Source organism: Mastigoproctus giganteus, chromosome 12, assembly GCF_048544385.1.
Source record: "Mastigoproctus giganteus isolate SK-2022 chromosome 12, ASM4854438v1, whole genome shotgun sequence".
Taxonomy (NCBI): Eukaryota; Metazoa; Arthropoda; class Arachnida; order Uropygi; family Thelyphonidae; genus Mastigoproctus; species Mastigoproctus giganteus.
In genome coordinates this window covers 105,461,654-105,533,742 of record NC_143586.1, presented here as the reverse complement: position 1 = coordinate 105,533,742, position 72,089 = coordinate 105,461,654, and the positions used below count along the sequence as shown (strand labels likewise).

The 72,089-nt window shown below is 37.0% G+C and overlaps 1 protein-coding gene and 1 long non-coding RNA gene across 2 annotated transcripts; both read left to right on the top strand.

Annotated features, from left to right (window-relative positions):
* The first annotated feature begins 38,194 nt into the window (after nt 1-38,194).
* On the top strand, nt 38,195-57,537 carry LOC150077319 (uncharacterized). Its single transcript, XR_016547718.1, has 3 exons — nt 38,195-38,404; nt 41,929-41,988; nt 57,384-57,537. It is a non-coding gene; the product is annotated as an uncharacterized LOC150077319 (long non-coding RNA).
* A 254-nt stretch (nt 57,538-57,791) lies between these two features.
* Nucleotides 57,792-61,942, top strand: LOC150077318 (uncharacterized). The gene has a single exon (XM_090386966.1). It carries the CDS (start codon nt 57,905-57,907, stop codon nt 59,204-59,206), a length of 1,302 nt encoding a protein of 433 aa, XP_090243092.1. The 5' UTR covers nt 57,792-57,904; the 3' UTR covers nt 59,207-61,942.
* Nucleotides 61,943-72,089: the final 10,147 nt, after the last annotated feature.

Below are 72,089 nucleotides of genomic sequence, written 5' to 3'. Positions count from 1 at the left end.
CCCTGGATTCAACACTGGTAGTCCTTCGTGAGCCTCTGTATAAATCTGCCCCTGCTAACCTGTGCTCTGGTTCATATTGTTTATCCTCTTATCTTTACAGGTGGATTTGAACGTTGATGACGGGGGAATCCGAAACAGAAAAAAAACTCTAGCCTCTCCGCCTGTGATTTATTGCAGGCATTCAATGTTTACAACCAGCCATTTGCCAATGAATATTATCATCAATTACCGTACTACTAGAATCTTGCTTAACCACTTGGCTATCTCAGGCGTTATGTTGATTTATTTTATTAATTAAACAAGGGATATTATAGCATGCCATTTTCGCATTTCTTTGTTCAATATCATGAGTTGTGTTTAAGTTCTTTAAAAAAATAAAAAACCTCTGCGCAAACTACAACTTAAAATTATAAAAGCGACGTCGCTGCAAATTCCAATTCATACGAAGAGTAACACTGTCAATTACACTTTAAGACGAGAAATTTTTGAAGATTTTGCTTCTTGTATGTATCCATGTAAATTAATGAAAACGAAAGCATTTGTTTCATTAACTTTTGACTGTAAACACATTTTGTAAGCACATCTAACGTAGTGGGATTTTATGTAGATTACATACAATTGTACGCTTGAACGCGTTAAAAAATTATTACAGTTTACAGTGTTTGGTCATACATCGAACGCTTAAATGTGCATTTTTCGTGCTTAATTTTGTCCGCATTAATGTACCAGTGTTGCTGAAAGTACGCAGTCAGCAAAAACTGCGAATATATTACATGAGCTAGGGAGCAGCAGCAGCGCGAAGGGAGGCAGTTTCTTTCCGTCCTTGTTTCCACATGATGTAACGTTTAGCTTCTCCGAACTTCACACAGGAAGACATTCTCTTCTTGTCTGATACAGTTGAAATAGCGATACATTTTCTTCTTTTTATCCTTCAAGTTCCATTGATGAATAGATATAACGAACAGCGATACTTAAAAGCAACAAATCCTAAAGTCTAGAATTGATACTGGTCTTCTCTGCAGCGCAACTGAAAACTGTTTCCCAGCACTGTATTTCATTCACATCACACTGTCCACACTATCAACATACATGTACTTGTAGAGCATGGAGCTCTAAAAACAGCAAATAGGAAACTCACGAATACGAAAAATATGTATCATAATAAAGACTGAAAATTAAAAGTCGGCACCTTTCATGATTATGCAAATATCAATTGCAACACATAACCGATACTGTATGCAGTAAGATTACTTGCATAAATATTCAGTAGTTGATGGGCAAAATCAGGAGTGCACTACCAGTTTTTTCAGGGATCTAACCTTATGGGCGAAGGGGAGGATAAAAATTGTCTCCTGAGATAACACCTTTTCAAAATCTTTAATAAGATGATTGGGGAGGGGGCGTGAAGGCAATCTTGAAGTATTTTTTCGTAAAATATGCATATCTTTATTACTATTTACATTTATAGATTTCTGATTTCCAGTTTAAAACCTATCAATGCCATAGTCGCGGTCTCTTTTCAAATGCGCTTGAAAAGAAGTCCACCGTATATGTGCAGGTCCATCAAAAATTATTGGTTAACCATCCACTTTAAATCAGCATGAAAATAATCTGACTGATTTAACAACATAAAGATTACTATCAAAGGCGAACTGGGTCAAAAATTGTTACCGGGGAAAACTTGTAACGGCCTCACACTATTAATGGAAAAGAAGATGTAAGGCCATACTGCGCTAAACCTTGCTAATATATCAATTTTCTATATCAAGCATTTATTATATGCTTGATATAGAAAATTGCAGTTTTAGTTTTATCATACTCTCATAAATGTCTATATCTTACTATCACAGGTACACCTCAATACAGAGAAGTAGAGAAGATATTTGAAGTGACCAACCCAAAGGAAAACATTATAAATGTTATTATTGTAGGGTTTTAGGCACATCACCGACTTAGGCCATACTGTACCGTGTTTATTATGACTGTAGTAGTGTGTGTGTGTGTGTGTGTTCACAGACCGAATTGCATGTTGTGCGGGCTGAAAAACCAGCGATAACTCACTGGGAAAGTCCTTCCTCCTGAGGTCGGATAACTACAGTCCCTATTGAAGAAGTCTTTAGAAATTCCTCCCTTCGGTATATGATGGAACTCGAGCCCAGACTCTCAAACGAGTGAAAACACCGTTATACTGACATGGAGGGTTAAATTTGTCAAAAAATTGAAAACCTAGTTATGCAGGATAGTTGTATTAAATTCTGTCACTGCAAGAGAATGTAATATTTCTTAGGGGTTGGAATTGGCCATTCTCCATGAACACTTGACCATGTTAAAGGTTAATTTTCACAAATTGCTAGGAATTCTTACACTTCTTTAGAAATAGTGCAGAGCACTAATTTGTGGGGAAATTTTACAATATATTATGCAGATCCACAGAGTTCCTTTCAAGAATTCTAAGTAACCATGAAACCTGGATTCCTAATGGTTTGCAGAAACTAAACGGGTGACCATGGTGAACACTGCTGCACCAAAATTTTCAGGCGCAACCCTCTACCGAGAAGACTGTGGCCATCATTTTCCGCGATATGGAAGAAATTCTTTTGATTGACTACATACCACATAATAAACAATCACTGTAGATGCCTATGCTGCTGCTCTCGAAAATCTATGAGGGACCATAGAGGAACAGAGAAGGAAACTGACACGACGTGTCCTGCTGTTCCGTGACAGTGCTCCTTTAGACAAGTACTATAAAGAAATTACTGCTCTGAGAGATTATGGATTCCAAGAGTAAATCCACGTAGTCCAGTGTCCAGACCTGGCCTCCAGCGATTATTTCCCCTTCAAAAATGTAAAGAACCACTCGCATGGGCATCAATTTTCTAGTGATGGCGATCTCAAGGAAGCTGCAAATGGCTTTTTTCAGAGATCTGAACAAAGACTTATTTTTTTAAGATATTTCGAAACTCTTTTCTTTCAAAACGAAGGTCATGTGTTGAGGAAAAAATTAGGGAAAATTTTGATTGACAAAAAATTAGGGAAAAATTTCGAATGGGAAAAATTGATTTAGAAAAAAAATATGAACACCTGAGAAAAAATTTTAGATTGAAAAAATTTGAAATAAAAGAAAAATTTAGTTTGAGAAAAAAAAAAATTAGGCGATATTTCTTTATTACTGAATTACCGGTAGTAACTTTTTGAGTGACCTCGTATACTTGAGCCTCTAGAGAAAATTTTTCATGTTTTTTATCTCTTCGAGGTATATTTTTTTATTCTACATATTTTTCGATAAGAATTTCACCAAATATCATCTTCCACATCTCTGTTTTGATTTGGATTTTAAAGAGCATTGTTTGCCACGTTCCTCTGAACGTGAATCATACTTTGCAATAAGTTTAACAATGGCTAAAAAATTACCATGATTTTTTCAGTTTTTTGTGTCACCTCCTGCAGCTCTTCATCATCTCCAAAATGATATACAACCTTTCATATCTATTACCACGAAACTGGAATTGACTGTTTACTTAAAATTAAAATAATGAGATATTTGCTTATCGAGTATTTTAATGAAATTTTTAATTTGGCATTTGAGGAAACTCCATTATGGTATTTTTGTCTCAAAATGAAACGTGTGACCCTACAGTTAATGATTACTAAGATTAATAGAACACAGAGCTGCAGGGCTCAATAACTTCTACGTTGTAACAATATATTTAAAAAGTAAGAGATTACCTCAACTTTTACGTAGAATGCTTCCAGTCAATGCTCTCCAAATGTAAACGAATAAAAAATTAATGAATTCTTTCACTCATAGAGACATGATCGATTAGACGCACAACGGAATCGAAAGCCGAGAATCCAACCCCCCCCCCCCACCACAACACATCAAACCAACCCAACGAAACCACGAGTGCGTGAAGAATATTATTATTATTATTTTGAATAATATTATTCTGACACGATGTCTTCTCGCACTAATCGTTTCGTTGGGTTGCTTTGATGTGTTAGGGGGTCAAGTTGGGATTTTCGGCTTTCGATTCCGTTGTGCGTCGAATCGATCATCTCTCTATGAGTGAAAGAATTCATTAATTTTTTATTCGTTTATCTTATTCATTTACATTTGGAGAGCATTGACTGGAAGCATTATACGTAAACGACTGAGGTAATCTCTTGCTTTTTAAAGTTAATAATTACGAGGGGATATCAAAAAGTTCGTACCCTGATCTAGATAAAACATCAGTACAAAGATGCCGTTTTTAATATAAGTTGTCTACATGTTCAATAACTAGCATTGTGAAATTTCATTCCCGTAGGTCAGTGGTGTCCAACCTATTACCCGCGGGCCGTATCTGGCCCACTAATAATTTTTATACGGCCAGCGACGAAAGTGAACTAAACAGCATTTTAGAGAGTCGCGCCACTGCGTGTACAGGCATGCAAGCGTCGAGCTCCACTGCATCAAACGGGTACTTGTAGTCCAATGCAGTCATATATACGCTAAGTACAGTTATGTAAGTATCAATCTTTTCATATTGTGAAATTCTTATATTTCGATATAACTTGTTCATTGTACTGAATTATTATTAATTGGTATTGAATTAAAAATTCATCCTTAATGTTCCGAAAGAGGAAAGTCGATTTGGAGTGTCGTGTTTTTAATCAAAGGTTTACTGAACACTATTTCTTCATTGAATAAGAGAAAATGCAATGTGTTTGTGTGTAAGGAGACTGTGTCACTTTTTAAAGAATATAATTTAAAATGGCTCTATGATTCCAAGCATAACTGTTATGATCAATATAAAGGAGTGTTCAAAAGTTACAAAACGAATTAAGAAAACAACAAAACACTGAAAACGTATCAGTCAAGAAATTTATCTGCTGTAAGTGCCAGTTATCAATTTGCACATTTGAGCACTTTTGAAAGTAAACCTTCAATGATGATGAATTTGTTAAACGTTATTTATTTTAAAAGTTGTGGAAGAAATTTTTGTCCGGAGACAATAATACAAGACAGATTGTCTCGACATACAATTATGCGAAGAACAAAAGACAGTGGAAAGAATTTGTTCGAAAAACTTTTGGAAACCTAAAACAAATGAAATATTTTAGTGTAGCACTAGTTGAGAGTACTGATGGAAATGACACATTCCAACTCCTTATCTTCATACGTGAAATTAATGATAATTTTGTACCAGTTGCAGATTTAGCTGATCTAGACGGAACAACTACAGATGAAAATCTCTTTGAAAATTTTTGCCAATCCAATGAAAAGTTAGGATTAAATATTAAAAACTTGGTAGGAGTTACAACTGACGGTGGAAAAAATAACCAAGGAAATGATATCGGAGCTATTATTATGTTGTTGTTATTTAGGATCATTAGCAACTAAGGCCATATTGCTCTGGGGATATGCGATGGTCATTCCCTGACCTTTCCGCATCCTCCATATTTGGTGGTCACGGGCTCGAACCCCGGTTTAATCAAGAAGTGTGTGCTAAACACTGCCCACCTGGCTACGGAGGCGATATCGGAGCTGAACCTCCGATTGGAATTCACTGCATTGTGCATCAAGGAGCTCTCTGTGCGAAAGTATTGAACCTCCAACATGTTATGAATATGGTTATTTCAACTGTAAATTTTATAAGATCACATGGCCTTAATCATCGTATGTTTCTTTCAGAAATTTAAGTTGAATACGAAGATGTAATTTTACATTGTGCAGTAAGATGACTTAGTCGTGGTAAACTGTCATATCATTTCTTTAAACATGAAGATGACTTAGTCGTAGTAAACTGTCATATCATTTCTTTAAACATGAAATTGATATTTTTATAACAGAAAAAAGAAAACCAATAAAACATGGAGTGGCTGTTTCATCTTGCAATCAATTCTTACAGACATTTCTAGTAATTTAAATGCCCTTAATTTAAAACGACAAGGGAAGGGAAAATTAGTCTCTTATTTGTATGGTGGCATCAAATCATTACAGAATAAGTTATTATTTAAATCCCAAATTGGGCAACCATTCAGTTCATTTTGAATATTATACCGAGCAAAAAGAGAAACAGATATTTCCAAAGAATCATTACCTCTCTTTATTACAATTATTTTTTGACGAGTTTGAAAGTCGATTTGCTGATGTCTTGTTTGAGAATCCATTTACTTCTATGGCTGAAAACTACAATCCCAGCTTGCAACTTGAAATTATTGATCTTCAAGACAAACATGGTTCAAAAAGAAGTACATTGAAAGGACAGAATTCATGGGATACCTGGTTCCTGGGCAACGCAATGCTGTCATCCCTCTCGCTAGTGGGCGAACCGACCGTTTGGCAGGTATATAGGTCACTGCATTCACGTGGACAGTAATTCGATTCAGTATGGATAAACGTCTTGAGTTAACCGACTTTGAAAGAGGGATGATAGTGGGTGCCCGACGCATGGGTCACTCTATCGCTGAGGTGGTACAGAAATTGTACTATCCCCGTTCGACGGTATCAAGAGTGTATCGGGAATACGCCACATCCGGAGTAACAACTCATCGTGGACAGCGCTGTGGGCGGAGAAAGGTGGTGGATGAACGTGGCCGTCGACGTCTGTCTCGCATTGTTTCAGCCAACCGGAGAGCGACGGTGGCACAAATCACCGCCGATATCAACGAGGGAGGTGCCAGAAACGTCTCCTCCAACACCATCAGGCGATCATTAGCCGCAATAGGTTATGGAAGCCGCCAACTCACCAGAGTCCCATTGCTAACACAACGACACAGAACTCTACGCCTCAACTGAGCGAAAGAACATCGGCACTGTACCTTGGATGATTGGAGACGGGTCATGTTTCCAGTTATTTCGGGCGCACTATGGCCATAGATACACATGTGCCTAAAAAATTCCGAAACAAACGAGCCAAAAGAAGGAAGGCCATCAACATCCACAGACAGTGAAACGGCTGCAAGGGTTGAGCAGCTGGTGCTGACAGACGTGTGACAATTCATTTCATCGCAAATGCGGTGGGAATTAGTTATGGGTCTGCCCACAGCATTTTACATGACCATCTGCACATGTCTAAGGTCTCCGCACGATGGGTTCCAAGACTGCTGACACCTTTGCAGAAGCAATGTCGAATGCAATGTTCTCGCCAACTGTTGGATTTGTGTAATGCGGATGTTGAGAACTTTTTTGATCGGTTGGTGACAAATGACGAATGCTGGGTGTACCAATATGATCCGGAGGCTAAAGACATGTCAAAGCAGTGGAAGCACGCCTCCTCCCCACCTCCCAAAAAGGCAAAGACCACTCCATCTGCGAAGAAGGTGATGTCCGTGTTTTGGGACAGAAAAGGGGTTATCCTGACAGATTACCTACTTCGTGGTTCCACACTTACTGGAGAATACTACAGAAATCTTTTGAAAAAGTTACGCGATGCTTTGAAGGAGAAAAGGTGTGGAATGTTAATCAAAGATGTCCGTCTTCTGTCAGACAATGTCTCACAAGGCCGTTGCCATCAACTTTGTTAGTGGTGTGCCTTCGAACTACTGCAGCACCCACCCTATTCCCTGACCTAGCACCGTCATACTACTTCTTGTTTCGAGAAATAAAGAAACCATTGCGTGGACGCCGCTTTGATTCATCTCAAGAAGTCATCAATGAAGTGGAATCGTGGTTTCAGGCAAAAAGTGCGGACATCTATGATCAAGGCATTAAACAACTGATCCATAGATGGGACAAATGTGTTACTATACATGGATAGTACTGTACATAGAAAATGGATTAAAGTTTCTGTGAAGTTTCACCTTTCTAGGGCTATTATTTCTAGGTAAGGGTGCAAACCTTTTGATACCCCCTCGTATGTTCATGGAGTTGCCACCGTAGCTAGCTAGATTAACAAATGTATACAGTATTTGTGAAATAAGAATGGTAAAAGCCGATAAGCATTTTTATTTATTTATATATATTTTTCAAGATGATAAAATATATTTTGGACGTACACATATTTAGCTGCAGTAATTAGTTACGCATACCATTCTCTTTTATAATATAATACACCAAATTTTCCAAAGCAAGGATGGATTTCCAGAAGAGGAAACAATTTTCTATTGACAATTTCATGAATGGCCGGCTATCCAGGGGAAAACGTGTGTGGTCCACTAGTCATACTTGCACCCCTCTATCTTTTGATGTCCAGGAATGGTGTGAACATGTGCTCCGTATTAAGCGAGATCACCGTGAGTCCGAAGCATATCCTTGGAACGAAGCGTTTAACATTTCTTCACCTACTAGTAATACAGAAATTTCCGAAGAACAACTAATAAAAATAATAAATTCTCTACCTGACAAGTCCACCATAGGAATTGACGCAATACCTCTTTTTAGTCTAAAAATTGCTTCTTATTTTATCAGCAAAGAGCTCACTCAACTCTACAACAAAGTTCTCAAATTTGCACAGGTACCTTCAAGCTGGTTATCATACAGAGTCGTGGCAGTTCCGAAAAAGCCTCATGCGAAAAGACCGGCTGACTTCAGGCCAATATCAATTGCTTCTCCCTTCCTGAAATGCCTCGAGAAGTGCATCTATAATGATGTAGCACTCGCAATCTTTGCGCATAGGCCAGAACATACCCATTATGCCATGCCTAATAGATCTACCGTAACCTGCCTACAGTCATTATCACAGAAAATACTTCAGGCCTGGAATGACAACGAAGATCTTCACACCATTTTTCTGGACATGAAAGCTGCTTTCGACTCAGTCCAGATAACACCCCTTCTTGCCTTACTTGAAAGATTCTACGGGATATCCGGAAATATGCTCGAGATCCTCAATAATTTGCTATCTAGGAGAATGCTTCACTTCAAAGGTGATGGCACTACAGTCACTAAAAGCGTCGAAGTCGGGATCCCACAAGGTGGTTGTCTCTCAGCCTTGTTATTTGCAGCAATATTCGTTCCACTAATGGATCAAATTCCAGCCTTCCTATCGTATGCTGATGATATTGTTTGCTACTTGCCATGCAAACGCCATGTTGGTGATGCACAAGAAAGACAAACCGCCTCTGAATCTGTAAACAGCTACCTAAATACATTCTATAAGTATGCTAAATTTTTTGGCCTGTCAGTCAATCCAGAGAAGTCAAACTATCTCATCTTTACGCCAAGTCGAATGACTTCTACTGATACTGCATCTTCTCTACTTCCGGAATTGGCAGGAAAGGTTCTGACTCCCACAGACAGCGTCAAATTCCTAGGAGTAATCCTTGATGCCAACCTCACATATAAAAAACAAATCCAAGCACAGTATTCCAAAGCCCTAAGAGCGTTCTGGGGAATGAAAATTGATCTGTGCAAAACGCACAATAAGAAAATAATCAAGAAGTACCTTGCAACTTACTTCTGTAGTGTGCTCTCCTATGCCGTGGAAGTTTGGTCGGCGGCACCACCCACCAGCCTCAGGAAACTATGGGGCCTCGAATTCTGGGTGCTGAAGTGGGCCAACTTGTGGTCGCACCAGAACTACACAACATCTAAATCTACTCTCTGCTGCAACCTGCAATATACGCCCATAGTCCACAGAGCCCATGTGCTAAAAATAAAGTCATTCCTTCATCTGTGCTCAGCTAAGCAGGATCACATCAACATCTGGAACACGGTTGGTTGGCGTTTGCCAGGCAGACATCTCCGTAGTACTCCCTCCCTGTGCTCAAGGCTCCAGCGGTTACAGAATTTCAGGAGACACTTCCCTAATGTGACTCTGGACACTCTCAACTCGCTCAACATCGACATCGACCTGTGGACTATAGACAAGGCATATCGCGATGGCATCTTGGCCCATCTTGCTGTTTGTAAAGGACATTTATGTAAGTGCCGATCTTAGCTAGCCGATGTCAGTTCATGTTCTGCTCAACTTGTAGTCCGTTTTCGCTGTAATTACTACTTCATTCATTTTACATTCTGATTATCATCTTTGCTTTGATCTATTAATTATTATATAGTTATTATTATTATTATTATATATACATATATATATATATATATTTTTTTTTTTTATATAAAACAAAATCACTTGTATAAACAACAAATTGTAAGATTCCTCTGGATTTCTGTGTACGGAATCATTATTGTATAAAATTTATGTTAATAAAGAATCTTATTATTATTATAATTTCAAATTTTAAGTTACAATGAGAGATGTTTAAGTTACAATGCATGAGTGTTGAATCCAGAGTGTTTGCCCGGGGGGGGGGGGAAGCGAATGTAAATTTCGGGGGTACATGTATTATATGTGTATATTTTTTTTATTATTATTTAACGTATACAACATATGTATACGTCACGAACAGATCTGTATATTTATGAATGTTATAATAAGAGAATATGTGAAAACAAAAGGAAATATTTATTATTTAACATCTATATACTAATAGTCAGTTCACAAAAACCGCATTACTGACAATAATCACAGTTTAATAATATGAAAATCACCGATTAAAATTCACAAAATAAATCATACAAATTATAATCAAACATGCAAGTACTGTATTATTATTATTATTATTATTATCTGTTTATTTCCATAAGGAAACCACCCCGGGACGGCAAAGTGCCAGGAGGGTGCTAAGTACATATCAGGGTACAAGATACTACGTGCAGTGGGTTACATATACTGAACACGTAGTCTCGTCCCGAAATATTATATACACATTTTATGTTTAATATATACGGTATTTATATATACGGATCATATAATGATCTTATTCTGCTTTACTTTTTCTTTGCATATGTATCAATCACTTCATTTATTAATTTTTCTGATAACTCATTCGGGCCTTATAAGCTTATCTTCTTGCAATTTTGCAGTACATATACATACATAATAAAAATATTATAAACTGTATTGTTTATAGGCTGTGACCAAGCAGTCTTGTTTGCGGTATACAAAGGAAAAATTAGCCATGAGTATACTCTTGCTGTGAAAAATAAAAAACAAACAAAATGAATGTGAAAACCAAAAGCGTAACTGCAGACAATTGATATAGTGGCTGCAGTAGACTCCTCTCTCTCTCTCTCTCTCTCTCTCTCTCTCTCTCTCTGCCTAGACATCGCTTAACTCTCCCCCTGAAAGCGGCGGAGCACTCTCTAATTACAATAGCATCCGTCACCAGGGAACCAATTCAGGCTGTTTGTTTGTTATTTGGTTTTGGTTTTTAGGAGCATTAGCAACTAAGGCCATATTGCTCCGGGGATATGCGGTGGTCATTCCCTGACCTTTCCGCATCCTCCGTATTTGGTGGTCACGGGCTCGAACCCCGGTCTAATCAAGAAGCGTGTGCTACGCACCACTGCTCCTGGCTACGGAGGCGCCCCAATTCAGGCGAACATATTCATGGCCTGAGATCCAGTCGTTTTCTTGTTTGTGATATATAAACAAAGCATTAGTCGCAAGTAGATCGTTTGGGTGAAACATTGTCAAAAGATGGTTTGTGTGAAAATAAAGGGAACCATAAAATGAACATGCCGACACTTGAAATAGTGGCTTTAGTTACAATTTGTGCAGTCAGAAATATTGCCCATTTAATTATATTGAAAATTTCATGTCTTTTGATTTTAGTGATTTATTTTCGCTGAGTACCACCTAATGAGTACCACACTTAGTTGATATCAATTTTTGTGTTGTGTTTATTTGATATAAATTTATTGAATTTGTGTTTTATAATTACAACATTGTGAGAACTGATAATATGACCCCTACAGAGCGCAGTAAGAAGAAAATTTCAATTAAAATTAAACAAAAAATGTGGCGAAAATTACAGTCCGAAGTCTCTGAATGAATATTAAAATCAAAATTACTATTTTTCGCTGCGGGGGGATTTTATTCCATCGGAGGCGAAATCGCCCCCTCAACACTGCAATGCATTGCTGCGTCGATGTTGAAAAAGAAACTAATTATAAAATGCTATCCAGGTAACTTATATTTTTGCACTGTCTCAACGAAGACCAGATATGGTTGAATGACTATCATTTGTCGTTCCTTCAGTTTAGAGTCCATACTAAAGAGTTCAACGTGGAAGTCTGGCCAATCCTTGCAAGATACAAACCACAGCGATTTTAAAACAAAGCACTGATAGTTTAACCTCAGTACCGCTAAACTAACCCCTAAAATACTAGCCGTTAATCCGCATTTTTTAGTCGTTAATGCCTCGACGAACAGGCGCCCTTGTTGTCCTCCAAAAGACGCTTTTGGAAAATATGAAATTTATGAAAAATATATGTATTTATTCAAAGAAATTAATAGCCTTAGAACACCTTTGGCCATAATGACTGCTTCAATGCGTCGTGAAAAACTGGAGTAATTTTTTATAGAAAGCCGGTGGTATTGTGCTTTACTTCTCCATTAACAAAGAGGGGGGGGACCTTGTCTTGAACTTGTCGAAGTCGAATCTGTGTGCTCGCAATGTTACGATGTTATTCTCTTCAAGCCACGCGTTCACAACCGTGCTCTGTAACAAAGAGTGCTGTCATGCTGGAAGGTGTAAGGCCACTTAAGCTGTCACAATTTATGGCACACAGAACTGTCCATAACATTTGTAGGTCACAATATTCATGATTCCATGCACTGCAAGCAATACCTAGTCCAGACCATGAGAAATATCCCCAAATCGTGATGCTTCCTTCCAACGGACAACACACACTCGGGTAGAACGTTTTCTCCAGGCATCCTACGGCCTCTCCGTAGACAGGTGGGCAGGAGCAGCAGTGCGTAGCACACGCTTCTTGATTAGACCGGGGTTCGAGCCCGTGACCACCAAATACGGAGGATGCGGAAAGGTCAGGGAATGACCACCGCATATCCCCGGAGCAATATGGCCTTAGTTGCTAATGCTACTAAAAACCAAATAAACAAACAACAACACCAGGCACCCTACATAAAATCAAACATGTTCATCAGTGGAAGAGTGTGTAGCCTGATGGGTCGGGTAAGACCTGCCCGCCCACCGAAGAGAGGCCAGCAAGCCTTGAAACGGTGCCATCTGGGTGGTGGTATCCACCAAGAATAAGTAACAACATTAGTTTTCTCCATTGGTGAAACGTTACTTATTCGAGGTAGTGCAATACCATGGCAATTCTTTGTGAGGGTATTCACAATATGAGATACAATTAAAACGATTCCAATTATCTACTTCGGCACTTCACTACGAACAAAACATGGTGCAATGTCACTAACCCGTTCACTAAAAAAACAACAAGGAAACTTGCTGTGTGTTATACTTCCAACTTCCATAGAAAAAAGTAATAATAATAATCAACTTTTTAAATTGATGTTAGGATTTCAAATAATATTTTTGGCTCTTGCCATCATGTAAAGAGCCTTCAACAGGAATATTTGGGGCCATTATTTTCAAAAATTTATTTTCAAAAACTCATATAGAAAATGCTTTTTACTTATTTTGGCACGCTGGTTAAAATATGTGCACCATCACTGACTTACATGTTTGCTCGTGGCCGGTGGCAGCTCCAAATTCAGTCTACTTGTTTGTGTGTGATCTTTGTATATCCATTTTTTCAGAAAGTTGCCATCTGCTGACTTGGGATTATATAATCCCTAAGCAATAGCATTTTCCTCACACAACATCAAATTATTCCCCCTCTGGAACTATGTCAGCTATTTTCTTGTGTTCATCGTTCGGCGCACATGTTTTGAATGAATTCCGACCTAACCACTGATCACCTGTATAGGCCAAAATAAATGTATATTTCATAGTCATACAATTACAGTGAAACTTCTAACGGACACCTCTCGTTAACGGACATCTCTCTACAACGGACATTTTCAAATTCCCCAACTCACCTCCATTGGTTTTAACGTGTTTGCAGCTTCTGTCTAGCGGACATTCTCTGTAACGGACGCGGACAGGCAATCTGCACTGTTTCGTTTAGATTAGCACTTAATTTGATCTTCAGATAACGGACAGCGGGCGAGCTCACGGCCCTTTTTCTAGGAACGTTTCTTCCACGTATTGCCTCAATCGTGTGTTTATTTTCTATTTCCGATTCTCTGAATTTTATCAAGGTTTACGTCGCGGTTCTAAACCCTTTTTCAAGAATTTTAAGGCACGTGTAAAACTTCTGATGAATTCGGTGTGTGCAGGGGGGGGGATATGGTCGGCCTTTCGTCTTTTCTGTTTCAGTTTTCAGTTTTGTTCAGTGTCGTGTGAAGTGCACAATGTCTTCTCGTAAACATTTAACTTTAAAAGATAGTCGAACTCATTAATGCGTATGATAGGCAAAAAAATAGTGTTCGCAATCTCGCTGTAAAATTCAAAATCGGGAAGACGCAGGTAAGCGACATCCTAAAGAAAAAAAAAATGAACTGCTCAAACAATTTTGGCAACACGTAAATGATCAGGTTCAAAATCATTCCCGAAAACTGTTGTACTTCAAATTTGTCGCGCACGTGCTAAAAAAATTCCCATTAATGGGCCTATTATTAGGGAAAAGGCTTTGGAGGTTGCGAAATCTAAGGGAGTAAATGAGTTCAAAGCTTCTGTGGGATGGCTAGACAAGTTCAAAACTCGGCATAAAATTTCTTGGAAAACCGTAAGTGGTTAAGGTGGATCTGTTGATACTGGGGTTGTAACAGAGTGGACCGTCAAATTGGAAGATTTATGTCGTGATTTTGAAGCTAAGGATATTTACAACTGTGACGAAACAGGGTTGTTTTTTTAAAGCTCTTCCTGAAAACACAATGAATCTAAAAAACGAAAAGTGCCAGGGCGGAAAAATTTCTAAGGAACGCTTGACTGTACTATTGTGTACAAATATGCTGGGAGACTTTGAACAACCTCTTGTTATAGGAAACCCACAAAATCCTCGTTGTTTCAAGGGCATAAAGTTGAATCTTTTGGATGTTGACTGGAAGTCTAATAAAAAAGCGTGGATGACACGAGATATCATGAGCGAATGGATAAGTCACATTAACCAAAACATGATTCGTCAAAACAGAAATATTATTCTTTTCATGGATAATGCTGCATCTCACCCGCACATTGAATTGTCTAACATTCAAATCGTTTTTCTGCCACCAAACACATCTGCAGAGTGTCAGCCCTTGGATCAAGGGATAATAAAAAATTTTAAACTTCACTACAGAAAACGTGTTTTAAGACATCTCATTGCAAACATGAACGATGTAAAATGTGCGAGTGACCTTGCAAAGAAAATCAGCATCCTAGATGCGATTCAATGGATTTCCTCTTCAGTAAACGCAATTAGAAAACAAACTGTCGTGAACTGTTTTGTAAAGTCTGGCTTCTCAAACGCAAAAAATTGAAGTTGTGAACAGCAATGTGGAGCACCAAGAAGAACAAGAACTTCAACATCTATTGATAATGTACGATACTTCCGCTACAAGTGACCCTGGCTACAAAGATATAGACTCAAACCTCACTACAGAAGATGGTGCTCTAGATATCAACGACATTATCATCGATATTTTTCAAGAAGTTCCTCATGAGAATGAAGAAATGGAAGGAGGTCATTCTGTCGAAGAACATATTAACGACGAACCACCGATGAAAATAGAAGAAGCGCTCATACAAATCAATCGTTTAAAAATGTTTTTCGCCGCTGAAGAAGATACTGAAGGACTTTCGATGGTTTCTTCACTCCAAACAAATGTTGAAAACAAAATTATCAGCCGGAAGAAGGTGCAGAAGAAAATAAGTGATTACTGTATGTATTTTTCTTAAGATAAAGTCATAATATGTATAGCACAATTGTATCTATATTATTTACAAAAATATTGTGCAAAATCTGTATATAATTTAAAATAATTTTACATTAAACGTTTAACGATTTTTCTCTATCTCTTGTGTATGTAATTGTATATATTATTTACAAAAATATTGTTCAAAATTTGTATATATTTTAATTTAATTTTACATTTAACGATTTTTTTTTCTCCCTCAGACTTCTTGTTAGCGGACACATTTTCGTTCCCCATGGCTGTCCGTTAAAGGGAAGTTTCACTGTACTTACAATCAGTTGGCTTCCATAATTTTTTGTAAGTTAGTGTAGACAGCATACTTGTTTCCAGAATTCATCTCCTGCATTAAACCAGAATAATGAGATCACAAATTCTTCTTATTATTAAATAAATTTTCTGTTTATATTCTAGCACGACAACCAAGTCAGTAGAGTACAATAAATCGTCAATACAAATATTTATCGTATTTAGTAGTCACGGGCTTGAACCCCGGTCCACTCAAGGAACGCGTGCTTTTCACTCTCGCTCCTGACCACTGGGCTACATCAGGCCTATTGCGAATTAAACGAAAATGAGTGTCATTGCTAAGATTTTTCTTGTCTCAAGACTTTCTATCCACCAAGCTTTATCGTATTTAGTAGTCACGGGCTTGAACCCCGGTCCACTCAAGGAACGCGTGCTTTTCACTCTCGCTCCTGACCACTGGGCTACATCAGGCCTATTGCGAATTAAACGAAAATGAGTGTCATTGCTAAGATTTTTCTTGTCTCAAGACTTTCTATCCACCAAGCTAAGATCTGATATACCTACAACACCAAGAGAAAAAAAAAAAAAAAATCAAAAGAGTTAATTTCAACATCTCCGAAGCAGCGTTCCCCAAACTGTTTTCCTTGAAAAATCGTATTTAATAATTTAAAAAAATAAATAAATTTTGCATATTTGTAGCCTACACCACTTTTGTATCATTATAATTTTTAACATTATTTTTTACGGGTTGAAAGAGAGGGAGAAGCGAACCGATATCATAACTAAACTCACTTCCTTGCAGAGCTGGAACTAAGCAATCCAACGCCTGGGGCAAAAGTGTTATAAGTATGTCCCCATTATTTGCAGGTTATTTGTTTGTTATTTGGTTTTTAGGAGCATTAGCAACTAAGGCCATATTGCTCCGTGAATATGCGGTGGTCATTCCCTGACCTTTCCGCATCCTCCATATTTGGTGGTGACGGGCTCGAACCCCGGTCTAATCAAGAAGCGTGTGCTACTCACTGCTGCTCCTTCTCACCTGGCTACGGAAGCGCCTTATTTGCAGGTAGTCAATCTTTCAGTAGCGTAGCTAGGGTCGTAGACGCCCGGGGGGGGACAACATGTCTTCTTGGCGCCCTTGATTGTGAAAGATAATTCCTTCAGTGGGCGCCCCTAATCTCGGCGCCCTGAGAAATTCTCCCATTGCACCACCTTGCTAAGCCTCTGCAATCCAACGGTCTACGATTTACATATATTTATTAATGAAATAATTTAAAGAATACAATGAATATAACAAAAGAAAAATATCAAAGAAAAAGAAACCTACAAATATTCGTTTATATCTACAGCGAATTTAATTCTAAACTACAGAGAAAGTACATATAACTACAAAGAAATCAGAAAACCAGATAGTTTATGTTTATATATCTAGTAAAAAATCATTGAAACAAAATATGCATATTTTAAAACTTATTGCGAAATATAGTACTTTTAACATTATAACATAAACCAAAAATATGCAATGGTGTATTATTTTAATTGAATTTTTCTCGCTTTGAAGGCCATTTCACAAGAAGCTACTTTTACAGGCAGGGTAAGAAAAATTCATAACGCTATTTCTATTATTATTATTAGCTACATGGTGCAAGGAAACCTGAGGCTTATAAAATAAAATTCTCGAGTTACCTTGAGAGAGAGTCAAAAGTCAAAGGGAATCAAGAAAGAGAAGAATGATGATATCCAGCTCAGGACCCTGGGTGTACCAAGCCCATACTCACCAGATGTGAGCCCTTAGATAAGATTCTATTAGACAATACTCATGAACGAATTGGAGAAGTTGTAAAGGGATTACAGATTTTATATCCTGCAGAATTGATAAAACATAATTTTTCAAATATCTGTTGAAATATCAAGAGATATTTGAAAAATTTTGCTTGTCCTTCAGTGGTAGCACTGGACGACAAACCAAAAAAAGCTCAGAAGTGTGACGTCACAAAAAGGGCCATACTTCATAGCAGTTTGTAGTTGGAGTTTCTCTGCTATTTTTGAAATTTGTAAAACACTGTTCCTCCCTGATATTTTTTTCCGTAAGTGATTATAAATCCCGAATTTATAATTTTTTTCACTCACAAAATCATAAAAATTTCGGGAATCATAAGTAGCACGTACAAAGATAATGCACTATTTCTTTTAATACAATTTTTATTTTTATCTTAAACAAAGAACACAAGTTGACCAGAAGCTATTATCCGTGTCGAGAATCCGCCTTAATCTTTTGACTGGCTATATAAGGTATAAGGTATGTTAGTGTCTAACGGCTCCTGGGATTTCTCCCATCTCCGCGGGTGTACATTGGAATGGCTATAGCTCAACTGCTTTCTGCAATTCCAGTCAACTGCTTTCTATAGAAAGCAGTTGACTAGAATGACTTCTCGATATGTGGGATAGGTCGCTGCATATGTTTTACGTTCTACTTTACATTGTGGCACGGTAATCCTTTTAACCCTTAATTTGCGCTTTTTAATTGCTTAACAAAAAAAAAAAAAAATTGCCTTAAGGCCAGAGGTGAAAACAAAGCATACAAAGTTAAGTCACTCGTAATCCGTTTGTTATATGGAAATTTTTTTTATTCTATATTAACTTATAAATGTAATTACCAAAAGGAATTTTAAAAAAATTCGCTATAAAGAAGTTCGTTAAACACAGGTCCGACTGTGATCAAATAAAAAATTAAGCAATTTTAAAATATAACTGGTCGAATGCGCCCTTAAAATGTACCAGCCCCGCTCGCCCTTCCCTAGTTCCGGCTCTGCTTCCCTGTATACATTTTTTTGATATTATCAATATTTCGAAATATTATTAAAATAAATGACCATGGATTTGTTGTTGAAAAAAGGAACTTTAAAACGAGAAGCAAGTACTGTACTTAATATATTACTTAGTAGTATTGCAACTGTGGTCGATTAAAACGAAGACAATATTGTCACATTTCAAAGTGAGGATGAACAATCGCAAGCTTTTGTTCCCCAAAAATCCGAAATGAAAAAACAGGCACCAACTAATAAAAGACCAAAACGAAAGTATGATGACAGTTATTTGAATTTCGGCTTTACATGTGTTGGAAATAAAGATGCTTCTGATGCACAGTGCGTCGTAATGTAATAAAATATTGACAAACAGTTCTTTGGCTCCCGCTAAACTTGTGTTTCGTAAGTGTTCCGTAAATACAGTACAGTCTGTCCTCGTATAGCACGATAGTTGCGTTCCTAGAAACCCTCGTGCAATGCAAAATCGTGCAATATAAACAACAGCCCCTACGGGAAAAGTAGGGTTAGGTGCCGACCACCCAAGATTGAACACACATTTGGAACCAAAACATTACCAAACACAATAAATAATCGGGTAATTTTAATCGTTATAAAATACTTACGTATTTTATAACGATTAAAATACGTAATAATAATAATATTATATTATAATAAAGTATTTTTAGTATTTTTAATACTAAAAAAGTATTTTTTACGGATAAAATACGTATTTTATTCGTAAAATATTTATTATATTAAATAAAATAGTCGTAATAAAATACTTACGTATTTTATAATACGTAACTCGTAATAAAATATTGCTAATGCTTTTGCTTCTATCGTAAGCAAACTTGCTTTTTGTTTGATTTTCTATCCAAAGAGATGACAGCCGTTCCATCTCTTCCAATTCTCTGTGTCTTAATCTAATGGATTTTAATTACACTTTGAGTTGTTCCCGCTATGAAAGTTGTTTTTATTTTCTCTGCATTCTTTGTAATTCTCCGCGTTGCCTCATTTAGGTCTGTAGCACGTGCAATATCACATGGTCTTTCATTTCGCTCAAAGCGTTTCACAATTTCATATTTTTTCTCTATCGACAGAAGCGGACTGGCCATAAGCCTTACGGGGGAAACCACGGTGGGCCGGAGGCCGGTGTGATTTTGGCCATAAACCGTAGTATGAGGCCACTACAAATTTTCCCGGGTAAGAATTTTTGACCTAGTCCGCCTCTGTTTATCGATATTGCTTCTTTTTTTTTTCTCTCTGAATCTGCAGTGTCTTAGCCAGGACGCTTCCTTTTCACACCTTTTAAGTATTTTACTCATTTTTAGGGAACAAAGCACAATTACAAAACGAGGAGGCATGCTTGATACACATAAACAAAGCTGCGCGCGTATAGCAACTGAATAAACAACACCGTAAAGGCCGAGATACACTATTAACACCTCACATTTTACTAAAGCACATTTCTGGGGGTTACTACCATAAAACAATAAAAATAATTTCCAGTTGCGTTTCTGCTAGTGGAATCTGTTATAAACTGGTAGTAAACTCCATCTAATTGCATTTGCGATTATATCGATAGCTGGAATTGTGTTGGTTTTTACGTTATTATGGTGAAATGTGTTTCCCCTTCACTGATATAAAACACATAAATACATTTTCAGAATCTTCTTCGTTCCTATCGTGTTGCGTTCAGTTGGGGTGATTCCGCATTCGACTGCCATTTCTTGTAAACACAAAGGCGAATCGTGTATAAGCGAATTCGGTTCGTGTTATATAAGATAACGTTCCCCTATTTATAAATCGTGTATGATCGAATTCGTGTAATGCAAACACGTGTTATACGAGGACCGACTGTACAGTATTGTGAGATGAAAAGTGTTCTTTGGGAAACGCTGCCGTAAAGCATCCTAAGACTTTACAAAAAAAAAAAAAAAAAAAAATGGAACTTATAATAAATAAACATTTATTATCGTTTGGAAGCTCCTCTGATGAGAAACACTGATGAAATTCTTCAAATAGGTCTCGGGGTTTGGGAAAGTTATGGCCCATACTAACTGCAATGGAATACACCAACATGTGTTGGTAATCAACACTGATGAAAAGCAAGAGCGAGACTACAAATTCTGGGGCCCATATGAGACACTAGAATGCACTCCCTCCATACACGAAACTATCATGCCTGGTTACCTATCGTATTATTCGAGCAACAAAAAAAAAAAAAACCCTCAGTTACCCGTGTGTGTGTGTGTGTGTGTGTGTGTGTGTGTGTGTGTGTGTGTGTGTGTGTGTGTGTGTGTGTGTGTGTGTGTGTGTGTGTGTGTGTGTGTGTGTGTGTGTGTGTGCGCGAGAGAGAGAGAGAGAGAGTCAGAAATAGAAGGGAATCACCAAGAAAGAGAAGAAGAATGATGATATCCAGCTCGGGACGCTGGCTTGGCACACCCAGGGTCCCGAGCTGGATATCATCATTCTTCTTCTCTTTCTTAGTGTGGTCGAGACATGTAACTGGTAAATGCGGTTAAAGATTCCTTGCAGAAACATGAAGAATATACTGTAGTGATAAAAACACCCTTAAGAATTACTTATTATTGTAAAATTATCATAAGTTTCCCTGAGTGAGTGCTACTACTCAACGGCAAGTGCCATTTGTCCACCGTCAGGTAATAGCGCTGAGTGGAATAAATTTTACTTTTCCAAGTTTTGTTTGTTTTTCAAGAAAACGGCATGAAATATTTATTATTTATATGAGATAAAAATATTTATTGCATATTTTTGTAAAGATTGGTTTGTACCTTAAATTAACTTTTACAATATTTTGAATTTCAGTTTATTTATTTATTTTTATCTGCGAAGTACTTTTAGATGAGCGTCAGAACTCTACTGTCTTTCCTATTCCTAAAACAAAATGTGACCGTGTAATGGCAAATACATCGTGCTTATTATATTGTTTATTTTTTTTTATTATTAGCCAAATGATATCCAACTCAGGACCCTGGGTGTGCCAAGCCATACTCACCAGATGTGAGCCTCTGGGGTTAGACAGAGTTATTCTGTTACAGCGCGCCATCTCAATTAACTTAAGATACTTAATTGTTATAATAAATATTATTTAATCATATTAAATATTAATAGTTATATCAATTTATGTTAATTGGCTTTAGAACGGGTGCAGCGTAATCGCAACACTTACTCATTGGTAGCACAAATAGTTTTTATTATGATATCCCAACTTTCCATTCTTTGGGAGCCCTAGCACTAGTTCTTTAATACATCACTGCTGATACTCCTAAATTTTCTGAATAAATATCCATTTTCATGAAAAGGGCTGGTGCCCTTGAATGTATATGTGTCAACGTAAAGAATTGGTATCTTTATCACAAACTTCTTTCACGATATAACTTCGTAAAAAATCTTATTGATATTCATGCATTTTTAAAAATAACCCTTATACTAATCGCAATTGTTATATGATACTCGTAAAATACGTTATTTGGCGCGCATGCATGAGCGTACATGCACGCACACACTTTATATACATATATAGTTTATTGAATATAAAACGTGTGCTACCTTATTTCTTATAATAGTTATATAAAATTTTTATCACTTCAAAAATATATTTAATATACTCTATTATATTAGCCTAGTAATTTCATTTATCCCTGATTACAATTCGTACTGGTGTTGCACATGGCAATACATACAATATACATACATATATATATGTTGAATATCTATTGAAAATATATATATACTAACCATGGTATATATGAAGCGTCTCAATTTTGATTAGAGCTCTTTGACCGGAATCTAAAACTGTAACTGCTTTGAAGCAATCCTTCATATACTGTACATCTTAATATTAACAGACACAAAACATTTTATCTCATCATATGCGGGACTAATAGTAAAAATGACCAAATTTATAGGTGTCTCTGTTGCTCTCTCTCTGCAGAATAAAAACGAAGTTAATGAATATATATTCATTAACTTCGTTTTTATTCATTAAGTTATTGAATATATATTCATTAACTTCGTTAATTAAATGTATTTAAATTAAAAATATTTCTTCGATATTAGTTATTACGCTATGTAACAATTTTCGGATTCAGTATTCAGAGCAATACGTATACTGTACAGTATTTTGTTAAATAAATACGAAATCACATAATGAACAACAAAAGTGAGATATCTTGGGGATGAAATCATAAAAAAAAAATACTGGTAACAAGAACAATATCGCTCAGCAGGTTAGCACATGCTGGGTGACTCTACTACAATTACCCCAGGGGCTCACATCTGGTGAGTATGGGCTTAGCAACTTTTCCGGTACCGGGGCCATATTCAAAATTAGATTTGTTTCGCGGGCCGCACTGAGTGATTCGAGAAAAATTAGTGTGTTCCTTTTTCCTTATTTTGTTACGTGTAAAAAGAAGTTTCTATTTTCATGTTACCGTTTTTTATTTTCAGCTATATATAAAAAATGTAAATTCCTAACACTTTTATGTGTAATAAATCTATGTCATTGATTTATATTTTATTAAAATTATAAAAATATGACTTTTTACTTTTGTTTTTTAAAAAAATACCTTACTTTTGCTTTTAAATGGTCACTTTTAGAAAATTTACGACCTGAAAAGGATCACTGCTTTTCAATATTAAGATGAATAAATAAAACACCTGATATTGAAAATATTCGAAAATTTTATTAAGTACAATACACAATAACATTTACTGAACAAAACTTAACATTTAATGAGATAATTGAGACTGGATATTTTTAGATAATTGTTCAAAATTCGGTTGATAAAATTTGTGATTCCAATTCTGAATACGGAATGAAGATGCTCATCGGTTATTCCGTTTCTTTTTAAATATTTATATGATTTCATGAGTGAAAAAAAAAAAATGCTCGCAAACACACCGATCACCGAACAAAGTAACCATTTTCAAGGCAGTTTCTTTTATTAGCGGAAAATCTTCAGATGGGAAAGCCATGTAGAATTAAAGTAGTTCATTTTCGCAGTCCATATACTTATTTTTGAACCATGTTGGCTTGAAGATCAATAATTTCAGGTTGCAAGCTGGGATTGCAGTTTTCAGCCATAGAAGTAAATGGATTCTCAAACAAGCTTATGTCTTTTTTCATGGGATCTTATATCAGCAAATCGACTTTCAAACTCGTCAAAAAGTAATTATAATAACGAGAAGCAACGATTCTTTGGATATATGTGTGTTTCTATTTCAGATCGGTACAGCATTGATAGACAATTGAATTGTCTTGCTCAATTTAGATTTAAATAATAACTTAATTCTGAAATGATTTGATATCGCCATACAATTCAGAGACCAATTTTCCTTTCCCTTGTAGTTTTAAATTAAGAACATTTAAATGACTAGAAATGTCTGTATGAATTGCAAGATCAAGCAGCCACTCCAAAATTGATAGTTGCTTTATTGATTGCCCTTTTTCTGTCATAAAAATATCAATTTCATGACGCAACACTGCCACGACTAAGCTATCTCACTGCACTATGTAAAATTATATCTTCGTATTCAGCTTCAATTTCTGAAAGAAACTGTTGAAACTTACGGTGATTAAGGCCATGTTATCTTATAAAATTTACAGTTGAAATAACCACATTCATAACGTGTTGGAGATGCAATACTTTCCCACAGAGAGCTTCTTGATGCAATGAATTCCAGTCAGAGGTTCAGCTCCGATATCTATCATTTTCTTAGTTATTCTACCCATAAGCCCAATGTTTTTACCAATCAAATTTTTTGCACCGTCGGTTATGAGTCTTACTAGGTTTTTAATATATAAACCTAACTTTTCAATAGATTGGCAAAATTTTTCAAAAAGACTTTCACTGTAGTTGTTCCGTGCATACTCGGCGAAATCTTCAACTGGGACAAAATTATCATCAATTCCACGTATGAAGATGAGGAGTTAGGCTGTGTCATTTACATCAGTACTGTCATCCGGTACCACACTAAAATATTTCATTTGTTTTATATTTTGAAAAAGTTGTTGGAACAATTCTTTCCAATATCTTCTACTCTTCGAATAATTGTTTGTCGAGACAAAGTAATGTCTTGTATCATTGTTCCTTTCTCCGGACAAATTTCTTTCACAATTTTTAACAAATGCCGTTTAACGAATTCACCATCTCTGAACTGTTTACTTTCAAAAGCGATCAAATGTACAACTTGATAACTGGCACTTACAGGAGATAAATTTCTGACTGATAAGTTTTCAGCGTGTTTTGTTTTTTGTTAATTCGTTTTGTAACTTTGGATACTTTTCTTTTCGCAACTGCTTTATGTTGATCATAAGATTTATGCTTTGAATCAGTGTCTCTTTAAATTATATTCTTTAAAAACTCACACAGTCCCCACTGCTTTTAGGTCGCACTAAAGGAATAAATAGTCTTCAGTCCACTTTTGACCAAAAACACTACACTCCAAATCGATTTACCTCTTTTGGAACAGTTTCGGGGATTGATTTTTTAATTCAATTCAATGAACAAGTTATATCAAAATTGTAGAATTTCACAGTATGAAAATATTGATACGTACATAACTGTATTTAGTGTACATATGACTGCACTGAACTACATGTACACGTTTGACACAGTCCAGCTCGACGCTTGCATGCGTATACACGCAGTGGCGCGACTATCTAAAATGCTGTTTTAGTTCATTTTCCGTGCGGGGCGTAGGTTAGACCTCACTGCGGCTACTAGATAATCAGCCGCGTTGCATTTTATTTATTTATTTATTTATTATTTATTTTTATTAACGAATTGGTTGTTAACTTCATTAGAAGTGAGGGCGTTCAAAGGGCAATAAATGCAATTAATAAAATATTTTAAAAAATTAATATACTAATATACGTACTGAACTGAAGTTTGTTAAGAAACCAAGGAGGGATTGGTAGTCACAAGGAGACAGGAAATTTTGAAGATTCCTACTAAGCTTTTTAATCACGGGAATCACCGATCTGGTAAAGTGTTCATTGTCTAACGGCCCAAGGGGTTTCCCCCATCTCCGTGTTGTGTACTCTGTTTGTGAAACACAGAACACTGTGAAGACCAGAGATTTTAAAAAGTGTAAGGTACATGTTTATGTTGTGTAGTGTCATGTTGTGTTGTTCCTCTGACCTTTTAGCCGTTGGGCCCCTAGTGGAGCCCCCCGTTGCCCACACTTAACCCCGAGGAGGCAGGTCAGGCATAGAGGGATCGCATTAGAAGTAATTACTCTGGCAGGCCCTGCCACCTAATTTCCTAAGATTTCAGTGGCAAGGGCCTAAAAAAAAAAAAAAAAAAAATAATAATAATAATAATAATAATAATAATAATAATAAATAAATAAATAAATAAATAAAAAATAATAAGAAAAAAAAATAAATAAAAAATAATAACAATAATAAAATAAAATAAAATGCATATTTAGTTAGAGTAGGGGTGAAGACTGAGGAAGGGGGGGACAGATAGAAATATGGGGATGATAGGGAAGGCAACCCCAGAAAGGTCAGTGGGGACTGGCCCCACCAGGAGAAAAAAAGGGGGTAGCAGGGAGGGGGAGACACAGAAACCCGTCCCCTCCCTCTCCCTACCGGAGGAAGGGGTATTAAAGTGAACCAAGTTAGGGTACCTGGTTCGGAATGGTAGTTGGCCAAGAAAAGCAGTTGACATCTAATGGCACGCTGGTGGCGTTGTCAGTCTTTATCCAGGAGATTGTCTTATTGGTCACATCCGTGAGAGACAAGTCCAGAAGTGTAAGAACCTTTTGTCTTTCTTAGATTGTCTTAATTTGTGGTTGTCTCTATTCAAAGGTAGTTATTTCGTAGTTATCTTTGGTGGGTGACATTTTGGAGAATGTATGATAGTTCACACCAATGATGGATTACCATCATTGGTGTGAACTTGACCAGCTAAACTTGACCAGCATTAGCTGGTCAAGTTTAGCTGCCTTGTTCCAGTACCATCAGGGTCCCTGGGTTCATTAACCGATCTGGTAGTGGACATTTGAGCGAACATCAGAAATATACCGACCAATTTTTATACTACGTATGGGCGACCAGTATCATGAAAATGCAACCCGGCTGGGAACGTTATATTTCCTACCCTCAACACACTTAAAAAAAGTAATGTGAGCGGATGCAAGGAATGACGGCTTCTGATGGTTTTAGTCGTTCAAAAGAAACCCCCAAGGAAATAAAGTAAAAACGTATATATGATACCAAGTAAATACCAATTTACTTGGTATTATATATACGTTTCATACCAAGACACATGGCCTGAGGTGGACTGGGTCAAAAATCACACCGGCCTCCAGGGTTTCCCCTGTAAGTTTTCTGGCCAGTCAGCCTCTGCACATGGCCTATTTGCGTGGAGCATGTCAACAACGATTGACACAAATATCTATATAGCCAGTAAAAATAGGAATAACTTTACTTTTTACTCCATAAACAATAAATAAGTAATTCCTTTTATATCAATAAAAAAGTACTGGATATTTTCCTATTAGGTATAACTGTTCGGACTGTGCGTAATTAAGCATTAGTACAGTATTTGAATATATTTGACTCTCTACCTAACGTTTTTGGAATTCCATGTTATTTGTTAGTACTGTAATCAAAATTCATAATTTTTTTATCTTATTGGTTACTCCTCCCACTTCCACTTTTTTACCAATATGAAAAAAAACTGTGGAACCCGTATAAAGAAAAATTAACTTTATAGAAATGTGGTGACGTCCTTGGTCGTTAAAAAATTCAAACAGTTGTTTTGAAATACATAGTAGTGTATTTAACTTGTCTCCGAATTAATTTCACAGTAGGAAAAGCTATTAAAAAAAACAAACTATTTTATTTTTAATACACATAAACTCATATGGAAGGTTGTAAATTGCTGGGTTTCCTTTCTTTATGCTTGGTATAATTTGTGTTTCACCTTTCAGAGAGGAAAAAAGCATGCAATCAAAACAAAAATACAAGGCATACAGCGTTCAAACAAGGATGAAATTTTAAAGTTATTGTAACTACAGATGAATCCTGGATAATATTTGAGTTCATTTTGTTTGTACTACTTGTCTGACATACGTGGTGTGGGCGCCACACCTCGACCCCTGCTTACGTTGGTTCACACCTGGGTGGTCACCCACAGTGTGCATGTGCATGGAGGTTATACCCAGGGTTACTTCGTCCAGCGCAACACTTGGAGCCTACAGTTGTATCTGCTGCCGTAATCCGGGCGGTCGTAACTGACCCTAATTCAAGAACTCACTTGCCCAAACATCCTTGCCTCTGAAATCTTCGGAAATTAGGTGGCAGGGCCTGCCAGAGTACTTAAGCGATCCCTCTACTGCCTGGAGGATAAGTGGATACTTACCCCCGTGTGTATACTTATAAGTGGATACTTATAAGTGTGTATAAGTGGATACCCCCGTGTGTATAAGTGGATACTTACCCCCGTAACGAGGGTCCCACTAGGGGATGAACGGCTAAATGGTCAGAAGAACAACATAACATGAAACTACACAATGCTAACACACACACATTACACTTTTTAAACCTCTGGCTTTCACAGAGTTCTGTGATACACAGACAGAGTACACAACGCGGAGATGGGGGAAACCCCTGGAGCGGTTAGACATCGAACATTTTACACTTTATATCTTATGATATTTGTTACTGCTAGTACTGTTTTCGCACAATCGCGGAGTAGGAGACTGGCAAATACTTAAGTAATGAAATAAAGTGAAAGGGGAGGTTACAAAGTTCTAGGCGAGTTGAAAAAAAAAAAAATTTAAAAACAAAACTAGGAAAAATTTGTAACGAGAATTGTACATATAAAAATTTATAGGTATTCAACTTATCAGTCATCCAAAAAATACTATATTTCAGCCCACATGACAATTATGAAGAGGAAATTCAAGAATGACATCCGAGTTAATGGCGAGACGGTTCCAAAAGTATAATCGCATACTGACCTAAGGTTAAGGTGGGGATGAAGATTTAAATTTCAAAGATCACTTCTTGAAGACAAAGAAGAAGACCTATGCTGCATTCTGGGATATCCTCGTAGGCTGCCACAACATCAATCTGATTTGTCAACACATTGATAGGTGTCTCACTCCTATATCACTATAACCATCTGAAATCTGGTCCTCAGCACCTGCCTCTCTGCGTAATAGATTCTTGGCGATGGAATACTGGATTCTGCTGTGGCTGAACCGTTTGGGAGGGAACCCATTCACCATCTCCAAAGCTATTCTTTTAGTCAATCTAGGAATGACTCCCCTGGAAGCTCACTGTTCTTAAAAAAATCTGTGCACATTCTCTTAGCTGCTAATCCGTCAGATTGATGCCAATCGATAGAGGATATTATCTCATTTGCCAAAGCAAGCAATAGAAACTACCAGAGCGGGCAACGTTTTCTTAGGATGAAGCTCACTATCAGTAGCGTAGCTACCCTTTTTTAGGCCCGGAGGCAAAGAACATGTTCGGGCCCCTACTTAATTAATGAAAATTGCAAAAAAAATAAAAGGAGACAGCCAAAGACACCGAGCCCTTAAAGGACCCGGGTCCGGAGGCAATCGCCTTGCCTGCCTACATGGTAGCTACGCCACTGCTCATTTTCCTGGACTCCCTGAAAGGAATGTTCCCATGTAACATGATTCAACACTTCAATACCTTCTCCATAGATCCCAAATAAGTTTGGAAAAAATAGAAAGTACAGAAGCCAAATTATCGATGAAATCTTGACCAGATCACCAGAATTACTATAAAATGTGAGGTTTATTTATATGAGAAATGTAAATAATTTAATGCAAAAATACAAAGCAAAGCAAATTGTAATGACAGAAAAAATATGTAGGACAACCTGTATTTGTAATTACAATATTAATTTAATATCAATTTTATTTTAACGTTACTGCTATTAAGTGAAGATAATTTTCTAAACAATGTATTTTAAATATCAAAAATTTGTATAAAATTGTACGCTGTATTTAAAATATGTATATTTGTACACCCTCCTAGCCCACTGGTTGTTCAGGGGTGAACCTAAGGTCAATAAACAGATAATAATAATAATAATATATGAGGCTTCACATACTGGACAACAATAGGGATAATTTATTGAGAGAAGAGTTGGACGCAGAGGAGAAATAGGAGGAGATAGACACAATGCAACTTCATTCTATGGAGGTAGAAATCGGCTGCAAGAATAATGTGATTGAAAGCTGCATAGCTTTCTTTTTGATTTCTTTATACAGCCCTCACTACATGCGTATCCGTCTGTGAACACACACATACAACTCCAGGGGCTCACATCTGGTGAGTATGGGCTTGGCAAACCCAGGATCCTGAGCTGGATATCATCATTCTTCTCTTTCTTTGTGATTCCTTTCTACTCTCTCTCTCTCTCTCTCTCAGGCTAACTCGGAAATTTTTTTTTTTTTTGGCTGGTGCAGCTTAAGCCTCAGGCTTCCTTGTACCATGTGGCTGTTAATAATAATATGAACAAAAATTAACGTCTTTGTTCATAACCCAGCGCTAGGTGGCGTGACAAGTTCCAACTATGTTCTTCGTGTAGCTAATGACTTCTAGTTATATGTGCGCAGTAGCACTTTCGTATGGTTGTTTCTTTGCACTGTTTTAAGTGGGAGTATCTTTGAACACGTAGTTCAAGGAAGGACCAGGTAGTAAAGTGTTGGTGATTTTTTGGAATCTATGAATGTTAGACAAGACGAATTTTTTAAAAAAAGGAATGACAGTCAATTCGGATCAGTACACTGACGCACAGGACAAACTCAAAAAAAAAAAAAAAAAAAAAAAAGAATCAAACTAATAAGTCAGGCACTAAAACAATATTGTATTTCTGGATTACAGCATTACTAAATTATAGTACACATATTGAAGTGCCACTTGGCCAGGCATAGTAATATGATTCCCAGACCTGATTATTGCTTATAGCCGAAACCTCCGTGTGCTTGCTGGGACATAGTGTACATAGTGTGCATTGTGTTGGGGGAAAGGCGCCTCCGGTGGTTTCCCACATCTGCGCCATATATATTCTGTGGAGACAAACAGTATCACTGTGAAAGCCAGAAAATTTTTTGTGTTGTAAATGAAGTATTGTGCTGAGTTCTGTTGGGTGTCCTGGCTTTTGGCCGCAGGGCCCCTGATGGGACCCCACGTTGCCCGCACACACCACTAGGAGGTAGCCAGGCTGCCCATAATTCTCTGGCTAGTCTCCTCCAGGTCATCTGAGCTTCCTGGAAAGAGACCAAGTAAAAAATAAATAAATAAATAAATATAAAATAAAATAAAATAATAGGGTACAGGATGTACTGGAGAGGGTAAAGGAAAGGAGGTATAGCCAGAGCGACGGAGGATGTAAGGGAAGGCATCCTCCGCAGGTTGGGTGGGAATTCTCTCACCTAAGCGGAAGTGGAAGAAGAGGGCCCTCGAGAGGGTGGGAAGACAATCACGTATCAAGAGAGACACGGATGAAACAATTCAAGCGACCTGAGTGTCAAGTCCAGTAGCTAGAAGTGGTCACAATCTAGGTGAAGATGTTCAGTATACGAGAAAAGGGTGTTGATCAATGTGCATCAGTTCCAGGACGTTGTACCAGTGATCTTCTTCTGGTGAAGAGATCATAAGAGATCATGGGCGAAGGCAGAGAAAGCGTGGTACTGGTCTTCCTCATTGATCAGATAATGTTCATTTCCTCGAGGCAAGGCATGTATTTTTGATATGAGCAACGTTCGCAGGTCCTCGTAGAGCGGACAAACATAGAATAGGTGATCCCAGTCTTCGTTTTCACCACAAAGACAGCGAGGATCATCCACGATGTTCATAGAGGCAAGTTTGTGATTTATGGATCTTACCTGAAATAGCCCAGATCTACCCTAAAGCTACCATGCTGGAGCTTTAGGGTAGATCTGGGCTATTTCAGGTAAGAATTTTTTAGTGATGGAACCTTTGTGGGTGGTATTTCATCTGTTTTGCCAGGCACTAAGAAGGTAGACTGCAAGGCGCTTTTTTTCTTCTTTGATGGTGTTTGCTGGGTTTGTAGTGAAATCCAGGATGGTTGGTAGGTAGTCCCTTTGCGAGCCGGTAGTGCACGCTTTTGCGAATTATCTGCAGGTCCAGAGGGAGAACTCCTGCCAAGACTTGGAGCGCTGGGTTGCTTACTGTGCAGGCACGGGTGATAGTGAGAAGGATATTACACTGGATGGAGGTGAGTTTCCCTTGGTTACGAACAATGAGTGCACGATGATACCAGACACCTGCACAGTAGGTTATAGTGGGAATAAATACAGCTTTGTATAGCATATGCATGCTTGCTGGGACAATGGGTTTTATGTTTACCGAAGAAGTCACTGTTTTTTTTTTTCCCCTAGAGTTTAAGGCACAACAGGGACTAAGGCTGCATTGCGCTGTATATATTGTCTGTAAATTGCGTGTCTTCTATGATCGATTTTTTGTTTCCCGTACGAAAAACCTGGAGGGACTGACTTTCATCCGAGACCGACTAATTCTATATCATAAAGGACGACTGCACTTCAAATATTAGTGCGGTCGGTGTTAAAATGAAGGGAAAAATTGTTTCCTCCAATTTTTCCCTTCGAAAAACATCTGTGGACAGACGAAATTGAGCAAATATATTGTTTGATAATCCTGAAGATTACGGTTGATTTGTCGATGCAACGGAGGTCAATGCAATGGAGATTGATAGAGTAGTTGCAGAAATCGGCTTCAAGAATCATGTGATAGTAAGGTGCTTATTCTTTAATTCAATTTTTTAAGGAGTTCTTTATCAAGTAATGAAGGTGCTTTGGAATTTCATTGCCCGCAACAAACATAACAAACTGCACACTGAGTGATCACTGAATTATGACTACCTACCTAATACCATGTTGGAGACCGTTCACACGGATAACAGACGATATTCGCCTAGGTATGTCCATAGGGATCTGCAGTTATACTACCTGTAAGGCTTTCATGGTGTCCGAATAGATGAGGGATGTGTGTCCATAGATATCACTTTCCTTTCCAAAATATCCCATAGGTGTTCAATTGGATTAAGGTCAAGCGAACTTGGAGGCCAATCAAGATGAGTGATATGTTCACTATCTTCACAGTACGGGCCCGATGACACGGCAATAATTATTGTCTTAAAAGATCCCGTTTCTGTAAGGGAAAAAAAAAATGCAACATGGTAGGGTGCACATGGTCCCTTAAGAGCTGCCGGTACATTCACGAGTGAAACATTGGTCTATATGCACCAGGGGTCCTAGTTCTTGCTAGCAAAGCATGTCCCATTTTAAGCAACCACCACCATCAGCCTCCTAGACAGTGGACACCATGCGTGATGGATCCATGGACTAGCGTTGCTTACGCCACACTGGAAGGCGCCCGTCGGCGTGTTGCACTAGGCATTTGGGCTCATCCGACCAATACACTCATTTCCATTCCTTTAGTGTCCAACCAATGTATTTTTGACACCACAGCATTCGCCATGGACGATGATCAGCGGTGAGAAGAGGGTGTCTCTTGGGTCGTCTGTTGTGGAACCCAGTACCTATGAGTGTGCAGCGCATCGTCATTTGGAACATTGTTCTTGCATTCCCCATATTGTATTGTTTTTTTTTTTTTTTGATTTGGTAGTTGTTGGCGCATCGGCTTCTGTGGCCATATTGCACCTCCCAAGGTTTTTGCAGTACTTTGATCCAAGCCCGAGCCGGGAATCGAACCCGCGACCTTTGGGTTGCCGGGCAGGTACTTTACACACTCGGCTAGCCCGGTCGGCCCATATTGTATTGTGATATCAACTGTCGCACAGTGACCTGCTGTTGAGCCAGTACAACGCGCTGCACCGTTCGCTCAACACGAACATCCAACTTGGGTAACCTTTTATAGTTCTGTCGGCAGGAGATGATTTGACCCGTTCGATACCATTCTTTGTACATCTTGACCACAGTGGGCCGTGAGTAACCGACACAAAGTGCCATTTCCGATATGTAATCACTCGACGCACGAACTCTTTGAATCATGCCCTTTTGAGACTCCTTGATTTTTAAACTGATACAATCTCACTTTGAATTGCACAACCGGATACAAATTACCACTGCTCTAGCATAAGAAGCTGTTCGGCTTTTTAGATTGTGAGCTATGCGGCATAGTCCATTATGGATGGGGCAGTCATAATTCAGTGATTACCGAGTGTATATTCAATGTCTTGCCCAGTGGCGTAGCTACCATGTAGGCAGGCAAGTCAATTGGCTCCGGACCCGGGCCCTTTAGGGGCCCGGCGTCTTTGGCTGTCTCTTCTTTTTGCAATTTTCATTAATTAAGTAGGGGCTCGAACATGTTCTTTGCCTCCGGCCCCGAAAACGGGTAGCTACGCTACTGGTCTTGCCGCTTGTAGGACAGACATGGGACTCTTGGGAAATTTTTTGTATTGTCTCGGTGATTCACTTTCGCTCCTGGTAACAGAGAACACCAGGATAGATAATGCTGTCTGTGTCTGTTCCCAGAACTAGTTCCGAAAGAACGTGTTTATGAAAATTGCCCTTTGTATAAACAAGTTATATATATTTAATTGACTAGTTCCAAACGAAATAGTCACGTAAGCGTGACTATTCATGTCCGGTGAACGGGTAAATTTAAAAGGTACTTCAGTAATGAATAATAGCTTTTCGTACTTTTAACGTTCTTTAATTTTTTCCCCTCTATTTGTCTTTATCAATGATAGAAATTTAAAATTAGAAATTTTAAATGTTATTTGGAGCCCAGGGTTCGAATCCCGTCGATGATGCGAGGAACTTTAGTGGGCTTTTTTCACTCCGTGGCTGAGTTAGTCGTCTCGAGCCTAGATAGCAAAGTTTTTATCCCAGAAACTGGGGTTTCTTCGTCCAGCAAACGGACAAATCGACCAGAGAACACACGCAATTTACAGACAAAATAAATATATGGGTAGATGTGATCATTTACAGGGTACCCTAAGATCATAATTTGTATATAACCAACTGCGGAGATGGGGGGAAACCCCCAGTGCCGTCAGACAACTAACACACTTGTATATAGGCAACTGTCCTCGTTGGTAGCATAGTTGGTAGGATCGCCTTCCTCCACACACTGAGTGAAAAAGAATTGAGTTCGATCTCCGAAGATGACGGTAGGAATTTTTATGGGCCTATTTCACGACGTGGCTGAGTTAGTCGGTCTCAGGCGCGGTATCATGGGTTTTTTTTTCTCCCAGAAACTCGGGTGTTTCGTCCAGCAAACAGGAAAATCAACCTCAGAACGCACTTAGTTTATAGACAATATACACGAAGCAATACGGCCTTAGTCACTGATGCTCTTAAAACCCTACGACAGGGGTCGGCAACCTTTTTTGTATGAAGAGCCATTTTTGATCTAATCCGAAAGAGAATCCGAAGAGCCGCACCTCAGCTCAAGCAGGGGGAGGGGGAGTTTTTAAGAAATGCAATAGAGTGGGAAGGTGTTTTATTTTAAAATATATATTTTTTGAAATATTCTTTATTAATACTGAAAAAACGTAACAAACATCCAATTAGGTACGAATTATTGACTTTTGCTGCTGAACTTCTTGAGCGAGTCCCTCAACACCAGACGAGTATACCGTAATTTTCATCTTTAAAAATACTGAAACATGCTGAGAAACTCGCATTGCAGACGGTTTCTTGATTTATTTTTAATATAGTTCATGTTCGAAAATATTTGCTCGCAGAAATACGTCTAACTAAAAACTGAGAGCAGTCCAAACGCAAATATTTTCAAATCTATATACTGTACTTGTCCAGTAAGCGCATCGAACATAATTTGGTCTTGTTTTTTTCAACTCATCTACTGCCGTCCATTTGTGTAGAATTGCAAGGACAGTCTTTTTGCCTTTCCAAATCCTCAATTTGAGTTTTAAGGCATTTTAGTCTTGCACTCTACATGTTCTTGATTTTTAAGTCCTCTAACTCCATTTCAAATTCTGCTTCATGTGGGCTAAAAGTTAAAGAGCCGCAGTTACATGTTCAAAGAGCTGCAGGTTGCCGACTGCCTACGACAACAGATAGCCAGCTAAATTCAGACCTCTTACCTACACGGAATTTAAAAATCATCGGGAAGTGTAGCTTTTTTTTCTTTTTCTATACTAAAGTGATGAATTACAGATAGATGTTTTTTTTTTTTTTTCTTGTTTTATTAGTTATTCCAGGTTTTTCGGCTGCACAATATGGAAATCTGTTATTGAATACACATTTATAGTCATAATGCACGCAGCACTGTATAAATAATAACATCAACCACTGGTTCTGCTAGGGTAAGAAAATATTTTGTAGGCTGAAACATGAAAAATTATCCAACTAATAAAAATTCGAAAAAAAAAAAAAAACCCACTTTCTCTCGCCTAAAGCCTGATCACGCTAATTTATATTGTTTTAAAAAAATGCTTTGAGAGCCGTGGGAAAGAACTTGGACAGCTGTTAGTGACTGATCAGCACGACTATAATAAGGGCGGACTATAATAAGCAGCCTTTCGTTGGATAGGTGGTGAACAGCGTTGCCAATTTAGCGGTTTTCCCGCTAGATTTAGAGGAATTGCTTCAGGTTTGGCGGATTAAAATATGTGATAGCGGTTTTTTTAGCGGAATGAGTTTAAATGTAAAAATTTAAAATATGTTTAGCATTTTATATATTTTGGCAATGTAACATTTAAATTAAGAAATATTTATTTAACAATATAAATATGTCATAATTGAAATGTTTTATTTCTATACATCGTAAACATAGTAGGGATATCTTATTTAATAGTTTTTTTGTTTTTTTTTATAAAGCGAAGAATCGGTTTTATATTATTCAGGGATCCCCTGAGGAGAACCACAACAATTTCAATACTAAATTCAAAAAATAGCGAGGGCTTAATTTTCAGTACTCACCTTGATCGATCTGCAATTGTTATGGTTTGAATGGCAAGAGGTGGCAACTTCAATACGTAGTTTCACTCGCGGTCGAACGATATGACCATTGGTTCATAGCTTTAAATTGTTGAATCAAATCTAAAAATGTGGAAAAAATTCTAATGAATTAGCCCCACCTTTTTTTGAAACCGTGAAGGAATGCCATTGGATTATTTTTATTCGTCGTAATTGAATCATCTGGAGAAACAAAATTATAGCGATGAATAACCTCATCATGGGTATAATTAATGTCTCGGTAGAGATCTGTATATACAGGTCATCCATTACTGATGATTCTTGTATCTGACAATATTCTCTTTCTTATAATTGATAATACAGTTGTTTTATCTCTATTTTCTACAGGAACTAAAAAAACATCGTTTGGTAATTCATTCGAATGCACCAAAAACCCATTGTGTCCCTATTAGTCGTCCTCTATTATTTTATTATTAGCTATACGGTGCAAGGAAGCCTGAGGCTTATGCTGCACCAGCCGAAAAAAAAAAAAATTCTGAATTATTGAGAGAGAGAGAGAGAAGTAGAAGGGAATCGCCAAGAAAGAGAAGAACGATGATGATACCCAGCTCAGGACCCTGGGTGTCCCAAGCCCATACTCACCAGATGTGAGTCCCTGGGGTTATTATATATTTTCTTTTGAAAAATGCTGGTTCATCAATTTCAACTTCGATAGGTATTCCATTTTCTGAAATCCCCCTAGTTAACTATCTTAATCAATTATTGATATCATGCAGATCTCCCTCAGATCTTTGCATTTTCCAATAACAGTGTTTTCTTTTTTAATTTTTTATTGATATTTAAATGAAGAGCAATGCGACCTTGAGACCAATCTTAGGACCAGAAATATAGAAATAATAAATTTTGAGATAACGCTAATGTACTATCATCAAAAAATGATTTCTGTCTAATACTCTTTGTTTTACGGCAAGGTTTCTTACAATCCCATCTAAACATATCAGTTTTACATTTACTTTTTGTTAGCCGCATTTCAAATTTGCAAACTTCACCAAAAGCTGTACTTTGAAAAATGTGATTTTTCGTCAACCAAGAAATCAAGTGATTAATTAATATTGCCACTGCATAAATTCATCAACTCCGTTAAACGGTAGTTGTTATTTTTGACTTCTTCCTCAGAATAAACTGCATTTGATATGCTATTTGGAGGTTTTTGTCTGGACATGATGTAGGGGCTTAAAATTTTTTATGGCGCCCAATAGGATTTAACCCAAATGAAAATTTAAAAAGTTGGCGGGTTAAGTGATAAATATAGCGGATTTTGAGCATGCGGCTAGAGGAAAGTATTATTAAGAGTTGGCAACGCTGGTGGTGAATGTCATTGACCGGCTGTGCTCCTTCTGGTCAGTAGTTGAACATCCAAACATGAACCTTCCAGGTTCGTAATTTGACTTTTTAGTTACAAGTTAACTAGCCAATGAAATGGAAGAATTAACCATTATTTAACGGTTAGACTTTACACGATTGTGTTTCTGATAATGATGATGTCTAACCCCCTATATTTCCGTGAAAGAACCAAGATTGCATTATGACTGGTATAGATTGTTTTGTGATCAGAATAACTCCGTAAGTAATGGCTTCCTGCCATCATTTTTGTTTTAGACCTGCATTTTCTCTTGTTGCTGTTAAACTTTCCCATGTATATTAAAGTGGCCAATAACGTTTACCGGTAAAAGTTATTGGCCACTGAAGAAAATTCCGTGTTTTAGCTACAATAAAATTCAAGCATTTGATTCAAATCTTAATTATGATGCATATTTGGAATCCTCGTTTAATTATTTATTTTTTACAACAGTGCTCATATCAAAGGAATATCATATGAAACTTTAGTAAAACTCCAGATTAGGGTACCCCGTCCAACATTGCGGCTAGCAAAACAGTGAGAAAGCAGTGATTGACAAGTTTACTCCCCCACCACTGTCCTCCTAGATATGCCTAGTGTGTTTTTCCCCCACTTGCCACTGTTTTAGATCGCGTATTCATTTTCCGATTCAAAAACAGCGGGATGTGGGGATAAGTGCCCTCCCCTCCTTGAAGACACAAAACAATCAGAAAGAAAACACCTCCACAATAACCATCCAGTCACAGAACTGGACTGTCAATCACAGCACTGAGTGGGAGGTGCCTTCACCTGTCAGTCAGTTCTTTCCTCACCATGTTGGACGGGGTACCCTAATCTGGAGTCAGCCAAAACTTTTTTTGGCTTAGAAGAGAAGTTTATACACAAGTGAACAGAAAAGAAGGTGAGGGAAGTGTGTGGCCATTGCAGTGTGACACAAGTACTGGGAACACAACGACGAGAGCAGAAGTATGTTATAGGCCTAATGATTGATGCATACAACGAACAACTACAGAGAAATAGAGTGGGCTAGTAAATCATAATGTCTTTTAATGGGGAATTTTGCTTTCCAAATATTGATTGGAACTTGTGGTGAGGTTGCTCAAGCTAGCAAGATTTTGTGGATTTATTGGATGACTATTCCCTACAGCAGCATGTCTAAGAGGCAACCAGAGAACAATATTCTTGATATGATTATCAGCAGTGATTCTTTATGCATTAAGAATTTGCAAATAAAAAAACCATTTGTGGCTGTGATCACAGTTTACTGATGTGGAATATATTTAAAGCTGTAACTACCATCAGGAGTAAAGGGGCGCATCCGTAGCCAGGTGGGAAGGAGCAGCAGTGCGTAGCACACGCTTCTTGAATAGACCGGGGTTCGAGCCCGTCGCCACCAAATACGGAGGATGTAGAAAGGTCAGGGAATGACCACCGCATATCCCGGAGCAATATGGCCTTAGTTGCTAATGCCCCTAAAAACCAAATCACAACAACAGGAGTAAAGGGAAGGGTTTTTGTTGTTGTAAAGGAGACTACTGTGGTTTCAGACAGTTTTAAATTTTATACAGTGGGACCAACTTATGATGTTACCAACAATAAATTCCAAGTGGGAAACATTTAGGGAAATAATATAGAAGCTACTAGGCTTTTCCTGGTAACTAAGAAAGGCTTAAAACTAAATGGATGTCAGATGATCTAAAGAGATGTGGAAGAGAATAAAAATGCATGGGATGTAGTAATCCATACAGATCTAGAAGCCTCATTTTAGGAAGGATGTAGAGCTACTGGAATAGGTACAGAGGAGGGTAATGAGACTGACGAGAGAAACAAAGGGGTGCTCTTAACAAGAAAGGCTTCAGTGCTGTCAATTGCAGCATCTGGAGACTAGACACCTGCGATGTAATCTGATTGAGGTGTAAGTTTTGAATGAAAAATAGAGAATGAGAAGGACCTGGGAGTAATTGCAGCATCTGGAGACTAGACACCTGCGATGTAATCTGATTGAGGTGTAAGTTTTGAATGAAAAATAGAGAATGAGAAGGACCTGGGAGTAATTGTGCAGGCAGATATGAAGTTCTCTGAACAGTGCAGATGGGCTGCAAGAGTAGCTCATGGTGTCTTGTCAATGATATACAGGAATTTTTTTAGCAGGGATAAGGAGGTGGTTATTCTCTTGTATAAGGCAATGGTCAGGCCACACCTTGAGTACTGTATACAGGTCTGGAGGCCTCATTTCAAGAAGGATGTAGAGCTACTGGAATGAGTACAGAGAAGGGCAACAAGATTGGTGAATGGAACAGAGGGTTGCTCTTACGAAGAAAGGCTTAAGTTTTGCAAATTACAGTGTCTGGAGACTAAGCACCGGCGAGGTGATCTGATAGAGGTGTATAAAGCCTTGAATGGTTTGAGCATGCTCAATGCTGATGGGATTCTTCCTCTTGCTCAGAATAATCACCTGAGAGGGCATAAATTCAAATTGAGGAAAGACAGATGTAGGATAGACGTGCGGAAATTTGCCTTTAGCCAGCAGGTAGTTGGTTTGTGGAACAGACTTCCATCCCTTGTTGTGGTAGTTGATAGCCTAAATAAATTTAAGGCTCAGCTGGACAGGTATTTCGACCGAAAGGAGGGGTGAAGTGGGTTTTTTTTTTTTTTTTTGGCTGATGCTGCATAATTTTGCTTTCTTGCATCATATGCCTCTATTAATGCTAATAACCTGTTGCCAATAAACACCATGCATCTGGATATAGATATGCAAGTTTTACTTTTGTGTTGTAAGCTTGTATCACTGTCTTAAAAGCTTCTGTGCATATTTTCTTATTTGTAACAATTGTGACAAAAAATTGTCACCATCTTACAAAAACATATTTCTTTTGATATTTCGATTAGATATCAAAAATTGATTCCCATTTTGCATTGTGCCACAAGTATAATCTAAATATTCATCTTTTTCCCAAATTTTCTGAAATTATCAGATTTCTGTAGTCTCAGATATGTTCTCATTTTTGCTAGATAAATTCCTTTACTCTCTGAATTTTTCAGCCTTCTCATTTCCAATCAAGTCAATGAATGTGGAATAATTCATCCTAGTATCAATCTCATTTTTAGTATTTCCATAATTGTCAATAGTTGTGCTGAAATAGATATTCCCATACATATGCCATACTCCACAGAATTAGAATTTAGTAGTAAAAGCATTTGGGTTTTGAAGTGTGATTTTGATGTGATATGGCACTAGATTCAAATATGTACTTCTTTCAGGAAGGCACAAATGATACCATATTTTAAACCTGCCTGGGATGTTTTTTGTACCAGCACCTTGCAGCTTCCACCAGGATATTTTGATGGGAGAAAGAGAGCTATGTCTAGTGACTGTAAGTTCTTATGACATTTGGATAGAGTGCTATGGCTAATAACTCCCTGTACAGAACACAGAGTTGATATGTATGGTTTTGTGAGGTCAAGGCAACTAAAGGCCATCAAAAGAAAACAACTGGAAATTTTACATCCTTTCTAGAAAGAAATGGATGGAAAAATATGAGCAGTATAATAATAAAATCAATTTCATTGTTGCTTCAGTACTCTATTCTGCTGGGACTCATTTTTAAATCTTTGCAGAAATCTTCTGTGGATATACAGTCACAGGGTAATATGTTTACCCATCTGAAGAAAATGTAAACATTATAATAATATTTTATTTTGATGACCTTTATTCAAGGATATGTATTTTTGTCTCTTTTGTTACTAGAACTTGACCTGCTGATGTCTTTATCTGGCAAAGCCTGTTTCATTCCCAGTGAAAATTTTAGTGAGTTTACTCATGGCTTCTGCCAACTTTTTTTCTTTTATATATATATATATATATAGTCTTGCATTTATGAAACCATGTCAACTTTTGACACACTAGAGCTTTCAGAAGCAGCTGATTCATTGGTCCTTCCTGCTATCTTTGAATGTTGCCTTAAGAAAAGACAATGTTAAACAGATTCACAGTGAAGTCATCATTGTAGTACTTAATGGTATGTGGTGGTAAAAAAAAAACCTTAAAGTGCAACAGTGTAATTTGACATGAAAAAAAAATAAGGTTAAATGTACTTTTGCCATTCTTAGCTATCCATTAACTATATGGTTTACCCCATATGAACTCCAATGTACATATATCTTGAATTTTGAGGTGTTCATGTTTCTGAATGTTACTCTGATACAGTAATAGAAAAGTGGATACGTCTAGTTCAGTTTTTTTATTATCCTAATCCCATCTGCTTTAGTACTCTAGTTTTTATAAAACTTCCGAAACTCCTTTTCTGTTTTTTTTATATTGGTGCTAATAACTCTTCCCGAAGGATATTTCAATTTTTAATTACTGATTTAAGTGATTTAGATTTCTTTTCAGTGCTATGTTTTCATAGTACAGTTGTCTTTATCACAGCTTTCTATTTAGTCCAGCCCGCTAAGATTATATTGCATCTTAGGCTGTATTACTCTTCTTAAACATGTAAACCATTCCATTTCCTTGTCTGCTCTCTTTTGTAGGTGTCTTTCTCACTTGCATTCACCATAGTCTTGTTTCCCAATAGTAAATTTTCTGTGTGCTCTTTATGTTTTAGGCGACTCCATAGCCAGGTGGAAAGGAGCAGCGGTGCGTAGCACACGCTTCTTGATTAGAACGGGGCTCGAGCCTGTGACCACCAAATACGGAGGATGCGGAAAGGTCAAGGAATGACCACCACATATCCTCGGAGCAATATGGCCTTAGTTGCTAATGCTCCTAAAAACCAAATAACAAACAAACAATCTTTATGTTTTATTGGAACTTCTCAGTATTTTTCTTAAACTATACACCCTCTAATTATCGGGAATCATCTTAAATCAGCAGTTCTCAAAATTCTTTAATAGTGATGTTAGTGAGTGTTGCATCTACAGGGTGTCTCAAAAATATCGGTACAAACGTTTAGGGCGCCTCCATAGCCAGGTGGGAAGGAGCAGTAGTGCATAGCACACGCTTCTTGATTAGACCGGGGTTCGAGCCTGTCACCACCAAATACGGAGGATGCAGAAAGGTCAGGGAATGACCACTGCATATTCCCGGAGCAATATGGCCTTAGTTGCTAATGCTCCTAAAAACCAAATAACAATAATAACAACAACAACAAACGTTTAGAGGAGGTAGGTAACATCTAAAGGAATGTGAATCGCATAGGATTTTGGTTTGGTTTTTTTTTTTTTTTTTTTTTTTTAGGAGCATTAGCAACTAAGGCCATATTGCTCCTGGATATGCGGTGGTCATTCCCTGACCTTTCCGCATCTTCCATATTTGGTAGTCACTACCAAATTAGACCGGGGTTCAAGCCCGTCACGGGCTTGAACCCCGGTCTAATCAAGAAGCGTGTGCTACGCACTGCTGCTCCTTCCCACCTGGCTACGGAAGCGCCTGAATCGCACAGGAACCCACAACCGGAAACATCACCGAAGTCGGTAGATGGCACTGTTAATCAGTTAGTTCGCGAGAGAGAAAATTTCTGGTTTACTCATTCAAGCGGTAGTCGCCGCACGAAGAGCATGCATCGATATACGAACTGTGAGCTGGCAGCCATGCACCTAGTGTATGGATTAGCAGAGGCAGTGGACAAGCTGCTGAACGAATTTGTGGAGAACACTTCCCAGACAGATATGTACCGGACCACCGTTTGTTTGCGCATGTGCATCAAAATTTGTGCGATTATGGGTCATTTAGAGATAACAGGAGTAATGCGGGCAGACCACGTTCGACGCGAACTCCCGCCATGGAAAAAAGTGTGTTGAATGCCGTCCAGAATAATCCTACTACCGGCACACGTGCAGTTACCTTTGCCTTAGGAGTGTCTCGTTGCAGTGTACAGCGTGTCTGGCATGACGATTCCTTATTCCCTTTCATCTCCAAAGGGTTCAGTTACTGCTCCCCCAAGATCATCCTGTACATGTGGCTTTTGTGCAGTGGTTTCTCCAAGAAAGTGTTCAAGACTTGAATTTTCCAGCCTATGTTTTGGTCACGGATGAGGCTTATTTCACTTGGGAAGGCTTATTCAATCAGCACAATGCTCATGTGTGGGCTCACGACAACCCACACGGAGTGCACCCCCCATGTGGCACAACATCGCTTTGCAATAAATGTGTAGGCAGGTATGGTCGGTGACTGCTTAATCGGACCATACCTGTTACCGTCCCGCACAAACTCTGCTAAATATCGGATCTTTCTTGAACAAGTTCTAGCAGGGTTACTTGACAATGTTCCAGCAAATGTGAGACGCAACATTTGGTTTCAACATGACAGGGCGCCTGCCCATTATGGAAGGTGTGTTCATGACCATTTGAACAGGTGTTTTGGGCGTCGATGGATTGGCGGTGGTGGACCCTTTGCCTGGCCCCCACGCTCACCTGATTTATTGAGCCTTGATTTCTTTCTGTAGGAGCCCTCAAATCTATCGTGTATGAATCGCCTGTGGAGATGGAAATGGATCTCGTGGCGAGACTCTTTTGCACTGCTGCTACTGTCAAAGAAACTCCAGGCGTGTTCGACTGTATCTGCCAATCCATGCTGCGTCGGTGTCACATGCATCGCGTCTCATGGTGGAACCTTCGAGCATCTGTTGTAACATCATGAAATGCATCCATCTCGTACTCCATTGTTAATATTATGTCAAATGTTTGCTACTAATTACTGTCTTGTGTCATTTCTGCTTCTTGTGCCTCTGCTACTACTTTCCCGTGACGTTTCCGATTCACTTTCCTTTAGATGTTACCTACCTCCCCTAAACGTTTGTACCAATATTTTTGAGACACCCTGTATAATGATAAATGTGAATATGACTCTCTTATCCCAGTTTATGGCTTTGGCTCTTTAATTTTCTGTATGCTATCCATGCTTACCTTGTAACCTTTCTGAGATGTCAGGGTGTTGTCATCAGATAACCCATTGATACCTGGGTTTTCTGAGGTGCATGTCTTTTAAAGGTCTGCAAAGTGTCATACTCAAATTTGCTTATTTAGGAATAAATTTTTTCACATTTATGTTATCTGCAATTTAGAAACATTGCTTTTGGCCTCTCATTCTTGTTGCTTTTTTTTTTTATCTCTTTGGTACATTCTTTTTATTTCTCTGGAAGGGCTTTACCTTTTATTTTGTTTTCTGTATCCATTTATTCCATCGATATGGCCTACATAGTTAGCAGAGTGGTTACAAACACCATCCTTCCACACTGTAGAAAATGCTTTGGTTTTAATCTGCCTCAATGGAAGAAACTTTTAATGGCTCTCTTTTAAAGTGGCTTAGTTAGTTAGCCTCAAGCATTTTTCATCCAGCAAACAGACCACAGAGTACACACTATTATGAACACAAGATACTGATGCCATTATCTTGTCTTTCTGTATACCTTCACATTTGTTACCCTTCTTAAACTTATCTTTGCATCATTCTAATTGCTAGATCTTGAATCGCGAGTGTTGTCAGAAACTTTGACGGTGGTGAACAGCATTTCTAGCAGCTCAGCCAATTTTGAGAGGTTACATGTCACTTTGTTGAACATCATCCCTATTGAAATCACTGATCTATATGTGACCTGAACTAAAAGGTGGTTAATGTGTCAAGATATTAATTATGAGGTTTTAGGTGATTTTTATAGAAAAACGTATACTCTTTCCAATTAAACCAATTCCAGGTCTCTAGCTAAATTCGGTGCTTCACAATTTGTACCTAATAATGGGGAATAAAAATTAGAAAACTTAAGAAATGAAAAATTGAACATACTTAATTTTTACTGTAAAAAAAAAGGTAGACATACAGAAATACTCTACAAAATTATCAAGTTTAAGAACAAATAGCACACATTCACACTGGACATTCACCCCTCTTCCTCTTCTTCAATTCTTTATTTGGTTGTGGGGCCACTTCATCTGCTTTGGAAGAATTTGATGCTAGGCTTCTGATGTTGTTATATAAGTACCACTGGCCATCCATTGACAGTCCTCCTGGCTTGATTACCTTTGGCATCTTCCTATCCAATGGTTTTAATAGAAGAGTGAACTCATCAATGTCCTTACTATCAGCAAATTTCCTTGCCTTCACTACTCCACTAGGGCAAATCATGAAGTGATGGTATTTAGTAAAAAAAAAAAAGAAAAAAAAGTGAACTGATCAATGTCCTTACTATCAGCAAATTTCCTTGCCGTCACTACTCCACTAGGGCAAATCATGAAGTGATGGTATTTAGTAATCCCAGCTAACTGTTTGAAAAATTGCTTCAAGTATATATATTCCATTCATATGAAGTCACTTGTTTGGCAGAGACAGCCTTATTATGACCACCCAGGAGAGGAGGTCATAACACAATTTATCAAGTCATTGTGGGTATCAATATTACTGACAGCATACTTTGCTTTGAAGATTCCAAACATCCGATCAGGACTAAACTTAGTATGACCAGTTAGGAGAAAATTTTGGAGAATACAATGCTGCATTCCCTTTGCCACTCTCCACATTAGATACTGAAGCATTGTATTATTTTTATTCTGCCCCACACAGATGTCTGAAAATAGGACAAGGGTCTCAGCTTCTTGAGAAGTTTCCAGGTAGTGTTGCAACAAACTCACCACACCATTTGGACCTTTTCCTATGTCTTGCTCCTCATCAATCAAGTAGTTGAACTGAATTTTTTTATTTTCATTAGTTATACCAAATACTGCACATTTTTTTGTGCACTTGAAATAAGCAGAACCTGGTTGCTAAAGCTATCACCTTAGTCATATCTGGCACCTCTGTAGCCAGGTGGGCAGGAGCAGTAGTGCGTAGCACACACTTCTTGATTAGACCGGGGTTCGAGCCCATGACCACCAAATACGGTGGATGCAGAAAGGTTAGGGAATGACCACCACATATCCCCAGAGCAATATGGCCTTAGTTGCTAATGCTCCTAAAAACCGGCGCCTCCGTAGCCAGGTGGGAAGGAGCAGCGTGCGTAGCATACGCTTCTTGATTAGACCGAGGTTCGAGCCCGTCACCACCAAATACGGAGGATGCAGAAAGGTCAGTGAATGACCACCGCATATTCCCTGAGCAATATGGCCTTAGTTGCTAATGCTCTAAAAACCAAATAACAAACTAACAAATAACAGCTCCTAAAAACCAAATAAAAAACAAACAAACTAAGCCATATCATCTGAGTTGCCACACCAGGTTTGGTAATACGATGTCTGATTTCTGGCTTTCCAGAGGTGGTCCAGAGCACTGTTCAGCTTTAGTTCTTTCCCTTCATCCTTGCAGTTCTTGGCTTGAAAAATAGATAGAGAATTACTTCTGCAAATATCACACACATCAGCAGTTAGTTTCATGACTGTCACGTAAGGGATGCTTTTGTCCAAATTCTTCTAAAAGAATGTCATAAAATAAAGCAGATATCGCTGGGGTTTCTGTAAGTTGTTGCCCACCACAACAGAGTCCCGCGAGAAACTTCTACCTCGCACGGAATTGTGTTTACATTAATGGCTGTTTACTTGAAAACTTATTTTCGCACGTTAACCACCTTTTCGTAGTCCAGGTCACATATACTTCCCAACTCATTACTTGAGACAATTCTTGAGGCATTCAGCTAGCACCTTCTACTGAAAATTGTTTGTAGTGATTTTATCCGTCTCTTTAACCTGGACCATTTAAAAAAAAAAATCATTTGTCATTTGTATTGCAGCTGGTTGAGTTCAACTGGCCTCCTGATCATCATCCAAGGTCCCATAAGAGGTCCCAATCAACAACCGCTAAAATGCCTGTGATTCAAAGAATGATTTCCACTCCAGGTTCAAAATTTATAGCTGTATCTAAATGCAGTACATCAGCATCCCTGATCCCAAGGTCTGTCCTTGAATCCAGTGAGTTTAAGCTAGCAGTCAACCTATTAACAAAATGGTTCATCACAGTAACACAATGTGCATCCTCAAAAACTGTCACAATCGCCTCCCTACTCCAAAGCATGGTGGACCCCACTCCCATCTTACCAAGTATTTTTGACTAAAGCAGCAACTCCATAATAACTGGAAACATCAATTGACAGCATTTCCTTCAAGAACCCCATGCCATTTTTAACCAACAGAAATCGTTATTGCTCAAGGGTTATTTCAGTTGCATTCTTGCAGTTGGAAAGACACTATATTCTGGAGTGTTTTCTAGGTTTCCAGATTACCTTGATCCTCAGCATAATTTGATGACACCATGGGATTACAAATTTACTTTAATTGCCTACCCAGTTACAATGCACAAGACTCATTGACATCAAATCCATATCTAAGCAACATCTCATAGTAGCTTGAACTTGAACTCAGTTCCAGCCTCTACAACATTTGGTGCAAGTTGGATAATTTAAATAACATAGAATGTATAGCCCATGCTTAGCTTCTTCAATTTTTGTGCTCTCTCATTGCCCTCTTTTATGGAACATTTCTGGTGAGGTCATTTCCAAAAGTACCAGTGATAAAATAGCAGCTATATCAAATTTGTCATACCCTCTGAAATTACTAGAAATCACTTTTCTTGCTGATTTCACCAAGCAGATTCTTTGGGTGCTCCTCCCCAAATTCATTTCTCATTACCAAAAATATAAATGTATTCAATTTTCTGGACACCACCCATAGCTTCCTGTCTGCATTTGGGCAGAAAGAAGAACACTCCATCGCTTACATTGACATCAAACTGCTTTTGATGCTGTTTAAGTATCTTCTTGACAACTTCTTCTCCTCCTTGACCACTCAACTGTACTTTGTGTTGAGGAGAAAGTGTACTGAAATATATATATAATCTTATAGAATGATAGAATGGAGAAGCTATTGGTATATGCTGGGGGGAGGAAATTTAAGATTTAGATAAAATTAGATAAGCAGTATTACGATAACATGAAATATGGATCAGGGTCACTGCTAATGCAAAAATACCCTACAACCATAATGTATATATAAAGAATTATTATTATTAGTGTAAAATATAGTAGGTAGATATTTATGCTTAGAATTAGACTAATGAAAATACGGTGTACCCTGGGAGCGATATAAGTGTTGACCGAAAGGGGGGGGAAAGATAGGAATCGAAATTAAAATAAATATAACAAAAGAAAAAATGAATAAAACAAATGGAATTTTGAAGAGACGACCAAGGTGGAAATAGCATTGCGGTGTCAATCATAATTTTAGTGTCTTCTTCAGAGGTCATCCACCAAAATAATGAAAAAGACAGCAATGCTCTTACTTATATATATATATATATATATATATATATATATATATACACACACACACATATATGCAGGACTCCCATATAGGGCAGGATCCTCTCTCATTTCCACTGCTATACCATCCTCTATACTACTATAATTCATCATTTGTGATTTGTGGTCCAAAGATCAGATACACTACACTTGCTGATGACTTAAATTTTTACACCCATCAAAATCAACCAATTTTGTTGAGATCACAGATGATATCAGCAGTGTATTTCTCTCACTAGCCATTTATCTCAAAGAGTTCAGCCTCAATATGAAGTGCATTCAAGTTATCAGGTCTCCAAATTTATTTCTCATAAAAAGTAAACAAGATACAGAGGTGATAATTGCCTCACTTTTCAACATAGCCTCCTAGAAGCTGCACACATTTTTCGCAACTGTTCTTTCAAGCTGTGAAGGTTGCTGCTAAGGTTTCTTTGGAGGTATTTTCAGCCCACTGGTAAATGGCAGAAGCAACTTGTTGGCTAGTAAAACTTCTGCCACAAAGAATATCCTTCGTTGTTAGGAATAACCAAAAGTCATTAGGTGCAAGGTCAGGTGAGTATGGAGGATGTGAGGTAACCTCAATGTTGTTTTCTTTAAAAAAAATTTGCACATTTCCAGAATCATGGGGTGAAAGCGTTGACCGAATGGAAACAGAATGTGATTCAGTCTGTGTGGATATTTTTTCTGAAGTGCAGGGAGGAACTTCATTTCAGTTTCCTATCACTGTAGTGCCCATGGGGACACAATGTGTGAGGATTATTCCATCAATATCCAAGAAAACAGCAACCATCATTTTCACTGCAGCATCTCGAGTAAGTGTTACTTCACACAAGTTGACACGATTGTCTTTTTGTGTGTCTTCTTGATGAGTGAGGGATTCCATTTTAAGTATTATAAACATAGTATGCTGTTTAGGGCATTGCAATCAATGTGACATACTGTGTTGTGCTGTGCTTCCACCTTCTGAAAGCATTTAGAACTAATTGGCAGTTAGACTAAAAGCAGTCCTGCATGTATGCTTCAATTATTTTGTGAGATATAAAGTTGTAGACCTTATAACTTGAACACATTGCACATCAACCCAGGAAAGACCAAATACATGATCTGATTGATTCCTCCATACTTGCTCACTATGATTTAGAGGTCATAACTGATACCAAACTGAGATTCAACCATCATAAACTCCTCAGCCATGCTATATGTCTTAAGTGGAGTGTAAAACAATGCCTATATTTCATCTCAGAAAATTCCACAACAGTGAAATGACTGAAGTTGATTGTATATCTCCCTTCGTTACTTTACATTGCAGAGATCTAGGCATCAGCAGTACTGACAATCATCAAAACAGATTTCTGGCTCCAAATGTACAAACCACAAACATAAGATCCCACAACAGCTCTGTACAACAGCAATGGCTATGGGCTTGCACGAGTCAGGCTCCCTTCACATATAGATGAAAGCAGACTCCTCATTACAGTAAAGATATTTGTTGAGCTCATCTCATCTCCCTTCTTCCAGGATCTCCGTGCTGGAAGATTTCACTTCTTCTTGCAATCTGCACTCTCCATTCCTGCCAGATTTCTTTCTTTCTCACTACATTCTTGAATGAGTATAGGAAATTGATACTGATCACAAAATTTGTTCTCAAATACTCTTGTAGAAAGCACATCCTCAGGTTTGCACATACCAATTCCACTTTGATCCCAACCGTGTGCAGACCTTATACAGTTTTATGAGTCATCACAGACTTCATATTCTTTCAACTTATATAAACTCTAAAAGGAAGGGGATGAATCAGATTGGTCCACTTGATATCGATGGTTTGACTGTTGATGATTCTGCTCAGATAGCAAACAAACTGAATGAGTAGTTTGCATCTACATTCACACATGAGGAATTATTAAGGAAGAAAAATGCCAGAAGTTTATCAAATTGTAACAGGGTGCTTAATGATTTTGTAATAACTGAGAGCAAAGTGGAGGAGAAATTGTTGAAGTTAAACATAAGAAAGGCACCTGGGGTGGATGGGACCTACCAAGTTATATTAAAGGAGGGGGCAAAGAAACTAAGCAAACCCTTAGCTATAATTATGAGAGCATCCTTGGACTCAGGGGAAGTCCCCACAGACCGGAGATATGCAAATGTATCCCCAATTCACAAAGGGGGGGGACGAAGGGTGACACGAGTAATTATAGATAAGTTAGTTTAACTTCTGTTCCAGGTAAAATAATGGATTCACTGGTTAAAGATGCATTACAGGATCATCTACACAAGACTGCAGCAATAATTTAGACACAGCATGGGTTTGTTAAGGGTAAATCTTCTCTGACAAATTTCATTGGATACTATGATGTGGTTACAAAAGAAATGGATGCAAAAAATAATTTTGATATCATATACTTGGATTTCAGGAAAGCTTTTGACACTGTTGCGCATTGAAGACTACTCTACAAATTGGAGCAGAATTTAACCCCAGGGGCTCACATCTGGTGAGTATGGACTTGGCACACCCAGGTCCTGAGCTGGGTATCATCATTCTTCTCTTGGTGATTGCCTTCTATTTCTCTCTCTCTCTCTCTCTCTCTCTCTCTCTCTCTCTCTCTCTCTCTCTCTCTCTCTCTCTCTCTCTCTCTCTCTCTCTCTCTCTCTCTCTCTCTCGGGGTAATTGAATTTTTTTTTTTTTTGCTGGTGCAGCATAAGCGTCAGGCTTCCTTGCACCTTATGGCTAATAATAATAATAATGGTATTAAGGGTAAGTTGCTACAATGGATAAAAGGGTGGTTGAATGGAAGAAGACAGAAGGTGATAATCAATGGACAGTGCTCTTCATGGACTAATGTTTACAGTGGAGTCCCGCAGGGTTCAGTGTTGGGCCCACTGTTGTTTTGTATATTTATCAATGATATTGATGAAGGTATAACAGGCTTAGTGTCGAAGTTTGCAAGGATACAAAGGTTGGCAGGGTTGTTAATGACAGTAATGGCAGTGTGCTACTGCAACAGGATCTAGAAAATGTGGGCAGATGAGCTGTGAGAAGTGGCAACTGAAGTTTAACATTGACAAATGCAAAGTACTGCATATGAGTAGAAGTTACCCCAGAGGAACGTACGAACTGTGTGGTACTACACTTAGGGTGGTAGAAAATGAAAAAGACTTGGGAGTAATTGTGCAGTCAGATATGAAGTTTTCTGAGCAATGCAGACAGGCTGCAAGAGCAGGTCATGAGGTTTTGTCAATGATATACAGAAATTTTGCTAGCAGGGAAAAGGAGGTGATTATCCCTTTGTATAAGGCAATGGTAAAGCCATGCCTTGAGTACTGCATACAGGTCTGGAGGCCTCATTTTTGGAAAGATGTAGATTTGCTTGAGCATGTACAGAGAAGGGCAACAAGATTGGTGAGGGGAATGAAGGGATCCTCTTACCAAGGGTGGCTTAAGTTCTGCAAATTGCAGCGGCTGGAGACTAGGCACCTGCAAGGTGATCTGATTGAGGTGCATAAGGTCTTGAATGGGTTGAGCATGCTGAATTCTGATGAGATTCTTCCACTTGCTCAGATTACAAACCTAATGGGACATAAATTCAAATTGAGGAAAGATAGTTGTAGAATAGATGTGCGGAAATTTACCTTTAGCCAGCTGGTGGCTAATTTCAGGAACAAAATTCCATCTGTCGTTGTGGAAGTTGATAGGTTAAATAAATTCAAGGAGGAACTAGACAAATGGTTCTGTGAATTTTTTATTTTTTTTGGCTGATGCTACATGAGGTCATACACGTGCTATCTTGCATCACATGCTTTTGTTTATTCTTGTTTATACTCCAACATGACCACCAGGTCAATGGAATTTACAATAAATCAATCAATACAAATTTTAATCGTTTAATAGTCACGGGCTTGAACCCCGGTCCACCCAAAGAGTGTGTGCTACTGCACTCACACTCCTAACCAATCGGCTATGTATGCCTCTATTACTATTACTAACTGCCTGGGAAACTTTTTTTTTTTTTTTTTTTTTTAGAGCTTGAGCTGTCAATTCTGAGGGTCTGAAAACTTGACCCTGGAGAGCTCTGGATCTAGATATGTAGCTACCTTGGTCTTTCTTCTGAACTGAATGGATAGCCTTTACTTAATTGAGATATTATACTTAATCTGTATAATATCTCAATTTGTATTGCCTGAATTGCTTTGCATTACCATCCAATTTACCTCATTTAGTAGTGGCATATGGCTCAAGAAAGCAAGCTTATAAAGAATCAGCCTAAAAGAAAGCAAGAAAGAAAAACTACCCACTTCCACAACAACAGATAGAAGTTTGTTCCAACAGTCACCCACGACCCGCTGTCTGAAGGCAAACCTCTGCACGTCTATCCTATAACCATCCTTCCTCAGTTTGAATATATGCCCCATTATGTGAGTATTCTGAGCAAGAGAAAGAATTCCATCAGCATTGTATTCACTCAATAGTACAATGGTGCCTAGTCTCCAGAAAATGAAATTTTCAGAGGTGAGGCCTTTCTTTGTAAGACCACCCTTTCATTTCCCTTCTCTGCACCAATTCTAACAGATCTACATCCTTCCTGAAATGGGGTCTCCAGACTTGTGTGCAGTACTCCAGATGCGCCCTAACCATTGCCTTGCCTTCTACAATTTGGCACATTATAGCCCTAGTTGCTAATGTGCAAATAAAATAAAATCCAAACCAAGCCTTGTACGATCGAATAATTACCTTATCTCTGCTAGCAAAATCCCTATATATCACTGACAAAGCTTCATGGGCTGCCCTGGCAGCCTGTTTGCATTGCACAGAGAACTTCATTTCTGATGGCACAATTATCCCCAGGTCTTTTCTATTTTCCACTACTCTGAGTGTAGTACCACGTGGTGTGTTAATCTGGGATTACTGCTACTAATATGCAGTACCTTGCATTTGTCAGTGTCACGTCAACTGCAATTTCTCAGGCCATTTGCATATTTCATATCCATCTGCCTATTTCAGCCCATATTTCTAGATCTTTTTGCAGTAGCATGCCTTGATTACTGTCACCCTGCTGACCTTTGTGTCATCTGCAAACTTAGACTTCAAGCCTGATATACCTTCATCGTTATCAGTAATAAATGTAGAAAACAACAATTGGCCTAGCACCAAACTGTGGTAGGGACTCCACTAATAACAGCAGTGTCCATTAATAACCAGTCTATTTTCTCCCACTCAACTATTCTTATGCAGAGCAATAACTCGCCCTTAATTCCACACTGCTCCAGTTTGTACAGCAGTCCTTTTTTGTTCAACAGTATCAAAAGCTTTCCTGAAATCCAAGTATATGATATCAAAATTATTTTTAGCATCCAGTTCCTTTGTTACTGTACATAGTATTCAATCAGATTGGTCAGAAAATGCCACTTAACAAATATATGCTGTGATTACAGTTTGGATGGTCCTGCATTACCTATTTAACCAGTGACTGCATTATTTTCCCTACAACAGAAGTTAAGCTAACAGGTCTGTAATTACTCGTGTTTACCTTTTCATCCCTCTTTGTGAATTGGAGATGGATTCTTACATCTCCAGTCCATAGAGACCTTGCCTGAATCCAAAGATTCTCATAATTATGGCTAACGGTTTGTTTACTTCCCTTTCCACCTCCCTTAATACAATTGGATAGACCCTATCTACCTTAGCTCTTTAGCTAAAATGTTTAGCTTTAACAGTTCCTCTTCAAATTTCCTATCAGTTATCACAAAATCATTTAGCTTCCTGTTAGTTTGATAAACTTCGGGCATTCCCTTCCCTAAAGAATTCATCATATATGAATATAGATGCAAAATAACTATTCAGTTTTTGAGAAACCTGAGCAGGATCATTAGTTAGGCTGTTGACATTGTTGACCAATGCAATTCAACCTCTTCTCTTTACTATTAATAAAAGCAAAGATGTCTTTGCTGCTTTTCTTTGCATTTTTTGCTAGAATCTTCTCATAAAATGCCTTAGCTTGCTTAACCTCCTTTGTGAAGTGATTGCAGCCTAGTTTATATCTACCATAGACTTCTATATCACCTGATGCTTTATATGCATTCTATGCCTTTGTTTTTTCTCTGTCACAAGTGTTATCAGTTTAGGCATTAATCCTTGAACAGTATTTCTTATTGATTCCCTTATTAATAAGCATTTGGTTACTTGCATGTTAGTGGGCTTAGTTTAAAGTTCATCATAATGGTCTCTTGGAAATGCTGGTTTGGTTAGGCAGAATCCCAGAACAGATGTGAAATATTGGCAACCAGTTTTATTTAATTAAATAAATATGTCATTGTTCAAGGAATAATCTTTTCATCCTCTGGATATTAATCAGTAAACTATTTAATTAGCAAATATAAACTGTGGTAAACTTTTTCTTTGGCCAGTGCTAAAAGAAATAAATTCATTTTGGTTAAATCAGGCTTCTCACAGACCACAGTCTGCTGGTCAGTTTCTTATAGAAATTAATGTCAAACCAGCTTTGAACAGGAATATCGAAGTGTGATAGAGCATTGTCTTGTATAAATATCGTGTCCTGCATGTTTGGATAATGCATGACTTCAGGAAAAAACAAATTTTGAAGTGCTGCAAAGTAACCTTCTAAATTTATTGTTATGTAAAATGTATAGCCTAAAAACCTTATCGTATGTTATTCCACACCACACGGGAATAATACAGAACAGCTTCAACTTTTCTGTATTGTTTCCAAAGGTTCCTCATAATGGCTGGGCCCATTTAAGGAGGTTGGGGCTATGGAGGCTGGTCTTTGGTCCCAGCTATGATAGGAGGACCGCAAAATTGTTCCGAGAGAGAGAACAGGAATATTGAAGTGTGATAGAGCATTGTCTTGTATAAATATCGTGTCCTGCATGTTTGGATAATGCATGACTTCAGGAAAAAACAAATTTTGAAGTGCTGCAAAGTAACCTTCTAAATTTATTGTTATGTAAAATGTATAGCCTAAAAACCTTATCGTATGTTATTCCACACCACACGGGAATAATACAGAACAGCTTCAACTTTTCTGTATTGTTTCCAAAGGTTCCTCATAATGGCTGGGCCCATTTAAGGAGGTTGGGGCTATGGAGGCTGGTCTTTGGTCCCAGCTATGATAGGAGGACCGCAAAATTGTTCCGAGAGAGAGAGAGAGAGAGAGAGATTAAAGGGGTCCTAGGCTGTTAATGACATTCCAGTGTAAAAAATGGCTTCATCTGACCAAATAATGTTCTTTAAGCAAGCATGATCATGAATGTCCTTTGATCACAATGTTTTGAATAGAGCTCCTTCATGTAGTATGATTATTTCCACCCTAGTTCTGTTTTCAAAATTGCCTGTATAGCATGTTAACCCAGTTACACACATTTCTGAGAACTTTGTGAAAAAGCATCTTGTATCACCTTAATATACTTATATGACACAAAAGTGGACCATCTTCCTCTGCACTCTCTGTCAGTCACAGATCCATTTTTAGTGGCAGCCCTTAATTGTTTTAGAATTCAAAGTTGCATTCTTTTTGTATTCAGTTTGTCATTATCTCTGAACAACTGTTAACTTTTCACCCATAATTCATATTTGGCTATAATATTTGCTCTGTCACTGATACTCATTTGTCAATTATTTAGCTAAAATAAAAACGCAACTGTAGTTTAGGATATTAAATAATATTAAATGCTTTATTAAACATAATTTTAATAACATTTTACATTAAGCAGCAGCATTTTAAAAATATATTTGCATATCAGTGTAAAATGATATATTTCAGTATGGAACAGAGGACCAATACATCCTCTGTTATAAATTGCCCTTGCTATTTATAATATCATATCTGTTATTTAAATACTGAACATTTATTAAAGTATATTCAGAATTTTATAACTAGTATATAATCAAAATTTAATTATTTTTCCTCAGATGATATGAATTGAGATCCAATATGAATTGGTCAAAAGTAAACAGAGGCAGACATCAGAGAACAAACTTTTTAAAAATCCAGTTAGAGAGAACCTTGAATAAAAGACAGTTCTGGACTTATTCAATTGTACGTAGAGAAGACATTCGTAATAAAGTGATCAGAATTCTCCAAAAGGAAGAAGTGAACTAATATACTAATTTTATAGAAATAGGCAATTTTTTTTTAATATGTTGGTTAATTAACTGTAGACAGTATTACTATATTTTGGAAATAAGATTATTGTTTAGAGATATAACTGACATTAAAGAAAAAATTATTCTAGATTGAAATATACTTACCATTCATTTAGAGTTAAATCATTCTGCTTTTTTATAAACAAACAAAAATGTGAGTGGAAACACATAAAAGAAACTACATATTATGCAATTTATACAGAACATTGCAAAACAAAAATATCCAACAGTATGGAAACATTGTGTACTGATAATTGCAACTTTATATCACATACACTAAAATTAAAATGATTCTTGATATAATGGATTTAGTACATGAAACACGAAAAATTACATTTCCTGAAGCAAATGATATGGAAACACTTGTAGAAGTTAACATCAGAGAGAAACCTTTCACTTGTGATGTATGTAGCAAATCATTTTCGCGAGCATCACATCTGAAAGACCACAGAAGAATTCACACAAATGAGAAACCATTCATATGTGAAATCTGTGGCAAGTCGTATACATTCTCATCATCCCTTAGAAAACATACGAAATTTCACTATGAGAAACCTTTCACTTGTGAAATATGTGGAAGGTCATTTTCAAACTCGACATTGCTTGAAACACATACAAGAATTCACACAGATGAAAAGCCTTTCAGATGTCAAATCTGTGGCCATTTATTTGCATACTCTTCATCTCTAAAAATGCACCAAATAACTCATACAAAAGAGAAGCCTTTCACATGTGGAATTTGTGGCAATTCATTTTCTTATGCATCATCCTTCAAAATACATAAAAGAATTCACACAAATGAGAAGCCTTTCAAATGTGATGTATGTGACAAGTCATTTTCTCAGTCATTTGATGTGACTGTACATAAAAGAATTCATTCAAATGAGAAACCTTTTACCTGTGAAATATGTAATAAGTCATTTTCAAGATCATCACATATTAAAGAACACTTAAGAATTCATACTAAAGAGAAACCTTTTACATGTGGAATCTGTGGCAAATCATTTTCATCCTCTTCATACTTCAATAAACATGTAAGAATTCACACAAATGAGAAGCCTTTCACATGTGATGTGTGTGGGAAGTCATTTTCTCAATCATCCGATCTGAAGTTACATAAAAGAACTCACTCGAATGAGAAACCTTTCTCTTGTGAAATCTGTGGTAAACCATTTGCATATTCATCATCCCTAAAGATACATAAGAGAATTCACACAAATGAAAAACCTTTCATATGTGAAATCTGTGGCAAGTTATTTTCACGATTATCACGAGTCAAAGAACACAAAAGAATTCACACCAAAGAGAAACCTTTTACTTGTGAAATATGTAGCAAATCATTTTCGCGGTCATCACATCTCAAAGAACATGCACGAATTCACACCAGAGAAAAACCTTTTACTTGTGAAGTATGTGACAAATCATTTTCACAGTTATCACATCTCAAAGAGCATGTGGTAATTCACACGCAAGAGAATCTACTCAACTGTGAAGTGGATAACTCATTTTCAAGCCCATCCTCCCATGAAAACCATTTAACTGTTTCTACAAATGAAGTACATTTTACCCATGAAATCTGTGGTGACTAATTTTTCACGGTCACTATTCTCAAATATTGAAAAGAATTGACTTAAATGGAAAATGTTTACCTTTTATATGATTGTTGTGCAAAATTCATTATTCATATTTGAATATTTCACGGATAATGTTTACTTGTGAAATGTGTGGCTATTTGTTTCTTTTTTTATCGGGTGTGATCTACAAGAATTTGCATAAATAAGGAAAGTCTTTCACCTCTCTGATTCAACATCATTTTCGATTCTGGAGTAATATAGAATCTAGTGTAAAAAAATTAAATTAATTTAAATGAGAAATCATCAGATGTGAGTTATCTGATAAGTTAATTTTGCATTCTAAAGAATGAAAAAATACATTCCAAAAAAACACTTAAGTACATACAAATGCACATAATTGTTATGAAACTCACTCTAATTTTTCAGGCCATTTTTGTATACCATTACAGTTGTTGTTGGTTGCATTTTATGCTAGGGTGCAAACATAGGCAGTCTGTTTATGCCCTAACACTGAAAACAGCAGAACAAAGCAGTGTGCATAGCGAAGAGCAAGAAATAAAAATAGCAAAGCGCCGATGAAAGATGTGTATGCACATAGTGAGGAGTTGATGAATGAGTGAATAACTTCCATCATGTCAGCTAATCAAATTGATTTCTTTTTAATGGAAAATTATTCATTAAAAATTTGGTATATGCTAAAAAAATCAAGTGGTAGAAGTTGCAGTGTGCATAAAATAAATGCAAAAAGGAATACATTAGGTGAATTTCATTACTTGTATAATGAATTACATAATGACCCAGAGAAATGTCATTCATATTTTCGAATGGGTGTATCAACGTTTGATTATACCTTGGAACAAATCCAACACAGATTATTTAAAAATTGGACAAACTTTTTAATCTTCAACCAATTAGCCCTACAGAACGTCTTGCAATTACAATAAGGTAAGCGAAATACAGTACCTAATTTGTAATGTACAATTTGATATCAAAATACACACATATAATGATATATACAAATGTTTATTAATAAGTATTTAGTGAATTGTCGGGAAAACTGCTCATATATGATGCTACTGATATAGCATTGGAGTACTCTTCAGGAACATTTTTTAATGTTTTTAGTCCAGACTCTTGTATTATTGAGGTTGTAGAAGGTGCTTGTTGGTGTTGCTGTCCAATATTTCCATAAACAAAGTTATATACCATTTCTTGCATTTTCATCCTCAATAACATTTTACTTTGTTGTGGTAGCTGTTTTATGTGGGGAAGTAAGCTGCTGAAGAAACATATGTCTTCATCAGTTACTTCCAATTTATTTTCTATTAATTTTATCTTTTCTTTCTTCAGTTGTATCAATTCCTTTCCAATGCCGTTGTGACTTTGACTATTGTGTTTGGCTGCTTTGCATTTTCCAGGTTGAGGTGTTGAAATGTGATCATTTTCATCATTAACTGCATGATTCTCATTTGGAGTAGGAGAATCATTTAATCTCTCCATATTTATATCATTTTCTTCCACTTCTGTGTGTGCACTATCTTCTTCTAGTAGTTCATTTTGGCTGGAAGTAATAGGTAGATTTCCTTCAGTTGATCTTGCAGTAAATTGATCCTTGAGAAAGTAAAGACTTTCGAAGTACTGCCATGATGAGCAAGGACTGACACCGTGAGCTGCATCGCCAGAATGTTTTACTGGTAACTTCTTAAGTTCTTTTTCAAAAGGAGTTACGAAGTGTCTTCCACTTCCCTCTTAAGGCCTGTCCTGTAAATACATATATTGCAAAATGTATCAATTTTTTTTCTCAAATTCTCAAATTTTGTGATATAAATTTGGTTTTATTTCAACAGATTTGTAGCAACAGGCTAAAAAGTTCCAAAGTCTTGGTTTTACTTTTCGAATGGGTGTCATAACAGTATCATCAATCGTTAAAGAAACTATAGAAGTAATTTGGGAAACGTTGCAACAGTTCACATGAAAACACCCACAGAAGAAATGTTTAAAGCGACTGTTAAGGAATTTTATGATAAATGGAATTTTCCAACGGGAAACATATATACGATTAAAATGCCCACTGCATTCTGGAAGCATATTCTACAATTATAAGAATTTTTATTCTATAGTTCTTCAAGGAGTTGCAGATGCAAAATATAGGTTTCTCACCATTGAAGTTGGTGGTTATGGAAAACAAAGTGACGCAGGCACTTTTCATGTTTCTTGTTTGCAAAATATTCCTTCACCTAGTAGTCTTCCATCAACTTCAATAGAAGCGCCGCATGTCTTTATTGGCAATGAGGCATATCCTTTGCTAAAACCCTACAGTAGAAGAAATTTGAATGCTAATAAAGAATACTTTAATATGTGTCTTTCAAGGGGCAAGACATGTTGTTGAATGTGCATTTGGTATAATTAATGCCAAATTTCTTATTCTTTGGAAACCTATAGAAACTTCACCCAATTTTGTGGGCAGGATTGTTAAATGTATTTGTCCTGTAATTGATTTGCAGAATGAATCCAAAACTCTACCACCTGCCTGCAATGCTAATGGAAGCAGGCAAAATAATAGTGCTTCAGCAGAGGCAACTTTTGTAAGAGACACTTACAAGATGTTTGTATGTTGAAATAAAATGTAATTAATAAAAATTATTGCAGTACAAGATATACCAGTGTATTATATACTATTTATTATGTTGAAATAAAATAAAAATTCTTTTGTAAAATAAACATATATTTTGAGCACCTATACCTAAAAATTTTCCTTCTATCCACAATTTTTTTAAAATGAAAGTACTCGCACATAGATACGTTTTGAAACAAAAACTATAAAAAGTTCTGACCGAATATATTAATAATGAAAATTAACTGTCTTTATCCCTAGAATATTATTTTCTAGGTATTCAGAAGTTGGGAAGAGAAAACATTTTTCAATACTATTTGTTTCACCACAGAAGCAAATTGTATTATTTTACATAAGTTTTAGTCCACCTCAAGGTAAAGAGTGAGAAATAAACCATATCGCTGCCAAAAATTTAACAATAATGTTTTATTATGATTGTTTTCATTTCATTTGCAACTTCATCCCAGAGCTTGTCCAAAATAAAACAATTATGGTGATTCCTGTCTTGTTGGTCCTAGAACACATTTTGTATGAAACGGCACTAATAAATTTATCCACATTCATTATTATTACTATGGGTGCTATAAGAGCAACAAAATCAAACTTGCTTGATCGTTGCACTTTGCTCTCTACTAACGAAAGAAGCGACTCTCTACTCGCTGCTGCACTATCATGTTCCGACATGTAAACGTTTGTTTGTGTTCTCCGCTTTGCTCATTGCTATTCGCATTGCTCCACTATGTTTTCAGCCTAATGCAGTTTTTATATTCTTTCACAAGGAAGAATCATTTATGTAGAATTTCTTAGCATGTACAGTTATTGTGAGAAAGGATAAAACAAAACAAAGAACAGGAAAAATCTAATAGTGAAACTGAATTCTTCTTATCTTTTGCTGACATCTCTTTGTCAGCTTCAGAGTGAGCTTGCTGGAGAGAAAATTTGTTATTTTGTTTTTATGTCCTGAAATGTTAATTCCTACATTCGATAAATTTTGTGTTTGTAATAGTTGTTAAAAAGGTGCTTTTTAATTACCATCTTGCATTATAAGAATGCCTGAATTTCCCTTAAATGTTTCTGCTGACTTGTAAAACTAACATCTTGCTAATCAAAAAAAACCATAACAGAAGAATATAAATGCTGATCATATTATTATTAATATTGCTTATGTTTATCCAATAATAATAATGTTAATTTAATATTAGGTGGATAATATATCTGAGCTGATTATGATCCTCCTGGCTGTAAGTCGTGTTGAAATTACATTTTGTAACTGTTTTGGCAATATAGATATTTATTGAATAAATTACTATATTATTCTTAAATTTCAGTTTTATTAAATGTGACTTACTTAAAAGCACTAATCCAGAGTACAGCAAATGTTCCATAGAAAAGCATATTTTGGTTGATTGTAGTGCATAGAAATTAAAAAAAACCAATGTGAGACATCTTAATTACTTGGCTGATGTAGTCTTTTTTTAAGTTACTTCAAATTTTTATGTACCACTTAAGGTGTTTTTTATAATAAAAAATGTAAATTATTATAATAATTCTACAATCGCTATACTCATACATTATTTAAGACAGAGATACTTTTATAAAAAAAAAATTGTGATATGATAGTCTTTGAGACCTTGCGTATTTTATAAAGTAACTCATATGATGGATAATCATTGCCAGTGCTTGCACCAATCAACTAATCAGTATTGTTAATAGTACATTAATCTGTTATAATAAATTTGAAGCCTGAGAAGTCTGTATTCCTCTGCCTGTGAATAAAAGTGCATCATTTGCATCTTCACCAGTTGTTTTGTTTGCTTTCCTTAGCAACAACTCTTTCACCCCCACCAGGAGGAACAACAGGAGTGTGCATCTTCATTGTAATAGTTTAAGGAAGCCTATATACCAGTATTAATGTTAACAATGAGCTATACATATTGCAGTCTGTTGCGTGCTATTATTCATGACTACCCCAGGATGAATAGGCACCTCCGTAGCCAGGTGGGAAGGAGCAGCAGTGCATAGCATACGCTTCTTGATTAGACGGGTTCGAGCCCGTCACCACCAAATACGGAGGATGCGGAAAGGTCAGGGAATGACCACCACATCTGTTGATATTAGAGGGAAAAAAATCATTCTATTAATGCACCAAAGTATTTTAAGACAACACTCATTTTATTATTTACAATACTAAAACACTCTTCTTAGTGTTGTATTATGTTTAATATATTTTTATTGAAATAGCTATGAAAGAACTGTAAAAGTTATTTAAATTTACAATTTTGGCAAATCCTTGCAGGAAATGTTATTTATATTAGTTAAATTTTTCTGGAGAGACTTTGTTCCATAATCACTCCAAGACTATTTCAGCATAACTTTATCTAATATATTGGAGGGAGGGTTGGGCTATTAGACTAAAGAAATCATAGCCGTGTTGGCTTTCCAATGCAGATATTTTGAGTTTGCTTTACACTTCTCAGTGTTCATGTGCTTTTTGTTGTGTTAACCAGATAGCATAGAGACCTTCTGACATTGGAAGGAGTAATGCACAGGAAAGTACAAAGAAATTATTTATATTTTTGAGTTTTTTTGGAAATAATCTAAAATCTTCATCATTTTAATTGAAACTAATTAATAAATAATTATGTAACAAATAACTTCGTTCAAAAGTGATCAGTCTGGTCATTGATTTCCAATATTTTATGACCCTGTTATTTTGAGAATAATTATAGATTGTAGCTGCTCTGTTATTTTGGTGTTTAAATGGAATCACTGAACAGCTATTTAATTTGTGTGGCCATTTGAAAATTTTTCAGGTAGACAAGAGGGAACATGTGCTTAAGGATGATAGGTTGTGGGTTTTGACTACTTAAGATGTCAACATCTGCTTTGCATATTGCCTGATCAGGGTATGAAAAAAGTTGGCTGTTAGCTGTGTATACATCCTGAAAAGCAATGCCAAGAAACCCCTAGAACAACAAGCTCTTAACTGTTTGTCATCAGCAGACTGGCACAGAAGCAAAATAAAGATGGACTGGTTAATGCAATAAGTTAATGTCATTACGGTAATATTTGGCACAATTATGAACTCAAACATTAGAATTTTCAAAACAAAATACTGCTATATAAAATAAAATATACTTTTGCTATATACTGCTTCTAGATTCTGTATAGCATATAACTTCAATGTTGAACGTATACGCTCTATTCATATGTTTTAAGGCAAGCTGAGTTTGGACTATCTGTGCTTTCATTTCGAGGATAGGACCAGGTACATGCATGCCTGCAGACTGGTGAAAGCTCAGTTATGGATATTACCATTTTAGGCTAATACATTTAGAGAATATTGTTACTTGTATGAGGTTGAGAGCTGTTCTGGATTTCCAGAATGGTCTGGCTATTCTGGATTTCATTATATGTGAAAAATAACAGGCTCTCTGTATAAGCTCCACTTTATCATTTTAGCTTGCACTGTTAGCCAACATTTAACATTTCCATCTCTATATTCCTTGATGGCATGTTGCAGGTAAATTGTGTTGTTCGATAAGTTTTTATTACCGAAGTGATCTTTTGGGATGGTGATAATGCAAAGACAGCTGTCACTGAAGAAGTGGTAAGAAAATACTATGAAAAGTTTGACCGTATTACATACGTATTTCCAATTCAGAAAAAAAATGTGATACTGATGCAGGTTTTGAGTTCTTTATTATCTTCAAGCAACATGCTCATCTCGACTATACAGAAACTATTTGAGACTAGCATTTTCAGGATTGCTTTTCATCACCCAGAAAATGTTTCTTTATCACTTTTCAGCGTATCCATTTGTGGAGCCTACTTTTGCACGATCTATCTGTAGCCAAGTGGACAGGCGAAAGGGTGCATAAGTATATGCACTTTGAGTGACTGTGGTTCAAGCCCGCTTGAATGCTAAATATGTTGTTTTTTTTTTTTTTTTATATTTCTCTTTAATCTTGTAAGCTTGTATATCCATGTGATTGTCCTGTAGTACAAAACAATCACATGGACAGAAAGTTTATTGATGCATTCCTTTTAAGAATGCCCATGTAATCATATGAATTTACAATTATGAGTTAATCATGATTTGAAATTATTTTTGTTTAAATCTAGAAAATTATCACTTGTTCAAAAGCAGTAAAGGATTAAGGGCAAGTTACTGCTATGGATAAAGAGTTGCTTGAGAGGGAGAAGACAGAGAATGGTAATCAGGTGACACCACTCTTTGTGGACTAATGTTATTAATGGAGCCCCCCCCAGGGTTAAATGTCGGGCCCATTGTCGTTTTATATATTTATCAATGATATTGATGAAGGTATATCATGCTTAATGTCCATGTTTGCAGGTGATACAAAGGTTGGCAGTGTTGTTAATGACAGTATACTGTTGCACGAGAATCTAGAAAGGTTAGGCAGGTGGGCTGAGAAGTGACAACTGACTTTTAACATTAACAAATGCAAAGTAACATACCAATCCTGTTTTACTGCACTCAAGGTAGTGGACAATGAAAAAGACCTGGGGTTATTTGTACAGTCAGATATGAAGTTCTTTCAGCAGTTTAGACAGGCTGCCAGGACAGCTTCAGGTTTTGTCAATGATATATAGTAGAGACCACTCATACGTCGAGTTAGGATCCAAACCATCGCCGAAAAGTGGAATGTAGCTTTTTTTCACTTGCGAATGCATATAAAAGCCTAATAACATGTTTACACTATCATATGTTGTAAACAGACTGAATTGCTGACAATAAAGTGGCACCCGACGCCCTTCTCAGACTAGGCTGCTGAGCACGTTATGCCAAACAAGCGCTGAACATAATGAGTATGGATATAATTGAAAACCACCATATTAGCAGAATGCTGAGAAAAGCATGGCCCTACTGTACAGGAATTTTGTCAGCCAGGATAACGGGGTGATTATCCCTTTGTAAGGCAGTGGTCAGACCACGCCTTCACTACTGCATACTGGTCTGGCGACCTCATTTTAGGAAGGATGTAGAGCTGCTGGAGCAAGTACAGAGAAGGGCAATGAGATTGGTGAGTGGAACAAAGGGTTGCTCGTACCAAGAAAGGCTTCAAATTTAAGCCTTTCTTCGTAAGTGCACCCTTTTGATCCATTTGCCAATCTTGTTGCCATTCTCTGTAATCGTTCTAGAAACTCTACATCCTTTCTGAAATGAGGCCTCCGGACCTGAATACAGTACTTGACCATTGCCTTATAAAAAGGGATAATCACTTCCTTGTCTCTGTTAGAAAAATTCCTATATATCATTGACAAAACTCCATGACCTGCTCTGGCAGCCTGTCTGCACTGCTTAGAGAACTTCATATCTGACTGCACAATTATCCCCAGGTCTTTTTCATTCTCCACCTCCCTGAGTGTAGTACCACACAGTTGGTACGTTTCTCTTGTGTTACTGCTACCCATATGGAGTACTTTGCATTTGTTAATGTTAAACTTCAGTTGCCACTTCTCAGCTCATCTTCCTAGATGTGCTGGCGCCTTCGTAGCCAGGTGGGCAGAAGCTGCTTCTTGATTAGACCGGGGTTCTGGCCCGTGACCACCAAATACGGAGGATGCAGAAAGGTCAGGGAATGACTACCACATATCCCCGGAGCAATATGGCCTTAGTTGCTAATGCTCCTAAAAAAAAAAAAATAACAATAACCCTAGGTGTGCCAAGCCCATACTCACCAGATGTGAGCCTCTGGGGTTAAGAACAATTGAAAAAAAATTAGAAAAAAACGAAAAAACTTAGATTGAGGAAAAAATTGGGCAATGTTTCTTTATTACCGAATTAATAACTTTTTAAGTGACCTCGTATATCTTGAGCCTGTGTAGAAAATTTTTTGCATGTTTTACCTATTCGACGTGTATAATTTTATCCTATATATTGTTCGATAAGAATGTCACCAAATATACTCTTCCTCGTCTCTGTTTTGATTTGGATTTTAAACAGCATGTTTGACCTGTTCATCTAAACCTGAATCATACTTTGGAATAAGTTTAATGGCTAGAAAATTACTATGATTTTATTAGTTTTTTTGTATCACCTGCAGCGTCATCTCCAAAATGACATAACTTTTCATTTCTATTACCACAAAACTGGAATTAACTGTTTATTTAAAAATTGAAATAATGAGATATTTGCTTATCGAGTATTTTAATGGAATTTTTAATTTGGCATTTTAGGAAACTCCATTATGGTATTGATGTCTCAAAATGAAACATGTGACCCTACAGTTAATAATTCCGTTCATGGAGTGGACACCGTAGTTAGCTTGATTAACAAATGTATAAAGTATTTGGGAAATAAGAATGGTAAACGTCGATAATGGGAGAACTGAATAAATAAAAAGCATGTTTATTTCTTTTTTTTTAAATGATGCTGTAAAATATATTTTGGACATACACATATTTAGCTACAGTAATTTGTTATGATTCTCTTATAGCATTAGCATTAATCGGGGCATATGATGCAAGAAGGCAAGCTTATATAGCATCAGCCAGAAAAAAAAAAAAAAAAAAAAAAAACAACCTTCGCATTTCACCCATCCATTCGCTTAAAAAGTTTGTTCAATTTTTCCTTGAAGTTATTTAAACTATCAACTTCCACAACGACAGATGAAAGTTTGTTCCAGCAATCAACTACTCGCTGGCTAAAGGTAAATTTCCGCACATCTGTTCGACAACAGTCTTTCCTCAGTTTCAGCCCTATTTTGTAATTTGAGCAAGAGGAAGAATCCCATCAGCATTGATCCAGCTCAATCCATTGTCTTGTCTTGTCTTGTCTTCCTCCACGGATTAGACGTTTCGCCTGTTCCGATCTCAAAGAGGTCTGCCCATCTTTTCTTCGGTCTTCCTCTGTCTCTTTTTCCTTTTGCTCTATTTGCTCTAATTTAGGGAATCTATTATCTTCCATTCTTTCTACACGTTCTTTCCATCTTTGTCTATATTCCATATTTTTTTCATTAATTGAGTAAATCTTTAATTCCTGTCTAATATTTACGTTTGGTATTTTATCTAATTTTGTACATCCTTTAACATATCTTAAAAATTTCATTTCTACAGCTTGTATTCTATTAATGTCTCTTTGTTTCGGTATCAATATTTCAGAACCGTAAAGAAGTGTTGGTATTGCCATTACTTTGTAGAATTTCAATTGAGTTTCTTTCCTTGTTTTCTTAGCCAGAGTTCTTTTTATTGTTCCACATATATTTTGAAATTTCACCAATTTCTGGTTCATATCTTTTCGACATCACATCCTAGATATTTAAAATGTTTTGTTTGTTCTAATATTTTATTGTCTATAACTATTTTTGTTCTCACCGTATTTTTCCCCTTAAAAGCTATTTTTAAGGGGAAGTTCTTGTTTTCATTGTTGATATTTTAACTTTATATTCTTCTGCTATTTGGTTTAATTTAAATACTGCTCTTTGTAAATTATCTTCACTATCTTGAATAATTACTTGATTAACTGCAAATAAGTGTATTAATCCTATTCTTTGTATTTAAATATATACCCGTATTAATTTCTTCTTCCTATTTACATATCATATCCTCGACATATATGTTAAACAACGTTGGTGACAAGCTACATCCCTGTCTAACTCCTTGATTTATTATAATTTCTTCTGTTAATTTATTACCTGTATCTATTACTATTTTTGTTCCTTGATATAAACTCTGTATTATTTTTGTAAGATGCTTTGGGTATCCTTTATTACTCAATATGTCCCATGGTTTTCGTTTGTTTACTTGATCAAATACTTTATCATAATCTATAAATGCTAAATGCGTTTCTAAATTAAACTCTTTTCGTTTTTCTATTATTTGTTTTAATACAAATATATTATCTGTACATGATCTTCTTTTTCTGAATCCTGCCTGTTCTTCTATTAATATTTCATCAGAGATAATTTTAATTCTATTATTTATTATTTTGCTATACATTTTATATACTGTATTTAGTAAGATTTAAAATAATTTTTGCTATCTTCCATTCTTCTGGTATTTTATATTGTTCCCAACATTTATTAAATAAATTTAGTATTCTGTCTTCTAAGAAACTTCCTCCATACTTGATCAGTTCTGCATTTATACCATCCATTCCAGCTGCTTTCCTATTTTTTGTAGCTTTCAATTCCTTTTCCAATTCTTCCTTCGTTATCGGATCTATGTCACTAACTGGGTCTAACTGTATCTCTTCTATTTGATATGTTGGGTCTTTCCACAGTTCATAATGTGTTTTCCATTGTCCTTTATTATATTTATTCTTGAAGTGTCTTTCTCTGTGCTATTCAAGTGTTTCATCATTTTATATGCCAAATTTTGTCTTCCATGAACATCATGTTCTATTGTACTTTTAAATCTATCCCATGACTCTGCTTTAGCCTTCCTTATTATATCTTTAGTTTTATTACGTTCTTGTTTATATATTTCTTCATTCTTCCTTGTCCTATTTTGTATATATTTAAGATATTTATCTTGTACTGCTTTAGCTATTTCTTCATTCCATATCTTTATCCCCCCCCCCCTTCTTATAGTTTTTCCTGAATTGTTCTAGTGTCTCTTTTGCTATCTTTTGAATTATATTTCATATATTATTCCATTCTTCTTCTATTTGTTCTTTCCGGTGTTTTATTTATTTCGTCTTTAAGCCTTTTTTCATATAAATTTTGTATACTTTCTTCTTGAAGAAGATATACATTATAACCTAACTCCTCCTTCCTCTGTTTAATAGCTTTTCTCTTCTTCATTTAGCCCATAACTCTATTTTTTTGAAGCCACTAAAAATGATCTGAATTAATATCATATCCTCTAAACACCTTAGTATCGCGACATTGTTTGCTAATTTTTGATTTACTATTACATAGTCTATTATTCATTGTGTACCCCTTGCCGACCATGTATATTTATATATATCACGTTTTCTAAAAAAATGTATTTGTTATCTTTAAATTATTAAATGTTGCGAAATCTCTTAATTTATATCCATTTCCATTTACTTTATTTTCTCCATAACATCCCATAATATTTTTTATTGGCTTATTCCCTACCCGAGTATTATAATCTCCTAAATATCTACACAGTCCTTTTTTACATTCTTATCTAGTGCTTTTTGTTACTCTAAATAAAATTTATCTGTTTCTTCCTCTTTTCCATCTTCTGGAGCATAAATTCCAATTATACATAAATAACCTCTGTCTAATTTAAATCTTACTGTTATTATTCTATTATTTATAAATGTGTAGCTCTGTGTTTTGGTTTTCCATTTCCGATCTGTTAATATTGCTACCCCTCCACTGGCTCTTTCCTTTTGATCTATTCCACTGTATATCATTGTATAAGAATCATAATCTTTCGTACCTTTTAATTTTTTCTCTGTTTTTGTTATGACAGCTATATTTACTTTCTTCTATTTTAAGTGTTTAAGTAGTTCAACTTCTTTATATCCTAATCCTCCTCTTATGTTCCATGTTACAATATTTCGAATGTCCGTTATTAGTTTTTGTTTCCTTTTCCTAGTCCGAGTCGCGTCCCTTTGTTCGTCCGGTTTTCATCTTTGAGTTTTTATTTTTTTTTACATGGGCAGGGAACCAGCCTCCCGCACAACCCCCAACGTGGAGGACCAGTAAGTTACTCTTCGTCTGATCCCTACCCTTTGACCTGTCTGGCTAGTGTGGCCCTACCAGTAGTCTAGCTACCATCAGCATAGCTCTCTGGGTCATCAGGATACTCAAGCCTCCCCACCGCGACAAGGTAGTAACATTTTGGGGAGGGCCCAATCAATTCAAGGCCTTATACGGCTCAATCAGATCACCTCGCAGGTATCTAGTTTCTAGACGCTGCAATTTGCGGAACTTAAGCCTTTCTTCGTAGGAGGGGGCCCTTTGTTTCATTCACCAATTTTGTTGCCATTCTCTGTATTCGTTCTAGAAACCCTACACCCAGGGCCGGATTTCCCATTAGGCACTACACCGATGAGCAAGAACATTATGACCACCTAACTAATATGATGTTGGTTATCCACATGCAGCCAAAACAGCTCGGACCCGGCAAGGCATGGACGCTACAAGATTTCTAAATGTGTCTTGTGGTATCTGGTACCAACACGTAACCAGCAGATCCTTTAACTCCCGTAAGGTCCGTAGTTGAGACGCCGCAGATCGGAGTTGCTGTTCCAACACAAACCACAGATGCTTGATGGGATTGATGTCTGTGGAATTTGGATACCTGGAAATCTTCCTCATGTTCCGCGAACCAGTCTCG

What these genes read in the sequence shown, in the direction of transcription:
- LOC150077318 (XM_090386966.1), top strand. Translation starts at nt 57,905, where the DNA reads ATGATTCTTGATATAATGGATTTAGTACATGAAACACGAAAAATTACA.